Genomic DNA, 71,184 nt, shown 5'->3' on the forward strand with positions numbered 1-71,184 from the left:
ACCCAAACACTGAAATTAGACTGGAATGACAATGACTTACTCCTGAAAAGAAATACTGAATGATGCAGATGGTGAAAATGGTGTGTTTTAATGCCATCAGTGTGACAAGTGAGATGGCACAAGGAGAGCAAACAAGAGGTGCAAAACTGGAGAATAGAAAGAGAGATGCTGTCATGAAGAGGAAATGAACATGTAGGGGATGAAAGTGCTACCGCTGTGTTTTTACATGAGGAGTGTGGTGCTGAGCAGCTCCAGGAGAACAGGCTATCTGCAGAGATTTATAGTGATGCTATGTGGGAGAATTTACCTTCTTCCCCTCTGCACAGGCAAGCCAAGTGGTTCTGTGAGATACGGACACAAAAACTTAGAAAGTTTTGTTTTCTTCTGTTTGTCTGAGGTTGAGATTGTTCTTAAAACATGGAAGGTGCTGGAGAGGTGAAAGGGACCATAATCTGAAGGAAATCAGAACTGCAGATTTTTCATTTCTGGCTTTTTATAAGGAAATGCTTTCATTGGTCATAGCTAAATTAGGCTTGGAGCAGTAGCACACTGAACACCAATTGATTTTCTCCTCCCTCCATCCCTAGCAAATATAACCTCTGTGTGTCAAAGCTTGTGCTCCAGCACTGGCTGCTGTAGCAAAATAAACTGCTTATAATGTGAAGTTTCCTCACAGAGGGGGAAGATGGCAGCGGCTGTAACGCATCACTGGATGCTGAGGGTCTGTAATTGTACACGTTGTTGTAAAGAAAGGTATGTGTTCATTTTAATTTGCCATTTCTGTTTAATTTCTTTATCTTTCAAACCTGTCTGACTTGCTGCCCATTTGTACAGCAATCTGCAAGTGTATTTTCAGGTTTGATAAGCTGCCTTAACATAAAGTTACCTCTATACTCATCAGCATTGCAGCTGTAAGACTGCAACTTCCATTTGATTTCTTAATACTCCCGTTCTACAGGGTGAAAACAAATCCCATTTGAACAGAAAACATTGGGTTTAGTGGTGTTAAAACACCTTTATCCTAAAAAATAAATAAATTAAAAAATGAGATTATTCTCTTTTTAGTATTATTGAATTCTGTTGAGTAAGATGGTTTATTCCCTCTTGAGTTCTTTTGTATAACCAGTTTTTGCTGCTGAGAGTCACTGGACATCACTGTAACTTCAGCTGTGCTGTGGGGCTTGGGACATCTAAAAAGGAGGAGTGGGAAATACTCCTGTATCTTCAGAAGTGTCCTAGGTAGAAACATGCTGCTCCGATGCTGCTGTTGGCTCAAACAGACTGCATAATGCTCATAAAATCCTACAACTAGTAAGGCGTCCTGATGTAGGCTGAGGGTGCTTAATACTTCATGGTAATGAGTTTATCAGGATGTCTTTTACTGATACGTTAGACACAGGTGGATGATGCATTTCTCTGTCTTGTAGATGGGAGACAATACCACCCAGATTCTCAGCGAGCAGTGGGTCATACACTGTGTTAAGAAAGGACTCCAGCTTCAATGCTTGATACCTTTTTCTCTCATATGTTTTAGTGTTAAGATGGCAGAATAACCATGGGAGACTGGAATTTCCTTGGTGGCATTTTAGAGGAGGTCCACATTCATTCCACTATTATTGGAAAGATTTGGCTAACGATCCTCTTCATATTTCGAATGCTTGTCCTTGGAGTGGCAACTGAGGATGTTTGGAATGATGAACAATCTGAATTTATATGCAATACTGAGCAACCTGGTTGCAGAAACGTGTGCTATGATGAGGCCTTTCCCATCTCTCTCATAAGATACTGGGTCTTGCAAGTTATATTTGTGTCTTCCCCTTCCTTGGTATATATGGGACATGCTTTATACAGACTAAGAGCCTTGGAGAAAGAGAGGCAAAAAAAGAAAGCTCAGGTAAGGGTGGAACTCGAAAGCACTGAACTAGAAATGACTGAAAACAGGAAAAGGCTGGAGAGAGAACTCCGGCAGTTGGATCAAAGAAAGCTGAACAAAGCACCCCTGAGAGGCTCTTTGCTCTGCACTTACGTGATACATATTTTCACAAGATCTGCAGTGGAAGTCGGGTTTATGATTGGGCAGTATCTTCTCTATGGCTTTCATCTAGATCCCCTTTATAAATGTCAGAGAGATCCTTGTCCAAACACAGTTGACTGCTTTGTGTCTAGACCAACAGAAAAGACAGTGTTCATCTTATTCATGCAATCAATAGCAACTGTGTCATTGCTTCTAAATATCCTAGAAATTATCCATCTGGGATTCCGAAAGATCAAAATGGGACTTTGTGGGCAGAGTAAAACAAAGGATGACCCTGAAAATTTCTGCATAAACAAATCTAAGAAGTACTCTGTGATACCACACTCTTCTTTGGGAATATCCACCACCCCTCAAAAAACTCTTCCTTCTGCACTTAGTGGCTATACCTTCTTAATGGAAAAGCAGACTGGGACTGCTGTCTACCCACTTCTAAATGCTCCTCCCATGTTTCAGCCTGTGCAAAACAACCGTACAGAAAGCAGCAGCAATTACACTCATTGTAATCAGGACATCAAGTCACCAAAGAAGAGGCCAGCTACAAATGCTTTAGGCAATCAGACTCAAAATACCAGCACCAATAATAATGAAGGCTTGCTTGGAGAGCTTGGGAAAGAAGCACATGATGTGCAAAAAGAAGCTGAAAAGAAACATTTCCTTGTTGTTACTCAGAATGCAGCTCTAGCTCCAAGCATGTGCTTGGGAAGCTGTGCTGAAACTCCATCTCAAACTTCACTACAACCCCACACAACTTTTCCTGTTACCGGTTTCAGAAGACAACACGGAATGAGTTCATCTTGGAACTGCTCAGCAGTGGCTGAGAGTGCAGAAGCTTCTACAAATTCTCTTCCAAAGAACAGCAGCAGAAGACAAAGCACTTTCAGTGCAGACAAAGCCCAAGCTTCTTGCAATGCTGATGTAAAGAAGTGTAGCCGACCAGACACTCCTGACTCTACAGGGGAGGTGAGCTCAGGGTCTAAACAAAGTAGAACCTGTGACAGCCCTAAGCCTTTCTCTCTGTCTAGACGAGTGTCCATGTCAAGCAGTGCCAGCAGCAGGCGAGCACCCACTGATCTGCAGATATAGCACCAGTTAACCCCCAATTGCACTGGTCAGTGCTGGGTAATTACTGACCATTGAGACACAAGCAGGACCTATGTGTAAGAGTAGCTAAATTACTGAGCTTGAAACAGTTGTTTCACATAGCTAGAAAAGCACTTTGAATCTTAGCTAAGCGGCTTTTAAACAGGCTCTTTACTTCCTTTGTAATGAAAGGGTGGCTTAGAACTCAGCATATAAACTTATACACTATACTTCCAGCTCAGAAGGGAAACACACCTCATGTAGTCCACATATTAGAAAAAGTCAGACATAAAATCACAGCTAATACTGTTTAAACTGAATAAAACTAGAGGACAAAATTTACAGTCTAATAGTGTATTTTATAAAGACCAATACATGAAATGAGGCTAAAGACAGCACTGGTGCTCTCAGGAGAAATTCATTATCAGTAAATATAGTTCTCTCTGCGAATTCACACAGGCATTTGAGCACTGCCCGAAAGCAGAGTGTCAAATGTATTCCTGGTTGAACTGTGTTAAATACAAAAAGAACAAAGCATTTGATACATGTATCACTAATTTGCGACACCACAGTATACTTTTTTCACTGTATCACCATTGACTTCCTCGGCAGAAAAAGCAAGGTGAATCTCTGTTAACGTTGAATACACTATTACAGTTTTCAAGCACTATAAATTGCAGGTGAGTTACGAGCTGTGAGATTTTGCATAAAACTAATAAGTTATCTTTTTATTTAATCTTTAATCAGCAAACAAGTTATTGGAATTTATTAATGAGAAAATTTGGATTTCACAAACTAGACTTATTCTGGGGAACAAGCAGAAATACCTTCCTACTTTCAGTTACTATGTCAAAAAACATATGAAAGCTTTATCAAACTGTAGAATTACTCCTTTTTTGTCTGTCTGTTCCCTAAATTCTGCAAGCTTTTAAATTGAAGAATGCTTATAATTGTTTAGAAGGAGCTTTTTATGGGGGTAATAGAACAAATAAAGGACATTCATCCACTTGCTGCTCCAGGCAAGTTCCATGGAATGGATGGAAAGACAAACAAAATACTGTGTTATATTTGTATTCGATACATCTATGAATGAAATACATTTACTTGAGTGGCTCGGCACTGACAGGCTGCAAGTCCTTAGCGAGGTGGCACATCTGGGATGCAGCAGCATGTACCTGTGTGGCTTTTGACTTACTGTACATGTACTGAAAAATAATATGTGAGATGTAGCATCATGATATTATGGCATCATTAAATTTGTAGTGTGCGTTATCATTATGTGATATAATCATTAATTATCATTAAGCTTATGAGCCAGCCATGGTTTAGATTGGCCAAAGGCTGTACAGTATTAGGGAAAAAAAGGAGCCAGGAAACCTGAAAGTCTGTTTTGCTTGCAGCAGCATTGATTTGGCTCTGTCCACATAGAAATACACATTAATACTACTAAAACTATTTGCTGGTTTTTTTTTCCAGCAGCTATTCTCAACTCTAGTATTGCTCTATGTGTAATCATAAATAGAGCCTATGTAATTCTGCTACACTGTAAAATATAACATTGCATAATACACAGCAATGTATTATACAATGTGTATATATATGTGTAGTGTGATTTAGCTGAGTTAATCCTACTACTGCAGCTTCAATTCTTGCACTTCTCAATGTGTAAGTTTCTTCAGATGTTAACTGTGCTAATGCATGTTTGTCATTTAATGTCTCTGTAATAAAAAGCCTTGTATTTAATGCACTCTGCCCCTGCTGTCTAAATAATAAAGAAGTAGCATTCAGAAGCTCACCCATGGGATATGACATTTGCATTTCTGATGGTTCAAGACAAGATACAAATGAATTTGTTTTCCAGATCAGAGGATCTGTATTCGCTGTTTTTGTGGACATGGGCCAATCAATCTATTTCATCACGGCACCTTCCCAACAGAAAAGTGTGACTTAATTCCATTGAAAACTGCAGACACTGCAGAACAGTGTGCAGAAAAAGTCTGAAAGGACCCTAACATTACCAGATTATTGCATTGGTTCCTTTTCTTTCTATATTTATAGCAAACAGATTTGACTGGTCAGTAAATACCACAGTGTTTCACAAACATAAACTGGTGTAACCGCTTCCATTTTTGTGACAGGCGGAGGTTAAAGACTTTCTTTTTGATGCAAAGTGTTGCCACATAAAACTTTCAGGAGGCTCTTGGGAAGGCAGAGCAGCAACTTTCTACTCTGGGCATTTTTCAGTGAGGTCCAGTTACTACCCAAGCCCTGAGTTATCTGACCTGAAAGCCAAAAGCTGTGATCCTGGGTAGTACTTCACTGCTCAGGGACATGGTGAAGGCTCAGACATCCCATCTCCCCGTGGTCTGGATGACTGCTGCTGTGGTGATGTACATCACAGATGGGCTTTGCTGTGGTGATAACGGCGTCTGGTTTGATGAACACCATCACCTGGAGAAACAAGACTTTGTATGAGCAATACAGCCTTTACTGACTTACCTTGACCTTGGCAGAAGAGCTAAAGGACTGATAAAAGGAGGACATCTGCAGTAGAAGGTGCCGAAGACAAAACAAGGACCAGAAAAGCAGGAAGTCAACAAGCCATAGTGGTGATTGGGTTAAGGGGCATGGTGCCTGGGGGAGATAGCAATCACTGTCTCAACCCAGGACCATACACCTTCACATGCTAATTTCCATGGCAAGCAAGAACAATTTACCCCTTGGAAGGTAGCGAATTAATGATATATGTGATGACTTCTGACCAGTGAAAAGCAATTTTTGATGCTCTGAAACATTTATACCCTGATGCATGCAGGGCTCCAACGTGCCCAGATGAACCCCTCAGCGCTGTGCCTACCGGCGAGTAACGACCCCACTGTGGAGACAACACCAGCGCTGCCCGGCTGAGGCGAGACCCGGGCCCGGGCCCGGGCATGGCAAGAGGCCCGGTGCGGCCTCGGCCCACCGGGAGGTGTTGCCCCGGGCGTCGCGGCCGTTCGGTCGCTATGGTAACGGCGGGGACGCGCCGGGCGCCATAAACGCACAGGGCGCAGGCGTGCGGCCGCGCAGGCGCGTTGAGGGGCTCGATGGCGTATTGCAAGGTAGGAGCGGAGCGAGCCCTCGGGGATGGCGTGGCCCGGCCCCGCCGCCGGCGCGGGGGAAGGGACCGGCTGCGGCCCGGCAGCGGCCCGGCCCTCCGCATCCCCTCGGCGGCGGTGAAGGGGGAGCCGGGCGGGCCCGAGGAGCCGCCTCCGTTAGCTGAGGTGCGGGGGGAAGCGTCGCTGCGCTGACCGTGTGGGCGTCCTCCCTCAGGCCGAGGACTCCAAGCGGGAGCAGTTCCGCCGGTACCTGGAGAAGACAGGGGTGCTGGACGCGCTCACCAAGGGTAAGGCCGCGGCCCGCGCCCGCCGGTTCCCTTCGGGCTCTTCCCCGGTCGCGCTTCCCCCTCGCCGGGTCCGGCCTGCGGAGCGAGGCCCTTGCTGGCTCCATAGGTTCGTGGTGTGCGGGTCGGTCGGTTGCTAAGAGCAGCGTGTGGAGAGGGAAGGCGGCTCCAGCCCTCTTACGGTGTGTGTTGGAGACCTCTTGTTCGGCCAGAGTGCTCTTCTCTGCTCGCTTTTGGGCACAGCTGCATTGTTTGGAGGCTGAATTCAGCCAGAGAGCTCCAGACAAAGGAAATTCTTGAGGTGAAGTAACAGCAAATATGCTCTTAAAAACACTTTGTTTAAAAAGATCCATTCTTGACTGGAGCTCAGTGCTCCTCCTGAAGCTACTGAACCTGTGAGAGTGACCCCATAGCACAGTGGGGAAATGATGGTGCCAAACTTGATGCTTGTTTTGGCTTTCTGTATGGCTTAGTGTCTTTTAAATCTTGCTGAAGCCTTTTTGAGAGCCTTACAATCTATGTGGAGAAAAGTCTGTTAATATTCTTTGCTTGGAAATAATGTTTAAAGAGAGAGCAGAAGATTTAGGATGTTAAGTGAATAACTGTTCTATGATTCTAATAGGTGCCACATGAAGACTCTCAGTCTGGTGTGTGGGTACCATTTGATCTACCACAATTCTGCACATCCTCTGGGATGGCAAAATGAGGTCTTCCAAGCAGTGGGGCTTCCTAATCTTGTTTTTCACTGTAGTGCTTGGCATAAAACCAACTTGGCTGTGGAGTTTGGGCATCTGAAACTGGGAGGAGGCATCTGTGTATTCATGAGCAATGTTTTATATGCCACATGTGTGCTCCCTGTGGGGAGGAGGGAATAGTTATGTGTGGGACTGAGTATTCAGGAATACTCAGAGGATTCAAAGACACATAAAAGTTCAAAACTTGGACTGAGTTTTCCAGATACGGAGTTGGTGTGTGGCTGCCGGTGCTGGTTTTAGTCAAACTGTGGAAGTGCTGATGATGTCCTGTGTTTCAAAGCTTAAGTGGAAGTAATGCTTTATGACTGGGAGAGTCACGAAACATTTAAACACTTAAAACTGCTGATGAAGGCCAATACTATGGTTGTGTGTGGACTATATAAAAATTGCCCAGGCTGTTTTATGCTAGAATAGCCAAAAACTGTGGTCAGAGAATCAATACAACTTCTGACCTGCTGTCACTGGGTGGGATGCTCTGTTCCCTCCTGTACAGCACATGTGTTTACATCAAAGTATATAGGTGAAAGTCTTGTTACTCAGGGCAATGTGAATGTGGCATTGCAGCTTGTGTGCCTTCTGACTGTTGGTACATGGTTTTAAAACTTAGAGTTGCAAGGAATTGTTGCAATTGTTGAATATTTTCTATTTGCAGTGTTGGTAGCCTTATATGAAGAGCCAGAGAAACCAAATAATGCACTGGAGTATCCTTTTTCTCTTCTGCTAACTGTTCATAGAGGCTTCAGACCCACCAGTGGTACTGCTTCTGACCCGTAGGTGAGCTGGAGAGGCTCCTTTAGAGACTTATGTGGGGAACGTGGCTTTTCTGGCTGCATTTTAGCTGGTAACTGCATTCTTCCAGGCTAACAGGAAGTCTGACAGGATGCAAGAGAAGTGTGTCTATCAGTGTGTCAGCAACTGGAAATCTGTTGTGCTTTAAGCCCAGCTGGTAACTCAGAACCATGCAGCTGCTTGCTCACTCCCCTCCTTCCTCCCCCTGTTCCCTCCCTTGGGGAGGAGAATGGAAAGAATGTAACTCCCACAGGTTGAGATAAGAACAGTCAACTAAGGTATAACACAAACCACTGCTGCTGCCACCAATAATAATGATAGGGGAAGCAATAAGGGGAGAGAATACAATTGCTCAGTACTCACCCAGCCCGACCTGAGCAGTGATCTGGGCCTTTTGGGTAATCCCTGCAGTTTCTATACTAGGCATGATGTGCTGTGGTATGGAATATCCCTTTGGCCAGTTTGGGTTGGGGGTCCTGTCTCTGCTTCCTTCTAGCTTCCCCTCCTCCCTGGCAGAACATGAGCTGAAAAGTCCTTGACTGGGGTAAACATTAGTGAGCAACAACTAAAAACATTGCCGCTATCAGCACTGTTCCCAGACTAAAGTCAGAAACACAGTGCTGTACCAGCTACTAAGAAGGAGGAAAATGACCGCTACAGTGGAACCCAGGATAAGACCATTACAGAATGTCTTAGACCTGCAGCATTAGATTTGAGTAATCACAGTATCTGTGGCTTCTGAAGTTGGCTGCTGCTTTGTTTTTAAATTAATGCAAGAGGAGGGGAGGGAAAGTAATACTTTTGATTTCTTGCTGGTTTTAAGCAGCTGCCCTTTTTTGGCTGTTGCTTCTGGTTTTTGGTATTCCTTTTAATTCTTCAGAACTTCCCCATTTCAGAGAGGAAGAGGCCGGTGCAGTAAAACATGAGAATTTGCCCTGTGTATGCTGATGTCTTGTCTTTTTTTTTAAAGGAATAATACTAATGAACTTGACAAACTTCCTTATTTTTGCACCTTCATCCTGTAGGATGTAAACTGCTGCAGTAACTTTCAGTGTTTTAATGCAGTTTTGTGTATTGCAGCATTAGCTTCATAAGTATTCAAATATGGTTGTGTTATCTAACTGAATAAACACTTAACATCAAATATCAGCTTTCTGAAGCATCATCTGAGAGCTTTAGCTCCTGAGAATCCAGAAATAGAGGCACTTCGCTTGGAAGTGGCAGAGATGAAAGAGAAATATGAAGCTGTGTTGGAAGAAAATAAAAACCTGAAAACCAAGGTACAAGTCTACTTGGTGTCCCTCAGTAGTTCCACATCACACCACAAGAAGAGCACTTTAATACTTCTACTAACTTCCTTCTATTAGAGTAACTGATGAGTGTTGTTGCATTGTGTAGGCTGAGGAATGCTGATAAATGTTGTTGTACAGATTACTTTTTATGGGATGCTTCTTATATTCTCTAACACAGAACAGTATTGCAAGACTAGGGAATTTATTACTTGGTGGAAGTCTGTATTAAAGCTAATCCCGTGTCTTTGTTCAGTCCCTTGTGGATGTGTTTAAGTTGTGGCAGCATGAGCTACATAATATCAGACAAGTGTCTTCAAAAAGAAGCTAGTGTATCATAAAGGCTATCAAAAGTCAAACTGAAGGAGGAATATTCCCTATTGGTTTGTATGGCCGTGCCTGTGTCAGGATGTCACCAGTGGAGGCACTTGGTTCTGTATGGAACATTTCCACTTTTCAGCTAAACCAGCCTGGTGGTTCTCTGGCTGCAACTGCACTGGTTCTCAGGTGTTAACTGAGGCAGAGCCCTTCTGTAATAGGTCTCCAGTCTGGCTGAAAGGGCCCTGAACAACTTCTCCTTAGGAGAGGGCACTGACTGTAAACCTAACAACACTGAAGGAGACCTTTGAGAACCTTAACCTAGTAGCTTATGTGCTGCTGCAGGTTTCCATGCATTTGTTGGCAGAGGATAGCTGTTACGTGTAAACATCCCTGTGTTTTGGGACCTTAACAGTGGGAGAAGGGAATATTGGGCATTACCTCTTTGTATTTCTCATCTGGAGTGCCCTCTTTGCTGTCTCCTTGTAATTCTTCTCCTTCTGTTACCCACTCTGAGTCCTTATAGCTCCATTTGTTATTTCTTACTAGGAAATATGGGAAAGAGCAGGATTTTATGGGGAGTAGCAATAGACCAGTAGTTCACTTGATGTAGCTGACTTTAAAGGAACCCATAGTAAGTAGTCACATGAAACCAGAGTAACCTGGATTGTTGTTTAAAGGAATCTTTTAACAAAGTCAAAACTTGTTGTGGTAAAGCCTCTTTCCGTAATCATGGACTTACTTGTGCTTTCATCTTCTTCAGCCTTCAAATGATAACTCTTACTGTGTGTGTTCCAGTATTTGTGTTTGGTTTTCCTTTCTTTCCCTTAACATCTTCTGCCTGTCACTGGGACATACTGTAGAACTTTCCAGGGACAGAATGTGGGGAGAACATTATACTTTAGCAGTCCTCTAGCACAAAATACATGCCTTTAACTGTGCATTTAGTGGTAATTTGAACTGTGTCCAAATAGGTGGGGGTGGTCTGTGCAGATCTGTGCTTTTCCTTATATTTACTGGTCAGAATGTTAGGTATTTAGGTGGGGTAGGAGCAGGAAGGCAATAGTTAGGCCCTTTGTGGATAGGAAAACTCAGTTTGGGTTGTGTACTGGCCATCTTCTGTGGTGAAATCCATGAGAATGCTATTTTATCACTTGCTGGGGACAGAGGGATTGCTGTAAGTTGGAGTTGCCATGAGAAACATGGGGGTATTGGAATTTATAGAATCATAAAATCATAGAATAGTTGGGGTTGGAAAGGACCTTAAGATCATCTGGTTCCACCCCCCCTGCCATGGGCAGGGACACCTCACACTAAACCCTATCACCCAAGGCTTCATCCAACCTGGCCTTGAACACTGCCAGGGATGGAGCATTATGTACTTTGTTTAATTTTACCTACTCCACAACTTGCAGGAGGGGGAAGAATCTTCATTGAGGAAACTGGACTGAGATTCAGTCCTAATGCTTGAACTGGTTTTGAAGCTTGAGTTTATCTTTAGTGTAACTGAGATCAAGTAAATACCCTCATATATTATTATTTGGGAATAACTTCACAAGTAAAGGGCATACTTTAGTGCATTATTCCCTGGCCATAGTCTCCAGAAAGCACAGTGAAAGCTGGAATGATGACAGGAAATGTTAGTTTGGGTTCTGTGGCTATGAGTGATTGTTTCAGTGAAATCAAAGCTTAGAGGGCACTGATCATCAGCTTCTATTTGTGATGAAAAGTACTTAATGATATCTAGAATAAGGAAGAGGGAACAAGATATATATGTTTGAAAGGGTATTTAAACCCCCTTGTTAAAACTTCATGACTATACAATGTGACAGGCTGATGTTCTGAGGGATGGGATACTTTGTTGCCTGACTTGTATAAATATCAGCGATGGATTAAAACGCCCAGAGTAAATGAAACACTTTCAGAGCAGATGTATTCCTACGTTTCTGAATGTAGAAAGTGTCTCTGAGATGTTGCAGCTAACTAAACTCCTCTCTTTAAATCCACAGCTGGCTCAGTATGAACCGCCTGAAGAAGACACGCCTGGTGAATAGCAGTAGTTCCTCCTTTAATATCTTGACTTAATAAAGGGCTTCCTGAGAACTGCAGTCTTTTTTTTTGTGTGTGTGAGTTCTTATGTCTATTTTGTTACCTCATCATCTGAAAAGATGCAGTATTGTGAGTGTGCAGCTGCAGCAACACATGAGTTTAAGCAAATTGGTCAACTTTCTTGCTTTCTGTGCTTCAGGGAAGGTGGTAGTTGTGATGAATGCGTAGGTCACTGAGCCTGCCAGCTTTGTGTAAACTCTGCTTTGTGGTCAATGGTCCTCTTAAACTGCTGATCTCTCTCTTTGGTTTTCTTTTAACTGGAGGGGATGACATGACACAGATGGACCAGCTGTGAACTAAAGCAGGACCTCCAAGATATGTTCCAAGTTGATGCTCAGCACTGAGGGTGGGCTTCTGCTGAAGCTGACAGAATAACGACTCATAGAGGCATGACAGGAGTGGAGTTGTGCTACATGGTGGATATAACACAATGTTGGAGGTGCAGTACCTACTGAGCTTGCACTTTAATTTGCATGAGGTGTATGTGTTTCCATGCAGTTCATGTCTCTAACCCTGGGGATTTGATCCAGATATACCTGGATGGTTCTGAACAGAATAAAACGCTGTTACTCATAATGGGTGTCCTGTGTAATTAGTGGCACATGCTAAATACAATGTAGGGAGTGCTCTTTTCATATTCATCTAATGTGGAAAAGAAAATTAAAATGTACCTTTTGAAGAGCTGCATTCATCTCCTAAAAGTAGGTACTTTAACAGCAACTGATGGCAGTAAAAAACAAGGGGAGGGAGAGGTGCAGTAGCTGTCTTGTGTATCAGATCTACTGGCTGTTAGTTTTAACTTCTTTGTTTCTAGGATGGGTTTTGCAGCTTGTCTTAGAGGTGTATGGGATGGATCAGAACTCGTTCTGAAGGCAGTGTGGGAACTGAAATCAAGGGCTAACAAATGTAATGGGTGTTTACCTTACTACTGGTGCTATTATTGATTTAGAGACCAGAAGAGTGCTAAAGGAGGGGAAAATACTGTGTGAAACCTGTGAGACAACACCCAAAAGCCCTGCCCTGACCAAACAAACAGGAGAAAACACCCCACCTTCTGCAGCAAAAGAGAGAAGAAAGCTCACTGTAAGTTAGGACAATATAATAAGTTGTAGCATGTGGAAAGAGGGAGAGGATTATGCTGTGAAATGCTTTGTGCAGCTGCATATGTGCTGTGGGTAACACAACTGGAGGAAGACAAACACTGCATGGAGCAAGTCCTGCCAAAGCAACAGCAGGCAGGTCAGGTGTTGGGGTGAGGCTGTCGCGGGGTGGCAGAGACTTCTGAGGGCTGTAGAACACATTTACACTGTTCACAGCTGCATTCCCTTCTCTCTGGAAGCAGCTGAGTCGTGTGAACCTTTGCTTAAGACTGGAATGACTTAACAAATACTTACTGCAGCCTCAGCCCAGCTGCCTGCCCGTACAGATGGTGCCTACAGAGAGCTAATGACTGCTTAATGAGCACGAAGCCCCTTGTTTCACTGAGGGAGGTGCCCCTTCAGCAGCCCTTGTGCCCGCACTATGTGTCTGCCCACCCCGGAGGCGGGGCTGGCTGCACCATGGGACCGCCCCCCCTGCCCGAGCCCCGCCTCCCCCGCTCACGTGCGGCCGCGCCGTCAGGTGACTCGAGTCGTCTGACCGGAGCCATCCTACCTTGCTGCTGCGCTGAGCCAATCAGCGCCAAGGAGCTCGGCGCCAGCCAATCAGCGGTGAGCCGTGCGCTGTCGGGGTGGGTTGACGGCGCAGGGGCGGCACTGGGCCGGGCGCTGGCGGACATGGCGCTGCAGTTCGGCGGGGCGGGCGCGGCGGGTGCGGCGGAGGAGCCGCCGTTGGTCGGGGGCAGCTTCGGGGCCGCGGACTCCTTCCCCAAGGACTTCGGCTACGGGGAGGAGGAGGAGGAGGCGGAGCTGGAGGGGGGCCCAGGCCCCGGCGGGCCCGGCGGCGGTGCGGGAGGGCCCGGCGGCGGCGCGGCCGGGGCGGACTCCAAGCCGCGGATCCTGCTGATGGGGCTGCGGCGCAGCGGGAAGTCCTCCATCCAGAAGGTGAGGGGCAGCGGCGGCTCCGGGCCCAGCGCTCTCTCCGTTCTGCGTTGTTGTTGAGGCGATTCCTGCTTTTTAACGTGGGTGAATGTGGCCAAGTTGGAGCGAAGGGAGGCTCCGGCTTAAAGACGCGTGTTTCCCAGGACAGACACCGATCGGCAGCTCTGGAGAGAGCGGTTGTGTAGCATAGGTCATAGCCTTCGTAGCTCTTCACTTTAACACTTCAGAAATAAAAGTGCCGTGTGCGGTTCAGGTGCGTGTTTAGCGCTTCAAGAGACTTGAGCTGTTGTTTTGCCTTTTGGTCCTTTGAAAGAGACTTCTGCTTTCGCATCATCAGAGGCAGCTTCTGGTTTCCTTCAGTACGGTAGACTGAGCAGAGAGTCACTGAGAGAGGAAATAAAACAGTTTCAGTGCCCTAGATTTGTTGGTAGGTGTGTGAAGTTGTGTTCTTAATAAAAACAAGACAAAACTGTTTTCGCTTGTGATGTAGCTCAAGGCAAGTGTAGTGCTGAGAATGATCTTTGCTCCTCAGTGCGCGTTTTGGATTTGTAGTCCCTATTATGAAGGTTTAAGTTGACCTGTTTTTTAGGCAAGGGGTTTGTAATGCATTGAGGTGGTTCTCAAGCTCCAGGCTTGGGGGCCTCAAGCTTTCTTCAAATGCAGGTGTGGAACCTTCAGATTTCTGCACAGGTTTTATGCAGAGGAGCCTGTTTTGGATGTTGCAGTGTAGCACGTCTGTTACACTGCTGCTTTTAGCAGTCTCATGCAGATGAGTTGGCACTCCATAGACAGTACTAGACTGATGGGTTCTAAACTGTGATCTGAAGACCTGCATCTTCTGCTGTGGGCTTTGCTGTCTTTGGACAAAGTTTACAAGAAGTACCACATCTGTTAGTGAGCAGGAGCAGACTGGGCTGTTGTTGCTTTTCAGTCTTTCCAGTTATTCCCTGTAATTCATGCCTAATGCCTGCACTGTATGTGCAAATGCAGTGGCTGCACTGATAGTATTTTTCTAAGTCTTTAGTTATGTGAACAGCACCAATTGTAGACCAGCAGCAAAAGCAGAGATCTTCCTCTATTATTCGTGGTTGAAAAAAGTGAACCCTAAAAGAGGGAGAGAAGGGAGATTGAGGTGAGACATTATGCAGAAGCTGTTCCCTGTGAGGGTGCTGAGGCGCTGGCACAGGGTGCCCAGAGAAGCTGTGGCTGCCCCATCCCTGGCAGTGCTCAAGGCCAGGTTGGACACAGGGGCTTGGAGCAGCTGCTCCAGTGGAAGGGGTCCCTGCCCATGGCAGGGGTTGGAGCTGGATGAACTTTAAGCTCTTTTCTAACCCAAACCAGTCTGGGATTCTATGAAACATTAGCCTTGAGGAACTGAATATTTTTCCCTTGACCTTAAAAATGTAGGCTGACGTCCTACTTTGAATCTCACCAAGCAATCCATTAGCTACGCTGGGGGTGGAGTGGTTTGTCTTGCAGTTTTTTGACAGTAATTGTTGTACTAGAGCTCTTTAATGGGTGACTTCTGTAACGGTGGAAAACATTAAAATAAGTTACCAAGCACTATATAGGAAACATCTTTGTTTTTGCTGCCCTGGCATTTGAACACCTTACACTTGTAGTAACTTATAAAATTGAGTTGCTTGAACACAAGGATTGCTGTTGACCCCACAGAAGGCTGGGGTGATAGGTACTAGTTATGTTTGTTCAGGGAAGGGCTAAAATCACAGTGGGGCTTTTTGAGCAGTAGCAGTGAGTATGGTTTCTCACCTGTGCGGCTGTAGTGTTTATCAACTGGAGTGCAAGGTTTCATCCTTTCCTTAGGGTGCTTGAAAGGAGAGGGTCAGCAAACATAACTTGGTTGTTAATCGACCCAGCTATTTGGGTCTCTAAAACAGATGTTATTTTTGTACACTTCTGTTGTAGTTAGGATCAGGCTGATTGTGTTGTAATGCTTGACACCAGACTAAGAGCAAAGGTTCCTTTAGGAGTTACCTTTCCTCTCCAGTCTTAAAGCTCATAGTTGCTGCATTAACCTGGTAGCTTTGTATTAGATCTGAATTTGGCTGATCCAGACAAATTGGAAAGTCCTGTGTTAGACCTGCAAGGATGAAACAGTAACTGTGATGCGTGTGTCTGAGCAGCAGTGTTATTTAGACTTGTGAAAAGGTTTAACTCTGGTTGCTTGGTTTTGGTCCAGGGGAAGTTATTGCCTCAGCTGATGCAGAAAGTTCTTTACCAAAAGGCAAATGTATGCTTTAGAATGAATAAACCTCTTTGTAAGGTTCAAGTCACAGGACTTTCACCGGTCTCTTCTAACATTCTAAAGTCAAGACTATTATTTGTGTTCTTTTACCAGGTGGTGTTTCACAAAATGTCTCCAAATGAAACTCTGTTCTTGGAAAGTACCAACAAGATCTACAAAGATGATATTTCCAACAGTTCATTTGTGAATTTCCAAATATGGGATTTTCCTGGACAGATGGACTTTTTTGATCCCACATTTGATTATGAGATGATCTTCAGAGGAACTGGTGCTCTAATATATGTTATTGATGCCCAGGTAAATGCAAATCACTGAGAATCACAAGGGAGTTTCCTTTTTGCTTTGTGTGAGAGGAATAGAGAAGCCAGTAATATGTATTTTTATCTAAGTTTAAGACATCTGTTATGTATGAAAGGATGCATTGGGAATCTGACTTCGGGTGCGTGGTTTTATCTCTGTGAAGTGACTGGAACATACGCTCTGGTGGAGAGAGTGGGAAGGGGCGAGTGCTCTGAGCTTACACTTCTGCAGTAATAAAGAGAACCTGCTGTGCTAGATGGTCTGACTTAGCCCTTCCCTCTGCTGTTGACTGCTGTGGAGTTCATTTAATAACAGCACACCTCTGGCCTACAATTTCAAGTCCTGGTACTATTTGGTATCTGGTAGCTTCTAATGAACTTAGGTAATTGTACCTGGTTGGTAGGACCATCTTGGGGATCGCCTTTTGCTGGAGTTGAAGTGTAACCTGCCCTTTTGCTCTGAAGCCTATTTGCGTAGCTGAGCTTTGTATACCTAAGGTCACTTAATGTACATAACAGAACCTAAGCTACTTGGATTTCTGACACTCCAAAATATGCTACTCTCCCATACTTCTGTTTAGCTACAGAAGGGAACTTCTTGCACTGAAATATTTTGTCCTTGTGCAGAATGGAATAGTTATTGGAGATAAGCCTTGTCATTCATTCCTGCCAAAACTGATTTACAGGATGACTACATGGAAGCTTTAACAAGACTCCACATTACAGTTTCAAAAGCCTACAAGGTCAACCCAGAAATGAACTTTGAAGTTTTTATTCATAAAGTTGATGGTTTATCAGATGACCATAAAATAGAAACTCAGAGGGATATTCATCAGAGGGCAAATGATGACCTTACGGATGCTGGGCTTGAAAAGCTTCACCTTAGGTGAGTTAAAGGTTCTGGCATGTGTGATTCCACTGCTGCTGCTGTGCATACAGATAAAGGTCTTTTAGATGTACTACTGGATAGGCTGGAGCAAGGCCTGTTAGTTTCTTAATATTGCACCAACTCTTGTTATAAAATACACTGCTGAATTTATGGCCAAGCCTCAGCTGTTGGGCTGACTGAAATAATGCAGACTACTGAATCACATTCCAATCAATGGATTTATTCATCAACTCACCAATAATTCAAGGGCCTTTTGCATACTTTTAATTCAGCATAACAGGCTGAATTTGTACATGTGGCCTGGAGGGGGCAGGGGAGGGAGAGGGGAAGCAGTCTGCCCTCTGATCCTGGCTGGCACTGGCTTTTGTTTGGGTTTAAAAGCTTAGTCCCTTACTTGATGCTTGGCTCACTTTTAAGGTGTCTTCTGCCAGCACCTTTCAAAAGGAGCTATGTGTTCTCTGGTTTTACTGCTGTTTTGATTCTCTTGGGGCTTTTAAGTACTGCCAGTATCTATTGGTGAACAAAGTGGAAGAGCAGGAATAGGACTTGAAGAAATCTAGTCAATTATTTGCATTGTGATAAGCATTCTGGAGGTTAAGCCTATTGTGAAGCATATTCAAATCTTTCTGTCTGTACTCCAGTCTCCCAGGGACACGGGAAATCTGTTTCATGAGGTTCTTGGTGCTGTGGCCAGTTACATCTGTGATAAAGGCATCCCAGCTAAATCATCAGCCTTGAATGTTAGAAAACATAGCTTCAACATTTCTATTACAGTTCTGAAAACTCTTGGAGCTTTGTTCTTTTTTAATCCTTTTCCCTCCCTCAGCTTTTATTTGACCAGTATCTATGACCATTCAATATTTGAAGCCTTCAGTAAAGTGGTACAGAAGCTTATTCCACAACTGCCAACGCTGGAAAATCTACTAAATATCTTTATATCAGTAAGTGTTAATCTAACAGAACTTGGAGTGAAATATGGGGAAAGTGAGCCCCTCTGTGCTTTGCTATCCCAGTTACTTGTATTAGAAGCTCCTTCCCACAGTCAGATTGTACTGGTGTGTGGTTTATGTGGTTTCCCTAAATACTGCCAAAGAACAGTCTGGCTGGTTAGAGCTGTTGTCTGGAAGTTTTCTGCCAGCACAGTATACTCATCAGTCTGCTAAGGCACTTAGTAGTCTAACGTAGATGTACTTGACAAGAGACTTTTGTCATAATATGAACTTGTCCTTGAACTAAATTATTTCATGTGGCCTATGAGACTTTTGCCCCTTTTCTGTTAATGTTTGCATTTTATATAGAATTTGTGACACAAACTTGCTGGTGTATACTTTAAATCAAATAAAACATCACCCTAGAGACAAGGCTGCAGTAGCCTGTCTCATTTAAGTTATGTCTGTGAGGCTGTTGCAGCCGTGTGGACATGATAAAACGCAGTTGTAATAAAGGGGAGCTGTGTGTTGCTCCACACTACTGTATAATGCTTTTTCCCCCTGTATTGGTAAAGGACTGTCTGTAATAACCTAATAATAAACTAAAAAGAATTCTATCAGAGTCCCCAGTTTTATTTTTGTCAACTGGAAGGTGATGTTGATATGTGCTATAGCAACAAGGGTATTGTATTTATTAACTATATGCTCTAATGATTGTTTCTGTCTTAAACTTCTCAGTTACGTTTAAACCATTTCCTGATCTTAAGAATGTGAAAGTGTCTGAATCCTACTTGAGACGTTAATAATGTAGTTATTTAAAAAAATTAATTCGAATCCTTTCTCTTTCTGAAGAATTCAGGCATTGAAAAGGCTTTTCTCTTCGATGTAGTCAGCAAAATCTACATCGCAACAGACAGTTCCCCTGTGGACATGCAGTCATATGAGTTGTGCTGTGACATGATTGATGTAGTGATAGATGTTTCCTGTATATATGGGTAAGTGATGAACACTCCTTAGAAAAAAAGTCCTTAAAAGTTGTAGAATAGGCTGCACACTGCACAAGTGGTGCTGGCTGTGTCCTCCAGCAAGATGCTGTTGAGTACAGCACACTGGTTCTGTAACCAACTAGAATAAAGCCAAATAATTTGGCAGCTGGATCCAGCATTTGTACTCTGTTTCCCTCTACTCCTGGTTTTAGACAGCCATCTGATGCTTGTAAGTCAAGTATTTAATGTAAAATGTGAATACTGCTGTGTCTCATTTGGTATGGTGGGTGTAAGGCTGTTAATACCTGTACATAACTGGGGCCAGTAGCATGCTGTATCTCCAAAATGTAACTTACACTCTGTGGCTTTGAGACGTGCTGCTATTTTGTGAGGTCAACTCACTTCTTGCTGCCTGCCTCTGAGGGGTGCATAGTGCTTGTTTCTCACAGTTTACCCCTGAATTCTACTTCACAGTGGATTTCTGAAGTGGCTCTGGAGAAGCAGGAGCTTATTTTAGAACTGTGGTTGTAGCCTGGAAAATACAATGCTGCCAAGAAATACCACAACACTTAATAGGCTGTCTGCTGATGGTCAGCCCAGGGTTGTGTAACTGTTTGGTTTGTTTTTTTCAGAAGTGAGTGCTTAGAAGTAGCTTGTCATACATCATTTTGCTTTGCAGTATTTAATTAATAACTTGCAGATAGAAAGCAGCATCCTAATCTTTTCTTGTAAATGCAGATTGCCTTAGTTTAAGACCAAAAAATGTCCTGCTCCTTGTTATACCCATGCCTCAGCCTCATGAAGGAAACCTTTGTAGTAATTTACCAGAAGTAATTTTGCTGAGCTGTCTCTCCATTGACATTTCTACATAGAAGTCCTGTGTTAGAACCTTCAGACTAATTGCTTGATACCTTTACTGTGGCACTGTAAAGTTGGTGAGACAGTGAGTGAGTAGCAGTGACTCTGGTTTGAAGGTAAACTATGCCATAGAGTATGTTGTATATAATGTACTATATACTACCTCCATTAAGAATGCTCAGCTGTAAGCTCAGTATCCCCTAAACATCCATAGATCTTAGTTTGATAACAAAATAATAAATGCTGATAGCTTCCTCTTAACTGCTCAGCTAGTACAGTGACTGGTGAAGGCCTTTACTCTGTTTAGGTCCAGCTTTCCAGAGAAACTTAAGGTGTGATAATGGTCTTAAGACCTGTATTGCAAGTTCTTCACTTGCTCACCATTCAGTATGAGCAATATTCTTTTAACTGCATTTAACAGGTACTAACATACTAGATATTAACATACCAGATTATGTATTGTGTTAACTTATTCTTTCTTAGGTTAAAGGAAGATGGCACTGGAAGTGCTTATGATAAAGAATCAATGGCAATTATCAAGCTCAATAACACAACAGTCCTGTACTTAAAGGAAGTAACAAAGTTTTTGGCATTAGTTTGCATTCTTAGAGAAGAGAGTTTTGAACGCAAAGGTAAGGAATTCCCCCCATTCCGTGGCTTTTATCTAATGTTTTTTATCAACTATAAAATACATTAATATGACTTTGTAAGTCACCTTCATTTTTGTGTAACTAAATATGTTTAGTTTCTTCTGGGAGGAATTTTCTCTTTTCCTAGAGATAGGTAAAGAGCTCTTATTTTTATTCTCATGAGTCATTGTCTTTCTGCTGAAATGACTTGTGTAGCTAATGTGGCCTGTATCACTACCATCTGCTATGGTACCTAACTATATAGTTACTTGGACCTGTAGGGATGGTGGTACAAGTGGTCTTGCATATGTTACAGGGTAGGAGTGACAGTGTAATTTCAAAGTATGATTTGAATCATGCCAGTCCTTCCCTTGGTATTTTAAAAAGATAAAAAGATAATATGTTCTTTTAATAACTGTACTGTGTTTAATCTCAATATTTTCCTTGCTGCAGTTAAGATGTATATCGATGTCATAAAGTGCAAGATAACATTTAAGTGATGGTTGTGCTGTACTAGTTGTTTTTAGGGGGTAGTCTTGTGTTGTCCTCTCACCTGCTGTTTAATTATGAATATACTTCCTGCATCCCAAATGAGTATCTTTTTATAAAACTGAGATACTCTAAATAAATACTGGCATCAGTCAGACTTTGTTAAATCTGCTGGATCCAAGTTCATACTAAAATAAGTCGCAAAATAGCTGGTGGTTAAATGCAACACACTCATTTTGAAGCTCTGTTGAGTGCGTAAATGTGCCAAGCTGAGCACAGCTTTTCCTCTCCCTTCTTTTCCTTCTTGACAGGTCTGATAGACTACAATTTTCATTGCTTCCGCAAAGCCATTCATGAAGTCTTTGAGGTAGGTGTTGCCTCCCACAGAATCTGCAACCATCAGTCAAGCGCCTCAAATATGAAAGCAGTGACTCACAATGGCACACCCAGGAATGCAGTCTAAGAGGAGAGTGAAAGGCCCTGGATAGACTTGTCAGCTCTTCACTCCAAATTTTTGTGGAACAAGAGAAGAGTAGTCTGAAAGCCTGAAGTAATGTTTCACAGGAGAAGAGTGGCGCAAACTGTGGAGCAGCAGCTTGTAACTCATGTTGGACAACTGCAACTACTGTAAAAATACTTTGAGGCCAGTGGAGTGAGAAATGCCAGTTTGAAACCAGCTTTATCGCAAGAGCAGTGGGTTTTCAGTTTGGAGTTCTGTTTTATAACAGTCTGGTTGCCAGGTCAAAACTTACAAATGAATGAATTTTGGGTGAAACACTGAATGGTCACTTGCTCAACTGTTTGGGTTTTTTCTTTTTTTAGATTAATCTATAAAACATCCACTTTTGCTTTAGTTTACCCTTTTGTCATGAACAACAAAAGTGGTGGCATTATTTAGGCTTGTGAAACTCAAGCTTTTTGTTTGGTGGGGCTGGTCTCACAAATCATTCCATAAAATAATTCTTGTTCTTACTGATGTGCTCAGAGTATCCTCATGGATTCTGTACTCGTTCAGTGGATGCAAGGTAGAGCTCTGTTCTAGTGATTCTCTGGTGGTTTGGAGAGCTGACCTGGAGCTTTGTTTTAAGAGATCGTGATACTTTGCTTTCAGACCACGCTTCTTGGTATGTCCCCTTTGAAGGAAGGGAAGTATTAAAAGCAGAAATAAACTACCTATTCTCTTCTGCAAAAACACAGATGTTATAAATCTGTGTGATTAATCCTATTCACAAAACAAATGCATGGCTAACTAAACTGGAATGTCTGCCATCCATTGGAGTAAAGCAACCACTTTCAGCTGCTCCCAAGTGGAAAAATTATGAAGTTAATGGCTTCTGATGGTGGATCTCTCTCTACCCTCACTGATAACCAAGACAATTCCTAGGAAAATGTCTGAGGGCATTATCCTTGCATGGCAATTAAATTTCAGTGTGCCACAACCTACTAATAATACTGGACCTTGAAAGAGTGTTGATTCTGTACTGTGGCAAACACCTTTTTTGTCGCCATGCAATCCAAATAGAACAGTGGGGTTTTGTTTTTTTGTTTTGGTTTTTTTTTTTCCTGATTTTGTGAATGCTGGCTTTCATACTACGGGAAGTATATCTGAATTCTTTTAATCTAATCTATTGGTATTGGTATTATTACTGCAGATGTCATACTGTACATCAGCCTTGCTATGCAGTAAGCTCAGCTACTGGCCCGTAAAGATCTTGCCTCTTTTTACCTGTCCCTGTGTGTGTGTTGGTGTTGCCAAGCCACTGGACCAACTGACTATATAAAGTGCCACTATAAAAGTTTCTGCAAGAAGACCTGTACCCGTAAGCAGTCTCTGCAACTGATGTATTTATGTGGTCACAAATAACCACGGGATTGCTTCTGTGCTTAGAGAATGGATTTTCATCAAAATATGTAAAAAAGAATATACATGCATTAACATTAGGTTGTATGCACATGCTGTGTAAATGTTTTTCCTTTGTTTTAAAGATATTGTACGATACTAAATACATAAAGGATCTGCTCCCGGAGTTACTAGGAGACTTGGGAGTTCAAGTGCTCTCCTTAAAGTCTCTTAGTAGCAGTTCTACTCAGTGGTTCTGAACTGAGGCTGAGCCCCTTTTTGGTAACGGAACAGCAGGGTTTTCTTAGGAAGTGCTGCGGGCTTGTAAGATCAGGTTTTGTGGCTTGCAAGCCCCATCCCAGTGTTCTGGTACTCAAGGTGAGAGGAAGTAACTGGCAAGAGCCCAGGAAGGAAGAAATCATTCCCATTTGTGCAGTGAGTTTTCCATGTTCGAAGTACACGTGTACGTTCCTTTGTCTTCACCCTCTACCTGATTCTGTGCTAATAAAATGAAAAAAGCTGAAACCGTTGCACTTGTTTCTGTCCAAGGGGGAAACACTTCAGCAGCAGGCTCTAGGGACTTGTATGCTTAAGCAGGTTTTATAAAGCCATGTTATGAGGCTTCAGTCAACCTAAGCTTTCTGTTCAGTGAGAGCTGACCTTAAACTCAATACTCGGTTTTTAGAGGATGACTTTATATTATTTTCACTATTGCCAGCACGATACTAGCTCTAAAAGTTCAATTTGTTTCTACCAAACAGCACATTTGTTAAGTTTACTAGAACCAGTTGTAAGGTCCTTCCTAACACTACTGCATTTAAGTCATGCTGCTATTCAAGCAGTGTCACTTCACCTGTTGCTGCTTTTGTGACAAAGCAGTTTTTGGCTCCTGCTGAAATCAGCTGCTTGGGAATTGTGCTTTAGTTCCTCCCCTGTGCAGGGACCTGTTTTCCCTTCCTATGCTGAGACAAGGTAAGGCAAGGTCACAATCTTGCCAATAGAAGGACTTAAATTGTAAAGGGAAACCATCAATGAGTGCTTCACTTTCCTGCCTGTTTTCCCTTCTGAACCTGCAGTGGTACAGATGCTCTGCTGTCTTCTGCAAACAAATCAGAACTGATGCTGCTAAGGAGGAAAAAGGTGCAGAAAGGGGGAAAGGGAATAAATCCATTTGAGGAATTTAAATCCTTTAAGCGATAAGTAAGGGATAAATAAGATTGTCAAGGAATAAATTAGATCTTGAAGGGGTAAATAAGCTCTTCAATGGATAAATAAGATCTAGAATGGATAAATAAGATATTCAAGGCCTAAATAACATCTCTTTCTGTTTGACTGCGGCACTCCCTTCTGTGGTCCCTCTCAAAGCACCATCTGGTTGCTGCTCTTGGGCTGGGTTTCCAGTTCCATGTTGTACTAGTGAGGAGGAAAGGAGGGAAAAGCCAAGCCTGGGCTGAGGGGCAGAGCAATACAAGCTGGTGTCTGCTGCCCTGAATCACCGAGTCAACCAGGTTGGGAACGACCTTTAAGTTCTCAAAGTCTAACTTCAAGCCAAGACCACCGCTAACCCACGACCCTGAGGCCTCGTTTACCGGTGCGTGAACGAGGGACGGGGACCCCAGCGCTGCCCTGAGCACCCTTTCGGTGCCGGTTTAAACCCGCCCGTCCCCTCAGCCCTCCCTCCCCTCAGGCCCTCCGGAGGTCGCAGTTACCGGATCACTGCTCACCGGAGGGGCCGCACGCAGCGGGGTCTGACCTTCCCGCAGCACAAGGAGGCACCGAGGGCAGGGTTCTCCCTTCTCGCCCTCCGCAGCCCCTCGGGAGCCGATGACAGCCGCCGGCCGAGCGCCGGGGTCGGGCCGAGCCCCCCTGCCGTGCCCAGGCAGCAGGGGGCGCCCCATGGCGCTGGAGGCACCTGTCCCTCCGCTCCGGGCGGTGCTCCACAGGCGGCGAGGGTCATGGCGGCCGCGGTTTACCTCAGCTCACCTCGCACCTCACCTGAGGGGATGCTCGCTCCCATGTCACCGTCTGCGGGGCTGGTGTGGGTCAGCACGTTCCTCCGGCCAGGACAGGTACCTCCCGCACCCCTGTGAGTCCTTCCTCAGAGATTTGCCGTTCCCTCAAGCGTGGAGCAGATGCTGTTCAGCTCCGGCACCTGCTCGCGGTAGATGGCACTCTGGTAACACGCCTGCGAGAAGGTTTTTTTACTGTGTTTCTCGAAGTCGTTTTACTTGCTGTCTGTCCTAGGGCTTACCTGGGACAAGAGCACATCCACTCGGTGCTGGGACGAGCCCAGAGGGGTTTGCAGTTTGGCCTTGAAGACTGAGAAAACTTTTACCACAGAGCAGTTGAGGAAAAGCTTCTTTACATCTGCTTTGTGGAGTGCTGTGGCTGTATACCAGGTAAAGCGTTTTCTTTTCCCTTTCTTTAAGTTTCTACTCACTCCTGCTACTGTGCATGTCACAGAAATGGTGACAAATCGCAGAATGTTTTGGGTTTGAAGGGACCTTAAAGCGCTTCTAGTTCCAGCAGCCTGCCATGAGCCATGAGGCCATCCTCTGCCTTCCTTTCCTGTCCCCACTGTGTTTTGCCTTTCTAGCACAGGTTTCTACCTTGACCGTTGGAAATGGGTGCAGGGGAGAAGTAGCCTTTAAAAAGGACTTATAGAGGTGTTTTTTTCTGAATGCTGGAGTTCTTTTTGAGCAAATTTGGTAAAATTATATTGTCTGGATAAATAGCATTTTGTTCTCCAGTCAGTTTGTTCAAGTGCAAAGTAAATATGCAGAGTAAAAGTGCAAAGTTTTCCCTCAAGATCCATCATGTTAGGATTTTTTTCCTTTGTGTTATGAACAGTATTTTTCCATGTCTAGAACTGTTACTGTGTTTCCTTGTTTTCAATATGACTGTTCATCTTGGTTTTGCAACTGTATTGACACCTTTTTAATGTCAATGAAGGGGTACAGAGATGATGGAGAAAGCTGTTCCTGATAGTGGCTGATGGTATGATGAGAGAGAGTGACATCAAGTTGCAGCATGGGCACTCCAGAGTACATGCTAAGGAAGAAAAGTCTTCTCTGGGAAGGTGATGCAGTACATGGAACAGGTTACCCAGAGAATGATGGGTCTCCATCCTCATGGTTTTCCTTCAGGTAGGAAAAGCTGGGGCTGATCTCATCTAGCTTTGAGAGAGCACTTGGATTTGATGACGTTCACGTGCTTCTTATGTTGAACAGGTCTGTGAATGCTATAAGATATTTCTAGCTCTGCTAGCTGTAGAGTATAAGTAACCAATAAAAATATTCTATTTTGCTCTGATATTTGCTTTGAAAGCTTTGACTTTTCTGGGCATAAGCAGCCACTGTTTTGTTGATGTTATTCACCTAGATGGTTGTGTTTAGGGTGAAATATTAGTTAAAGAATTCAATGTTAGATATTCAGCATGAAATGTCACTGAAACAGCAAATAAGATGTGCTTTTTAAAAATTCAAGTTTCGTTATTTCACGAAGGTGTAGATCAATATTCCATCCTTTAACAGTTGAGTTTAAAACCTGCTGTGAAGTGAAGCAATAGATCTTGTATTGAATATAAGCTACTTTGATGTTAATTCCCTGTTTTTGTGTCACTTCGGGGCAAATAAGCCTTCCAGCTCATGATTCATTACGTCATTGTCAGGCACTTACTGTACCTCCTCAGCTATGCAATTCATGCACAACAAAAACCACGACAGCATTTTTAGCTACTTTGTTATACTACTAATTTCTTGGCTTCTTGAACAAAATACCTTTTATGTCTTCAAGCAGTGGCATAATTTGAGTCTTATAACATTGATTGTGCCTGCCTGGGAATGGTTTTAATGGTATTTTGGGAACGTAAATAAAGGTACTACTGTTTCATTTTTCATTGCTGCTGTGACAGTGTTGATCCCAGCAAGAGAATGTTAGCTGTATCAGATAAAAAAACCCCAAACCCCCCAAAAGCTCCCAACTAAACCCTTAAATATTTAGTGATAATACAAGTTGCAAGGCTCATCCTTCACTTTAATGGACAAAAAATACAGCACCTTAGTCCTTTGTATGGTATGAATATTGTTTACTGGGCTAAGAATTTCAGTGCATCATTTAGAAAACATTTCCCTTGGAGTATTCTTGAACTCTACCTTCATGAAGGGTTCACAGGTGTGTTAGGGGGAGACTTCCAGGTTACTATCTTAGAGTTATTAATTGTATATTATTTCTTCATTACATCTAAGAGGTATCCTGGAAACATATTCATATGGCCTCTAGGACCCTAGACAAATCTGATTTGAGTAAATCAGAAGCAGACTGTTTAAAACAAACCTTTGTTCTGTGTTATAGGTGAAAATACAACAAAATGTGTGAAACAAACCCCACCAAAATACAATTAAATACAAACTGCAGCACTGTGTACAAAGCATGCATGGTAGTAAGTCAGTAAAAGTCCTTACTCTCTTGTCCACTCACCTGGGCTTAAATTTGGTCCCAGGCACAACAGGTGCAGCTTGTTAACCACCTCTTGAGGGAAATAACTGACACCAATTTCCAAGTGGGCTGTTTGTCTTCCTATTAAAGCAAGTGAGGCAGGTTTTCATTTCCTCCTGCTGTTTTAAGAGATGAGTGTCTTCAAAAGTTCTAGCTTGGATTATAAGAGAACCTACTGTATGGGAATATATTTTCTGTCTTTATTTCTTGCTTTAATTTTATTATCTAAGAGACTTTTTTACAGCGTAACCACAAAATTCTGTAGAAGTACATTCACAGCTAGTGTTTGTAAATCGGTCCAAGGTAAGTCAGACCAAATCTCTGCAGTTTTTTGTAGTTTGTTATAGGGAAAATTGGTTCAGGGCTGATGAAACCTCCTGAAGGTTGGTTTGCTGCTTTCTGTCTTTTACTGATGGTGAAAATATGATGGTGGGTCATATTCTTCAGATCACTGAGGCTGCAATCAGTGGGTGCTACTGGGTATTTAAGTTTTCCAACTTAAGACTTGCTAATTAGGTTTGTGAGCAGCTGATATGTCTTTGGTAGCAGGGAATATGACCATATTTACTAACTTCTTGTTGGAAGTTGGACTTGATGGAAGACAAAAGTGTCTTCTGACTGCCGTCTTCCTTTCTGTTCTTTATTTGTGTGTTACATTAGAAGATGCCATTTACCTTCCTGCATTTTACCTTAAGATGTCACTTTTTCAGCCCTCAGCTGGGTAATTCAGAACTAATTATCCTGATTTACCTCTCAGACACCTGGTGAGGCAAGTGAAAGAAGCAGCTGGGGACCACTCTGAAGGAAAAGGACCAATTAAAATAAATCTGTGTTTAAACAGGAGGTTAGAAAGACGCTGGAGGCTATGGCTGAGGCATTTGAAGAGGGGAGTGTTTGCTAGATCCAGACTGAAGAATCTGAATTGTGACTTTCCCAGAAGCTGTTTTTCTTTTATGGGCAAAATAGCAAATACTTCAAATGCAGGAAGAGGGCTCAGGCTCAGGAGAGAAACATCTTTTTTTTTTCCCCCATGTAGACCTAGAATTCATGCAGCCTTTTTTATGGGGTTTGCATGGTTACTTCTAGTTAGTACAAATATCTAAAGTTACACATTTCACTTTCATAATGGAATCTTCTCTGAAGTCTGTTGCTTCCTAAGGTAGGACTTGCTTTGACTAATAAGTTGGGTGGCTGTTGATTATTTAATGTTCTGGTTTTCTTTTCTACTTTGAGAGAACTTGTGCTACTCTGGCTGCACCCCTTCTCTGTTTGTTGTTTGGTGGTTTGGTTGTGGTGGTTTTCTTAATTACTATTTTTTAGTAACCTGAATGGTCTTTGTTACAAATCCTGGTGTTAATGTCTTTTGGAAAATGACACTGTGTAGAGCAGGGAATATGTTACCATTTTAAACTACAGTGTGATGAACAGGAATGTTACCTTTGTGGGATGATCTAAATGTTAGACAAATAAGACAGTGTCTTGGGCTGAGCTTGTAATTTCAGTTGATGGTACAGGATTTTTTTTTTTAAATATTCTTCACAGATTGCCAAGAGATTAAGAAAAAGACTCCGAATCCCAAACTATTAAAAATTAAAACAGAACAAGCCCTAAAATCTTTGTGTTTAAAATGGAAAAATTTATTTTTAAAAAATAAGAACAGGAAACATCTGTCTTGTCATCCAGTTACATGGATGTACCCTTTACCAGACTGGTTGCTCAGGGTGTGACTCTGCAGCAACCTTCCATTAGCTGATAGATCAAAAAGCTCCCTTTTATGGTTCCTGAGGGAGTTTAACTTCTTCCCATTAAAAGTGAATAATAAAATTGAAGCTTTCATCATAATGGGGTTAGAAGAAGGTGTTTTACTTTTTATAGCCATACCAGTGATTACAAAGCCAGTTGAAACCATTGCAAAACTAAGGAAGAGGTCATCATTAGAAGAACAGTGTAAAAAGTCATGTTTGGATTTAATTCAAAGATTACTAGTAGCTGGTGCCAGTAAGTGGCCTGCCCGCATGTCATGTTGGATATGAAGCAAAAGGAGCATGTGAACTGACTCGGGCTCAGACAGAAATCTTGGGGGATGAGATGCTTCAGTGTGAAGTAGACTTCCTGAATTGGTATACAGTAGAATTAAATGTTCCTCCACATCCCATGTACACCCCCAATTCCTGACATTCCCTAGCTCAAGAGCTTTACTCCGTGGTGTGGGATGGCAAGAGATATGAGAGAATTTTATATGCATTTGTCCCTGTACAGTGAGAGACCTGTCAAGTACCCCAATAGCTTGAGAGCTGGCCTGAAGTGATCACAGTGGAATTACCAAGTTAGGAATAATGAGATCTCTGATAGGGTAGAAACTGAGACCAACAAAACAGAAATTGGTCCAGACAGAGAAAAGTGTTGCTGATAATTTGTTTTACACCTCAGTCTTCCCTCTGCCCAGTCTGTATCAAAACTATAGAAAGATTTTTCTTGTACTTTCTTCAAGTTATAATTTGGTGGTTCTTCACATTTTGTCTTCTTTTCTCCACGTGTAACATTTGTTTCAAAACAGCTATGCTAATAGAAGTGCATTAGGCTTTTCCACTGCCAGGAATTGATCTGAGTAAGCAATAAGAATTATCCAGAATCCTTTCCCACTGAGCTGTAATCCTCAAGTTTATCAAATTCTCTGAAGTACCAAGACATAACTGCTTATACTGATGCTCCACTTGGAACTCAGACTTCTGTTGACTTACTGTGAAGGTTTACAGCTTCCCAGTTATGAACTGCTATGGGCATTGGTAGCCATAAATGCTGTTTTATGATACTGTAGTAAGGAAGCTCATTGCTAGTTTAGTTGCCTTTTTGTGCTGATCCTGCAGCAGACCCAGTTGGCACAGGAGAAGGAAATCAGTAATACAGTAATATATTAAAGAAGCTGGACAGAACTGACATCCTTATCCCTAGTTATGGATCAGTGCTTTTAATTTCTTAGACTTCTGTGCCATATAGTGAAAATCATTTTGCTTTCATAAAAGTATGTAATTTCTGTATAAGTTATCCTCCTAAAAGGAGGGAACTGTCACTTTTGGGGTTCAGGGTTATTGATTTAGCGAGTTATGTTGAAATACAAAATGAAAATAACCCCCCTATTGGGTACAGTAATGTGGATTCTTTTCTCTTAGATTCACGTATCTCTGGATTGTGCCTTTTCTGGCTTACAGGGAGTGAATTGGCCATTCGATGTTCCCTAGTGATGGAAATAGTTTATTTTTCTTCCCCTCTAGGTGGCTGTCTTGTTCTCTTGTAAAGAAACTGTTACACAAAGAGAATCCAGTAAAGCTGTAAGGGAGAAAGTTTCTTTAAATAGTCACAGTTTTTACATGTTTGCATATTTGCAATGCACTTTGCATTCAAAGTGTTCATGAGCAAAAATGTTGATATGTGACTATATCATTGAAAACCTGCTGTGATCAACTGGGAACTGATGTTTTCTTCTACTAGGCAGGAGGAGAATAAGTACTAACTTGTTTCAAAGAATTGAAAATATTTCCTAATATGTTTTTCAGTAAATCAAAACCCTGCTAATTTATTGTGGGAAGAAAAATTCTCTCATGGTTCTAACAGGTATTTTTCCATCTACTTAATTCTGTAGGAATTTTGCTTAATTCACTTATCTTGAAAACTTCTTAAAGTCTTTTGACTGTGTAAATCATGCAGTAACTGTCAAACAACAGCTTCATAAAATCCAGTCTTCAGGAACTTTGAAGATAGTTCCTGAAGTGGAACTCCAGCAGTGATGTGGAGTAAAAACTTCCTGAGGTTTTCAGCTCTTCATTGGTAATAAAACTAAAATTTTTGCTTCTTGATGTTCTTCGTGTATTAGGCAGAGCTGTTCAGTGCAGGGAGAAGCAGGTCCAATGTTTGCTATTCATCTGGCATTTATCTTTCTTTGTAAGTGAACCAACCTAGAATATGACCTTAATATTTGCTGTGTTTTAAGTACAGAGAGGCAGAAGGATCTTTTTTAGTTTTCTGAATTGTGATGAAGGCATTTAATTTTTACAGGATTTCCTTTACATACATATGTTTTTTCAGTAAGTGGCACCCTGAACAAGCAGTGCTGTCCTTTTGTCTGCAGCAGGGATTCTGGGGTGTTTAGAAACAACTGTCTACTTAATTGCTTTTAAAGCTATTTGTTAAGGGATGATAACTTCTATGCTTTAGCATTGATTAAAATAATTGCTTTCTGGAAAAGACTCATCTAATAAGCTAATGCTTCTGAAGGGCTGATGTTAAGATTATTAAACATCGTTGTACTGTCATGAAGAAAGATGGCAGCTTCCTTAAGTGACAATTAGCACAGCCTGATAGAAATTTTGGTTAGGGGGTGACTAACTTAATCTGCCTTTCTTGCACACAACAGGTCATAATGTGATAGATATGCAGTTATGCTTACTCCATGATTAAGGATGAATCACATTTGGAAATCATGATGTAAAGCATTCAGTGATCTTATCAGTCATTCCTAACAACTCCTGTGTCATGCAGACTTTTTATGAAAAAGAGCAAAGTAATTGGTATCCGTCACATGCACTTGTGTTAAGAATCTCAATGTCCATGACAGTACTGCGCTTTAATAGAGTCTGTCAACTTGGCTTAGCCTGGAATGGCTCAGAGCACATCACTCTTAAAGAATACATGAATCTATTAGTGAAGAAGTTAAGTGTAATTGTACATGAAATTGTACCACAGACCTTTCTTAGGGACAAAAAGTTAAATACAGAGGAAATCCAGTGCAATTAGGTCACACTATTGCTCAAGTAATAGGATGAAGATAAATGGTCAGTTCACTTGGAGAAAATGAGAAGCAAAATAAGAGTCTTTTGAGGTTAAAAAAAAAAATCAAGAGGTTTACATTTGACTTGATTATTTGTTTTTGTAGACTTTTCAAGGCTACCTAATTTAAGTATATTTTCAACTAAGTAAATGCTTTAGCAACAATCTTAACAAGCTTCAAAACTTGCGTTTGTTTTGAGTTTTAGAAGTGCACAGTTACCTGAACTATTTGTTACTGAAACAAATGAGAAAACTCAAGGAGCAGGAGAAAGGTTAGTCATTGTGCAGCAGTGTTTGTATGGGAATGATGCATCAGTAGTAGTGACAGTGACAGCGCTCATTACTTCCTTTAGCCCACACCATGTGCTGCTAGTGTGAAAGTATGCTTGATATCTAAGTGAATTAAAAAGGGAAATGTCATGCGTGCAGGTGTATCTACAGTTTAATGTCTTTTTTGGTGGCCTGCATCCCCAGCAGCAGGTTGAAGGAGGGGATTCTCCCCTTCTACTGTGCTTGTATGAGACCCCTTCTGCAGCCATGTGTCCAGCTTTAGGGCCCCAAACACAAGAGAGACGTGGAGCTGTTGGAGCAAGTCCAGAGGAGGCCACGGAGATGCTCTGAGGGCTGGAGCAGCTCCATTCTGGAAACAGTCTGAGGGACCTGGGCTTGTTCAGCCTGGAGAAGAGAAGGTTCTGGGGAGACCTTAGAGCAGCTTCCAGTGCCTAAAGGAGCTGCAAGAAACCTGGAAAGGGGCTTTGGACAAGGGCTTGCAGGGACAGGACAAGGGGGAATGGCTTTAACCTGCCAGAGGGAAGATTGAGATGAGCTCTTAGGCAGAAGCTCTTCCCTGTGAGGGTGCTGAGGCGCTGGCACAGGGTGCCCAGAGAAGCTGTGACTGCCCCATCCCTGGCAGTGCTCAAGGCCAGGTTGGACACAGGGGCTTGGAGCAGCTGCTCCAGTGGAAGGGGTCCCTGCCAGTGGCAGGGGTTGGAGCTGGAGGAGCTTTAAGGTCCCTTCAACCTGATCCCAACTCAAGATTCTGTGACTGCAGTCTATGTAGATACACCTGAATTTTATATAAGCTAGTTCACTTGGGTGCTGCTGACATTGTGACAGTCGAGTTACAGACAGAAGTTAGAAAAGTTTAGAAAATATAACGTATTGGGAAAATGCTAATATCCATCTCAAGTATGCAGTTGGAAGTCAGCTTAAGTAAGCTTGATTGATTTGAAGGTAGCTATATCCCAAGGAAAGATGCATGATTAAAGCACCTGAGGTTTCCAATCATGTAAAATTAGGGAAGATGTGAGGTTGTGCTGTCATATTGAGTGTTTCTGTAGTGCTGCTGTTTTCTGATGACATAGGAATACTTCTTGAGACCATTGCATTTTCTTAATCCTAGATGCTAAACTGGAGCTGAACAAGTGAGTCACTACTTTTGTTTTATTTTTAATTTCACATAATACCATTTATGAATGGGAAGTGTGTAAAATATTTTACCTTTAGTTCTGGGAAGGAGGATGTCTATGAGGGTGTAATAGAAGACTGTATCTAATCTTATTCTTCTGCATAATACTCTGCCTTATCTTAAGTTTTATGACTACCTCACACCAGAAGGTTATACACATGAGCATATGGCTTCTGTCCTGGTGGTAGCACTAAGTACTCTCACTGAAATGCACCAAGCATTTAGAGAAAGGAAAAGGAATACAAAAGAACAAATAAAAAAAGCAAAAAAAGCTGTAAAATGATAATGAGGCAGCACGCAGCCCCTCTCAGCAAGCAGCTCACCAGAGCAGAAGTGTGGCCTCAGTCACGGCACTGTGACTCATTATTAGAATCCTTTGCCTAAAGGCTTGGAGCAGTGATGCAGGAGAACTTCACGCTGCGAAGCTGATAGCTCCTTGGAGTGACTGGGAGACTAATCAGGCAGCCGCGGCTGCTGAGGGCTCGCGCTTGTTTCCTGACAGACATATTCAGAATCAAACGTTAAGACTCTGGGTTTCGTGCGTTTCTGTGAGGGCACAAAGCATCCCCAGCTTATTCGGTGTGAAATGTTGTTGTTGTTAACGATAAAAAAACTGATTATCATTATTACCAGCATCAGTTCTCTGGGGAGTAAGAAAATGTCCTTCTGGAACTGCTGCAACTCTGACATTTAGTTCTGTAAGATATTTCTCTGACTTGGACAGGGCAGGATGTTAATTTCCAGCATTAGAATAGGATTTGCCTATTACCCTAGGAAAAGCATTACTAGAATGAATATTCTTCTGGTGCTACTCTCCATTATTATAGTGACAGCACGGGAATTACATTATTAGCCTAATCCTAACAATTTTCTACCTTGTGCTCGTTTTCTGTTCAGCGCCTTTGTGTAAAATATCTGCCACACAACTCTTGTGTAGTGATCCAGGTATTCATCCTTGGTCACCTCATAACATTTCAGTTTCTTTATTGTAATATCTAAAAGCCTGTTGCAGTTTGAATAGCATTCAGATTTCTTTGTGTTCTTAACTGTGTTGTAGGTTTGTAGCTGTGTATCTGTAAGTGCTCATAAAGATAGCAACATTTGAAGTTACATGGAAGCATGGGAGGCCTACAGGGAAGGGCAGATCAAAGCCCGAGAAAGCCAAAAAGGCAGGTTGCACAGTTCCCATCTCTTACGTCCTATGGCAGAACATAATATGCTGTCAGTTTTCCAGTGTTGAAAAGGTTCTTTATTTTGACATGGAGAGTTCAGTCTTGAGCATCTCATTTTCATTGTACTATAGAAAGGAAACACCCAGTGCCCAAATCTGCGATCCACAACAGTGAGCTTATGGAATTGCTATAACCAGGAAATAGAAAATGCCAAAGAAAACAATGGGCTCAGGATTGCGCTGTAAGGATTCAGATGCCTGACTTCATTAATGAACCAAGGCAAGTTTCTTTTTTTCATACAGAATACAGTAAGGAGAAGTTTCATTTCCACCTGGTATTGATAGGCAGAAATTCAAGTGCGTTAAGAATTTGCCCAGTTGAAACAGATACACAGGGAATTCAGGTACCTGTCAGAGCTGACTGGCTCTGAATAGCCAGAGTATAGAGCATTCAGGAATTAGATTGAGAGATCCCACTTGTAAATCTATTGCTGAATGGTTCTTCTTGAGTTTTACAATTCCTTTTTTTCGTGAAGGTCTAAGAGGAGAACATGTGGTTCTTTATGCTGATGTATATGACCAAACTAATAAAACTTACTTGTGCTCACAGTGATGATAAGAACAGCAGTTGTGGTTCTGGGGATTTTTATTGTCTTGCTTAGAAACATGAACTATCAAGATTCAGAAAATGGTTTTCTAAACCAAGTGGCCACAACATATGCTTTTGTCATCTCATTTCCTCCATTGATTATATTTGAAATGTATTGAATCTAGGAATGGTTTGAAGAAAAGCACTGTAGGTCGAGATGTGATTAAACTGGAGATGGTATAAAGGGGGAGTTTTCAATGCTTTAGTTTGCCTCTTCTAGCTGAAATGAATTTGAATGTAGGATAAACTTACACCCTTATTTGTTCCTGTGACAACCTACTTGACATAAACAGGAGTTATACAGAACTATAAATGTGATCTCCTTGCAGCTGGGTTTAGATATAGTTTAAAATCTGCACAAAATGAAGACCTACATTTGGATGCATTTTTCTGAATTTCTGCCACTACATTGTAAGTCTGTGGAAGCAAATGGGATGTACCTGCCTATTCAGATACATACAAGTGTGAACCTTAAGTATTTAAAATAGTATTGGATAATAATTTGAATGGTATGGAGGTTGGAAAATATTCTTTTGTCTGTATGTACTTTGTTTTGTTTGATAATTTCATCATGTCTTGACTTACCAGGTCATTATAGCTGGCTAAAAAGTATGTGTGTGTCTGGGCTTATTGACTGATAAATAGTGAACTCCAAGTTGGATGGCCAGAATACTTGCCAAGGATTTGCAGCTCACAGTACATATACTGGAGAAATTTATGGAAAACTTTAAATTCCAGGATTTTGACTTAAAATACTTTAAGGAGTTGCCTCTACTTCAGATGTAGTGAAGCTGCTAGTTGGTGTGGTGCAAATGGCATGTTGGCAGCACCAGGTAAAAGCAGTTATTGGAACATTTTGTTCAGCATGGAATTGTTGCAAATTGTGTCCTAAAATACAGTTTAAAACCTGGACTAATACAAATATAGAATCATAGAATAGTTAGGATTGGAAAGGACCTCAAGATCATCTAGTTCCAACCCCCCTGCCATGGGCAGGGACACCTCACACTAAACCATGCCACCCAAGGCTAAATATAAAGAAACTAAGTAATTCTGTGTAAGTTGGGAATACAAAACTTACCAAGTGCAGTGTTTTCTAGATAAATACTGTGAGGCTGCTGTCAGACCTTGTGTTGTGATGCTGATCACTGGGACAAATTCTTGTATCTTACTAGTGTTTTGGTTACTTGATAGAGTCTAATCACTGCTGACCACAGCAGATAGATGAGAAATTGTTCTTTATCTGCATGCTATTCTCAGGCACATCTACATTGATTTTGTTGGTTTTGTTTGGTTTGGTTTTAATTCTCTAATCACTAAGTGAACAGTATAGGCAACAAAATTATGATCTGTGCTGTTCTCCTTTTCAATGTTGTTTGTTTCCTGAAGGATTGCAGTGCATGTTGTTTGTTGTTATTGACTTCTTACAGTAGGAGAGATGGCAAATGCACTGTTTCCTGCCATCTCTTCACTGTATTCCCTCACTGACTTTTCTACTCAGCCTTTCTAAAGAATTCCTTGTTTCATCTCTTAAAAATAAACTTTATAAAAGATGGTTTAAATGTCCTTACAGTGCATCTCTTAAGGCTCTAAATGGCCAAAGCATTATTTAGGTCTTTTTTACTACTCTTCTATTTATTGCTTTGGGCAAATAATTTGAGTGAAAATAGGAGTGCTTTAGTGAAGTGCAATACTTTGAAAGAACATTAGCTCTTAATTTTAAATATATTCTGAATACAGGTAGAATGTGAGCCTTGTTTAACATAATATTCCAGTTTAGTTGTTGTATAACAGAATAAGAAATCCCAGAGGAATTTTGTTAGCAAGGTAAAATAGAATCACATACACTCCTTATTATTGCAAAAGTTTCCTTAATCGCATTGTTTAAACTTTTCAATACACTGTAATGCTTATTAGTGGTTTTTCATTTTCAGCTCTCAGATAATTCCTTTTCCTAACTGTGGATAAATAGTACTCTCAATACTTTGGGTTTAGTTATAGATGATTTATATATGACCAGACAGCTGATATAATAAAGAAGTATTGTGTTTTCCACTGTGTTGAACTTAGAGGTTCAAATGTGTTAATGCAATTGATTTGATTTGTAATATTTTATAGAAGCTTCTTCAACTAAAATACTGTTAGAGATTCTTGTTGTCAAAGGTTATGAAAGGAAATTAAATGTACTTTAAGCTGTAATGACAGCAGATGGTCAGGGTCTAAACCAGAGGAAATGGAAAAGGTCTCCTTTTGTTCCTATTTCCCAGTGAAAACTTTACATTAACAGAAGTCCTTATATTAGAGGCACTGAAATGTATCTTCTTTTAAATGGGCATGTGTGAGGGAAGAAATGAAGATTTCCAACATCTGGAATATCAATTTGCTTTGCAGGTTTTAATGATGGTTCCCCTTTTTGGCTGTTTTCCTTTCATTTGTTAAGCAATTTGAACTTGGATCAATGTATGAGCTGGAAGTATTCTTGAGTAGTCTCTGCCATTTTCTTTCCATGAGGGCCCTTATACATGATGATGAAATTAGTTCTCAGAGTCTTTTCATAAGCAGAAACACTGAGTTCTGCAAGTCTGTTGTAGTGGTGAGGTTCTTTTCTGTAAGTTTTTGTTACCCCTTTTAAATGGGGACACCAGAAGAACTTGCAATACACTTGCTTTGATTAACTGATGCAAGCGATAGTAATAGAATAATTTGCGTTTGTATTCTCTACTCTTACATGCACCCAGTTAGTGTTTTTATTTGTTTTACCCCCAGTATTGCAAAGGAAGTTTTAATTGTGTCTGGAGCCTCCTGGATTTATTGGATTTTAGGTACTGAAGTCATTATGATTTCTTTTATATCATAAACTCTGTATAATAAATGTTCTTGATCAACCTTGGGATACTGCACTGGGTCTGGCCAAGTAGAATTTCTAGAAGAATATCAGGTGTATTCCTCGAAAATGTATACATACAGAGAATATGTTTTTCCTGCTGAAGATATGCTTCCATTCTTGATTCTTTTCCTTTAGTGAGTGTGGCCAATGTTGTTGCATGTAATTTTAAGAAAAGTACCATAATTTCAAGATAGAAAATACAGGCAAATGTAAGATCCATCTGAAATTACTGAGGATAATTTCTAGTCTTTTTCTGGCCAATGGAAGAGAAAGGGGTGATCCTTCCTGTCTGGTCTGCATCCTTTCACCTTACTGGTCTAAATAATCACCATTAAAAGAATTTGCTTCTTTCAGAGTATTTTGATGTAATGAACATTTAGTAAATGGCAAGGGGCAACTTATGTGGAAATTGGAGTTACTTGGCTTTTATTTAGGTTCTTTTTATTCCCCTTGCTTAAAACTTGGATGACTGGTGTTTCCATGCTCCTCCAGCTTCAAAATGCTTACAGCAAATGAGTGACCGCTGCATTTGAAGGCAGAATGTGTCCTTCCTGCCAGCTTCAAACTGTGCCATCAGTGGCTAAAATAGAATTCTGCTGGAATACTGAGTCACGAGGGCTGACCCAGCAGAGCGCTCTGCCTGTGACACATAATGAAAGGTTGAACTGGCTGTCTCTGAGGTGGCGTAGCAGATCAAATCACAGAGGATCAGGCGGAGATATGTTGCCTTGCTCTGAGTGACAGAAGTTAATAATTAGTGACAATGATTGACAGATACACTCCATCTGCCGCTCTGACGCCTGGGAGCAGTTATTCCACAACTGTCTGCAGGCACAATGAACTCCTCTGGGAGAGAAAGATGGGCTGTGATTGACAGCTGCCTCCGAGAGAGACAGGCCACTGACAGCAAAGTCACTGTCAGCAAAAGTGTTGAAGTCTCCCCCTGTTCCCTGGAAGTTTCACGAGCTGTATACATTTATTCTCTTTCATTTAGCATGTCAGGTGGGGGTTTAAATCCATTACTAGCCAGCGTTTGCTTAACTGCTGGGTTTTCTCCAGTGGTGGTGTAGAGCTTCCACATGCAGTGAGACGACTTCACCTATCTTTGGCTGAAAGCAATAGTGTGCCCCAGTATACTGACATAACTGTGTCTAATTAATCTGGCTGTTGGGAAAGAAGAAATCTTGTGTTACTTTCTCTGCATGTTGATATTTTGAATGTTCATCTAACAAAATGCTACTTTTTTCATCCTTCCAAGTGCAGAAGAAATATTCGGAAAGACTTTGTAATTCAACTTCAGTCATGTGGCGTTTTCCCATCAGATTGGCAATATTACAGCAGAAATCTGGCTGGGTTTGGACAGAGATTGTAATCTGTAGTTTCTAGATTTTAATAACAGGCATAGCAAACTCATAACTGATTCATAATGTAAAACCAATAAAGTCAGCCCAACTTTAGTCTGAATTCTGTAGGGTAGAAACATGTAAGAAGATGTAGCATTCTTAACATATGTATTTCATCACTTTAATTATAAATTATTTGTTCTATGAAAATAATTGCAAACTGCATTAAGCTTTTCTGGGTCTCATTTCTTAGCATGATGCTAGCAGCCTTCAATAGTTGGGGAGATTGAAGAATATAATACTTCTAGGTTGTTTTGGGTTTTTTTGGGTATTTTTTTTATTAATGTGTTGGTTATGTCTGAGCAGTTGAATACCTTCATTTTAAAGGAATGCAGTAACATGAAGTCCTCAATGTTAAGCAGGCACATCTTCAACAGGTGAAGAGTGTACAAGTTGGGTTTGTTTATAATTGATCATTACTTCTTTCCTTAGTGTAAATATTTGGCTTAAATTTTCATTTTAAGATTACATAGTCTGTGTTTTTTTTTGCCTAGGACTAAGTATTGTCATGGCTGGACTTTTTTAGCAGCTGTTGGCATCTGAAATACATGTAGGTGTAATGATACTGCATTATGAGGGAAGATTCTAGCTCATATTTAGTGACATGAAACAAAACATAAAGTATCACAAAACTGTCAAATAAGGTTTCTATATAAATGAAAATGTTTCAATTTCCAATTTCCCAAATAACAACAGTCTCTTGGTGTCAGGCATTTGTTCTACATCAGGCTCAAGTAAGAGAGGGTAATCCTCAACTGTTAAGATTCTTGTTAGTGGCACCAGAACACAGGAGTTGAAGTGCCACAGCAGTCTGGAAAAGGTACCTGATGATACAAACTTTCCTCTGTTTGAAACTGCAGCTTGGTTGTCAGTTTTGGAGGATTGTAAAACCTTGAAAACCTTGATGATGAGAAAGGGTATCATTGCCTTCCTGTCTTCTTTCTGGAGCTTTTAGTATTCTCTGGCTTTCTGCAAGAGAAAGAGGTTTATCGCAGAAGTATGGTTAGAAGGTAGACTGAGCTGGAGAATGGCAAAGACAGCTGCATATCAGTATGACTATAGGTAGCATGAGATATTAATAGGTGAAATCCTGTCACTTCAGGCATTTAAAACAAATCTACATGAAGAATTAAGGAATTTGGCAGTTGTGAGACAATACAATTGTCAAAAACCAAGATTTATAGTGTCTTCTAAGGCTAACACAATGTATTTTTTACAGGGAGTAAATAGTAATTTGTAATGATTAGTTTTTATTAATAGAGTAATCACAAATCTATAGAGTAGAAGTAGTGAAGAGCGGTATCAGCCCCTCTCAAGAGCACAGATTAGAGCTGTGAACTCTTGATACAGGCTGTAAAAGGGGATGTCTTGTTCTCTGGCACAAACCACCCTTTGTGTAATTTTTTTGGTGTTGCCATCAGGTGGTAAAAGATTCTGACTTAGATTTCTTTTCTATTAAATTCTCTTCATGGGAAGCTCATAACCACAGTGTTAAAGAATAAATGAACGCTAATCGGGACTGTAAAATAACTTCATTGTCAGTATTGAATTTAAGCATAATGGCAGCGTTCCAGCAAGCCAAGTGTTCTGGATAGCAAATGGAAAAGAGACTCAGCCTTATTCCTTTTTGCTTCACTTGTATTAGTTTCTTAATACCTCAGTCAGTAAACACGCCACATTTCCTACTGATATGCTCAAAAAAAGCAGCCGCTCAGTTTGCCAGGGAATGTTACCCTTCCAGTTTGGGAAAATAGTCCTTGACAGTCTCTGCTTCCCTTCCCAGTCATTACTTAGAGAGAATTTCCTAGTTAATTTATGTTACTGTAAAAAAATCAAGTTCAACACCCAAAGTTATTGCAGTTATTCCAAAGTCTCATATGAAAAAGCTCTTATGCGATGTAATGGTGTAATATTGGAAAACTAAGGCAAATCTGTTGTCTGTGTTTTAAGGGAGAATCACATTACTCTTCCATTAAACAAAAACTATGTTGATTTTCCAGAATGTTACATTTTTGACTGTCAGTGGTCAGGTTGTGTGTCTTTTTGCATTTCAAATCTTCCCTTGATTCACAATTAGAATTAAAGATCTGGAAAGAACAAGGCCAGCTGAGAGGTGTCTCGATCAAGCTGAGAGACAGAGACTCCAACTTGGAGTCTGAAGCTTTGGGCTTTTTTGGACACATTCTTTCAATCTGAGGCTTCATTTGCAAAGTTCAGTGTCCGTGCCTGTTAGCAGGAAAGTCAAGTCTTGTTGAGTGTTTGCTAGCACAGCAGGAGGGACATCATCTGTCTTTGAGTGGGGCTGCTGTCGTTTCAGCTGACATGTACAAGAAGCAGCATGCCTTGCAGAAATAAGTGTGTGATAACTATACAGTGAACAAAATATTCTGAAGGCATTAGGAAACCGAACATATCTCACTGTGTTATGCTTCATCTTCACGATTCAAAATGACACATTTTTAGAAGTTCAACAGTCATAACAGAATACATGTGTCTGGCCCTGTGAACGTGACCCTTTAAAAACCTTTCAGTTTTATGGACTGCTTTGCAAAACAGACCTCTGGAGATACAGTTTTTAGGGGGGGGGAACTCTAATCTGCTGAAGTGTGATTAGAAAGAAGCTTCCCCCCACGCTGTAGTTAACTGACAAGTTAATGAATGAAGATGTATTAGCTGAGATCATCTTTTTTATATCTTCATGATTTCCTTTCTTTGTTCACGCCATCCCTTCTAGCGTGTGCTACCTCAGCATTACTATTTCTGGGTTGATGTCCTCACCAACAAGATGTGCCTAGCTGTAATGGTTGTCTCAGCAGCAGCAGCCTGCTGTGAAGCTGTTCTTCAGTTGCTGGCCATTGACTCAGTAATGTTCATTTCCTCAGTGCTACTCTCCCCTCAGAGTGTTATGACTTCCCATTATAGAATAATTAACCCTTTTGACCAGTATACTGAGATCACCTCAAGTGCTACATAGAAGCCCTGCAGGGATGTGGGAAAACAGATGCTACCAGTACTTTATTGTTTAATTATGATTACACATGTTTTTGCACTCAGGAGACTTGTCTATCTTGGCAGTACATTTCCCACCCATTCAGTCAACAGAACATGAAATAACATCTCTGTGTTGCTTTTGCAATGCAATACTGGATTACCTCCCAATAGAAGAAAGAGATAACATAGTGGCACATTACTGTCGCAGAAATCCTTCTTGTCACTTACATGGGCACTACCTTAGATCTTTATGCTTCAGAGAGAAAGTCTCAGCTTTCAGTTTGCTTGTACAATTTATCTAGAAGTGAAACAGATAATTCACAATATGTCATTAAGTTTTGCTTAAGAGATGTTGAAAGTAAATTCAGGAATTCAGCAGTATCCCAGCAGTTAGAGCTTTAACTTGTTGATAGCTGGAGAATGGATGGTGGTTAAATAGTTCTAGGGACAGATGCTGCAGTCTACAAGTATCCTTAATTTATTATTTATTATATGCTTATTGTTATAAATAATTTCTGAGGATTTTTGGCAACTCTCAACAATAAAATTGTTTCTCATCCAACGTTGATTTTCTTCAACTGCTTTTGTTTGAGAAAAGTGTGTGTTTGTATAATAAAATCAATTGTGAAATCTGTAGCCTTTATCTCAGGAAGGGAAATAAAGAGCACTTTTAGACTAATGTTTTTTATTTGTTCAGGATGAGAGTAAAAGCAAAAGTATTTCTTTATCCAGACAGTTGAATAAAATGCCTATTAAAATCTCTTACATGCTCAGATAGGACATGTGAGATTTTTCTTTGAGATGAAAGGGCTGGAGCCTGCACCAAAGCTGTTTCAATTGAAAATGAAGCTTCACATGAATCACATTAAAGACCCCTCTCCTATTGTCAGCTGCTCTGTACAGGGGAAGTTCTGCTCATTAGAGGCAGGAGAAGCTCTTTACATAAGCCCAGCCTGATTTATAGCCTACACTGGCTGCCATATTTATACCACCTTGAGCTTTCCTGCCACAGGAGAGCACTTTGGCTATCATGTGATAGCTCCTTTGAAGGTGTGTTTCTTGCAGAAGGTTGCCTGTGATTGTCCTTGTTCACTTCCCAGTCACTTTTCTTCTCTAATTAAGTGTTTACAGACAGAGCAGCATTTAGTAAGTTGAGATGTAAACCAACATAATTCTGTCTGCAAAATTAGCTTCACAGTTGGGTTGCTTAAGCTGTACTGTGTTAGAAGCGTTGTAGTGCACTAGGAAACCCTTGCTCTTGGACTTTCAGACTTTTGATCATTAGGCCAATGTTTGTCTAACTGCTGGGGATGTTTTTATAGGAACTGTATGAAAGTAATTGTGGTCTAATTATTATAGAACCTATTGTTAGTGTGAGAGATTCTGAAGGCAGAATGTTTATACATGAAAAATATTCCTGGTCTGGGAAATACAAATCTAAAGTGCATCTTATGGTGTTGTTTTTTGATCATTGTTGTGTTTCCGGTTGGTTTTGTTCCTTAAGCTCTCAAGGGGCCAGCTGTCAAAGGGAAGTGCATGGCTCCATTGTTCTTCATTAGTGTGGCAATGCAAGCTAGAAATCTGGAGCCAGCCAAAATTGTTCTGCATGGTCTTCACAGTAAGTGGTCAGATCTGAAAGCTCAAGTACTGTGACAATATATAAATAAGTACCTAATTCTATGTGAGTACATAAAATACAAATCTCAGTGTCCAGAAAACATAATGCACATGAGAAATAATTCTGTTTGGATGGATTGTTTCCTAGATCTTTGAGTCTGCTGTTGTTGCTCTTGTTGCTCACGTGTGGTCATTTTGATAGGCTTTTGAAGAATTGAAATCTGATTCATTTGGTATGCTTTTTTATAATGTTGATTTGTACCATCAACAGTAATGTTCCCAAGAGAATTGCCTAGTTATGTGAACTAACCACTTGTTAACAAGCTCACAAGCCTCTTGAAGATACAAGCATCCCTGTTCTGTCATTTGTAACAGACAAGCCTTGTGTTGTGTGGCAGGTCAGTTTCCTGATGTGTTGGTTGAACCTCTGTAATATCTGGGTGTTAGGCTTCTATTTTAAGAACTAGTTTTAGCTGTGGATTTGATGATGTTCCTGCCTGCTGAAGCTGCTGACCTTGCACAAGCAGGTTCCCTTTCCGTCTGGTAACTGGAGCTTGTATCTGGCATTTTAATGAGAAACACGGTGCCCACGGTGATGGCTGGAGCCTGCTGACAGCAGCCTTTTGGCAGCCTTTTGTCTCTCACCATCCTGTTCGAAGCCTGTTGGAAGAGCAGCTTCCTTATTTATTTTCTTCACCATTTTCTTTGAATTCTTTCCTAGTTTGCAGAATCTGCAGTTACCTTTGCAATTAAAGTGATAGATGCAGTAAAAATGCAAACCCTAACTTTGCTGTAAACTGCATACTTTGGTTATCAGTTGTTAATCCCACTTAACTTGATCAGAATTTCAAATAGGAAGGCCATGGACCTGTTAAATAGATTGAGCTGATTTTGGGGTGAGAGTAGATGGGGAGATTGAAGGGACTCTTTGATTGGACCAAATAACTGATGCTCATTAGCTTCATTGAAATTCTCTCTCTTTAAGACCACTCTACTGCAATATGACCTGCAGGTTTCAAGTTGACTATAGTTTGTTCATAATTACAAAGCTATCTTATAGTATCACAGCTTCCCACTTGCCTTTTCATACTTGAAACTTCCTAAGAAGGAATTGAAATATTTAAAATATTCTGTACTCTTAGATTTCTCCTTTTACCATGTAGATATTGTAGTTCTGGTTTACTGCCTTGAAACCCAAAATAGGAGGCTTTCCTAATGTAAAAAAGAACTTTTTTCAGCAGCCCTTTTAAGAAAGAAGAGTCATGAGGTGACTGGGTATGGTTCCTGTTTCATTTGCAGGGTGCTGGCCCTGCTTCATTCAGTGTAAACTGTAATGCAGAGGTCGTGGAGATTAAATAACACATTTAAAAATGATAATGGTGCAGATAAGATAGTGGGGCTATGTCACATTGTTACAATCTAAAATTTGTTCCTAATGAATGAATGAAGAACTGTGTTGGTTAGAAGATAGAGGTCTGTGACCTGCTTTTGACTAGATTAACTGAGAGGGAGGTGATAATTACCGAATTGATGGGACTGGTGTTTAATTTCTTCCAATGCTTTGTTTATAATGAACCTGTAACTCTTGGAATGGCCATTTTAATCAGCCCAATCTGAAAATCTCCTACTGTACTCTTCCAAGCAGCACTTAAAATGTTGGTACTTGTGCTGTAAGAAAATACCTATTTGAATTTGGCACTTGTGGACCTACCTGTAATGTTGTTGAATTAGTGGAAGCTTTGCCTGATACCAGAACGAAGCAGAAAAGCCAGGAAAGAACATTGTAAGGTTAAATTCATAGGGCTTAGTATTGGCAGGCAGGTGATTCAAAAGTGATGTTCACAAAAGCATTGCCTACAGTGTTGGGCTGCTTTCTAATGACAACCAGACTTACTGAATATGACAGAAGCAATTCATTAGAAATGAGTATGCAGTGATAGCATGTGAGATGTGTATAAGAACTCTCATTTTCCAACTATGTAGGTGTGAACAGTTGGGTTCAGTTACCTGAATGCCAACCGCTGGTGGAGTTTTAGGTACTGCCACCAGCAGCTAACTCTCCAGAAGGATTTGGCTCTCCTCTGTCCTGTATTATGTTTGCAAATCGTGTTGTTACCCAAGGAGTTTGTTGCATTTCCAAGTATATTCTAAGATATCCTTACCTGTTTTTGTGCTTGGGGTGTTTGTGGAGGAACAATGTGGCAGTTTTGAGTTGGGTGCCCCTGTGCTTCTTATTTCAGATTGGCCACATCATCTTGCCTGGTGCTTTTCTGTATTGAGAGCCTCCATCAGTGGGAAGTTGAGAGGTGCCACTGGACCAGTTGCACACTGTGATTCAGTAAAGGGGCTTCATATGCATTATGTGAGCTTGTGGCATTCAGGCCCTCCTCACCTCCCTCATAAGAATGCACTGACTGAAGCATGTTTGCCCTTATGGCTCTCCTGGAGGAGCCATCGCCTCACCTCTACTCCATCTTCAGTCACCCCTCTTTGGCTGTGAGGAAAGTTGTTAAAAAGAATGTTTCTCCCTCTGCTGTTACAACCCACTTAGTGACAGGAGAAATGTCACTCATGATGATTAACATTTTAAAGCAGTAAATCTTGAAGGTCAGTCTGAAACGGAGGACAGGGAATGCTCATGGCTTTCCTTTCCTGCCTGCCTCCCATGAGGAAATGGATTGCATGAAAGTCATGTTGGCAGGGTAATAACAACCCCTTGTTTCCCCATTGTTTTATATGAATAAAAAGAGTAGAAATTATTTTAGATACACTTCATGTAAATAGAAAATAAATAACTGTATGAAATTGTGATACTTAGATGTATTCCTGTGTTCTCAGGGAACAGCTGTGGCTTAAACCAGTGCACCTTCCTCTAACACAGTGTCAAATTACTCTGTAGAGCTCCTTAGAGTTAGACTGTTGAAATGATTCAGTAAACAAAGAAAGCTCAGTAACACAGGAACAGGGGATTTTGTTGCAGCAAAAGATGCCCCTTCTACAAACCCACCATATCACAGGACTCCTCCCTCACTCTCCACCCCTCCTGGTTTCTTCCTAAGTGCATTCTGATGCCAGGTTGAAACATAAAATAGGTAGAATCAAGCAGCCACCAACGGCTATTTATATGCTAATATAGATCCCCCAAGCTGAAGTAGGCACCTAAAGCCTATTGCTGCTACTAATGATGGCTATGCTCTAACCTCTGTGGAAAAAAGGAAAGTATTTTTCTGTAAGAAAACAACTCAGTTTCTTTAAGATGAAATGTAATTATCTATTATCAGATGTCCTTTAAAATTGAAAGGCCTATTTAAGCTGCTAAAAATATTGAAGCCCTAATTCCACCATAATAGCTTTTTAATTTCAGCAAATCACAGCTCCATTGTTACAGGACACTTTGCTGGAGGAATAAGGTAAGAGGTCCAGCTTAGCTTTTTCAAGAAACATTTCCCTTTCTTTTAGACATTCAGTTAAATCTTTGCAATCATCTGACCTTCTGTGACACAAATTTTCACTTACTGAGAAAACAATGGCCATTAGCATCTAAAAGAATTTGTTTTAAGAAGTAGTTAAAGTTTAATTGCTTCACATATTCTCATCAGAATATTTTGTGGCTTTTGGCTTTGTCATTTACTGTTGAAAGCTGGAATTAAATTCATTTCTGTCTTCCATTAAGAATACTGACTTGTATTTCTGGAAAAGTTGATGTAAACTCTTGCTGTACCTGTGTCTGAATTGATGCTGATGATCATGTCAGTGGCAGATGAAAGGTCGCAGTTTTCTGTTATCAAGTGAATTCACTTTTTAAAATTGCTTATTTATCAATACTTTACAGTTACAGTGCATATATGTGGGTGATACAATTTTATCATCCTCATTTCTGTTGAGATTCTTGACTGTCGAGAGTGTGTGGTTTATACAAAGCTATGCTGTTGATAGGTTCCTCAGAAGGCTTTTATAAAACAGTTGAGCTTTGTTTCACCTTTCCTTCTGTATGCTGCTCCTGCTTATCTTCAGAACCCCTGTTCTACAGGGTCAGATGGAAAACTTTTGTATTCTGGCTTCATTATGATGTCCAATGTGATTAGAGAGATTTTGTTTTTCCCCAGTGTTCCATGATATAGGGGTTTCTGATACTGTGGAACAGTTTTATTAGCCCTGGAGCTGAGCCTTAATGGCACTTGCATGTGAATGCCAGGACACCTTTCTCTCACATCAGAGAACACAATGATATACAAAGCTGTTTCCTCACCTGTTTGTCTCAGCTGAATTTTGTATGGGAGTAAGATCTCTTCAGAGTCTGCAGTGCTTTAGCATGGAATTCTTTCTTTAATAGGTTATGTGCTCTGAGTTTTCACTTTGTGGCTTTTCACTTTTAATCAAAATAAACTGGAAAATATTGTTTGGTTACTAGTAATACATAATGAGATTCTAAACCTGCAACATGCTTAAGAACATATTATTGTGCTTATGCAGTCAAACAAAACTCAGCTGTGTGAGATTTGTTTTCCCTACTGAGAAGTGCATTAGTGAAAGCTCTTTCATTGTCAGGACTATATAGGTCATATGTAGTGCAAACACTTCTGTGTACTTCCTGACTAATGATATTAATACTAGGAAAGGAGCAACAACAACAGCATTAGATTGTTACATTTGAGGCAAGCTTTGCTGCCTGTGGTGGAAAACCAGCTTTGAGAATTACCTGGATGTTAAAGCTGGGGCCATTGATGAGGTGTTTTGGCTTTATTTTTGTTTAAGGAATTTTAGAAGCATAGTGATGGAAGCTGAGCAGCACTAACTGCATGAGTTTGTTGTTCAATAGGAGGGGTTTTGCTATTTATTTTTTGTGCATTTCTGTTTTCTTACCTTCCATTCACTTTTCACTGAGCCTTTGTAGTTACATTTGCTCCATAGACAATCTTCTCCAAGTTAAACTTGTGGTTTTAAAACACTGAACTACATGGATTGTATTCAGACTGTTGAAAGACTTAAATATCTATCATATTGATATTAACTGAAGCAAAATGTGCTTATACATGCTCTTAATTTGTGTGGGTTTTATGGCAGTAGGAAAGATGAAGCCAAAGGCCCTGAGGAGGAGTTAAGTGTGCTCCTATCAGAACTCTTTCGTTATCTGGACAGTATTGTGCACCTGTTGGGTACCAAATTAAAGGTATCTTGAAATATCTAGGTGTCTTTTGACATATCTGGGTGAAAGAAGCCTACTTTTTATAGCCTACTATTGCAGCTTTGCAGGCTGTCTTCTGTAAAATTGCCTCTAGAGAATAACAGTGGTTTTTTATTTTTATTCAACAATACTTGTTAAACTTGAAGCTAAAACCACATCCAGTCTCTAAACAGAGTACAAGGGTTCCAGCTACACAGCATGTGGAATCAATGTTGTCTTTGCAAGATATAATAAACAGAAGGCAGTGTAATACATACACAGAACAGTTATAATTCAATTAAACTCCAGTTATTGCAGCCCTGAACAGGGGAGCAGTGGCAGGCCTGGGTGGCTGTGGCTTATAGTTCTATGAAACAACCTATTTAAGGTAAATTAACTCCTACTTAAATGACTGTAATAAGCATTCACCAAGCAGCTCTACCCTGGGGGGCTCATTTATCACAGTGTAATAGAAACTTGTAATGAATAATAACATCTAGCTCTTCTGCAGGAGCTTGCATGTATTAGGGGAAATGCAAATTATGCATCCAAGTGAAAAGATGAGCATTGTAGTGTTTTGGGGTTGGTATTTGTTGGTTTTTTCTTCCTTTACCTCTACCCACCCCTGTCTGTCATGTGTACAGAGTGCATTCTCCTACCTGGAGAGGTAAAAATTACTTATCCATCATTCTACTGTGTGTCTCTTTTCTCTGCAGTGTGCTATATAGTACTTGCTTAGGTACTATTTACTGAACAGGAAAGTGAAAGAAACTGTTAACACTGTGTGAGGAATGTGGGCTTCGGTCTGAAACTCTAGCAAATCTGCTAGAGCTCTAACCAAGATTTTGCAGTTGCTATTCCCCTTAGTGCTGATGGCTCATTTTCAGTGTTCTTTCTTGTGTCAGGTACCAAAAACCCCTTTTCTGTACACTTCTCTGTCAATAGAGATGACCCTGGAAATGATCTTGATATCATTACTGATCTATGACACTAAACATTGGGAGGGTTTAAAAGGTATGTTGGAGGATCTCGAGGGCTGCCATTAACTTGCTTGTCCAGGGATCTCTGTGGAGAGTTTGAAGATTCTGGGAGGGTAAGTGCTTATCTCCAGGGCTGGGTTTTCAAAGGGCTTTTGGTTTCATGTTCACACTATAACATCCCATAGTAAGTTTGGTGCAGTTTCTGCATGGCTGCAACTTCTGCTTTGTCATGAGTGTAATGGACATCCCATCACCCAAGATGTGCTAATAACATTCACACAGTTATTAGTCCATTAATAAGACCATTACAACTATTGAATAGTAGGTTACGTTTCTGAAGGAGCAGCTATCACTTGCAAGTGGCTGTTAAAGCTGAATAAGCTATTTCTGAAGTTCATAAAACACTTCTACTCGTAATACTTCAATTCTTGATGATGAATGAAAAGCATAAGCCATTAACAAGCCCTATAAAAGCTACTGACTACAGTAATACCTTCTATAAATGGAAATAGCACTTTTTAATCAAGTATTTAAGGTTATATACTCACTAGTAAGTGCTGTTTTGTGCATTAATATTGAATCTAAATCTGTGCTGTAACGAAAGGTAAAAGTAAGTCGATAATTTCAAATAGCCAATGAAGCTATTTTCTAGGCCAAGTTATTGAAGTTAAATCAATGTTAAGCTGCCTTTTAAAATGATATTTTATATATTTTTTCCACTTCAACATAAATGGGGCCCACTGCTAACTTTTTCTTTAGGGGGAATTTAAAGAGTAAAAGTGAAATGATAAGGAATTATTTTTATATCTTGCTCAGAGGACCAATACTCTGGGAGAAGCTTGGAGGGTTGGAAAAAACCATCACTGTTGGGATGTGTATTTTAGTAAAAACAACCCTCCCTGGTGCTTCAGAGTTCCTCATTTTAGGAGTGAGTTACTATGAAATGATCTTTGTAATAAAATAGGCTTGGGATTATATATGCAGGATTATACCACCAGTTATGTGGGTTTGAAAGAGTTTAGGGTTGGGAGGTGGGATCCACTGGGAAACTGTAGTGGTCTGCAGCAAACGATAGCTCCCATCACCTGTAAACCCAAGGTTTTAAAGGCTGGTGTCAGTGCAGAGTGTGTGTGATGTTGGTTTGGTTGCGTTGGTTTATTTTTAAGTTGTACCTTGGTGTGTGTTTCCTAGATAATTATTTCACATGCAGATCTCTTTGAACCGTGTCTCTATTCCAACCTGCAAATCAAAAAGCTTTTGTCTCCTTAGGGTACCCTGATTTGAGTCCTGTTCTTTGTGCACATTGAACTCAGATGTGAGGGAGTTTTTACTCCCCTGATAGTATATCATAGATGAGTTGTATCCTTTTATCTTCATATGTTAATGGTATCAACAGCAAATAATGGCAGGAAGTTCAGATTAGGGGTTGCTGTTTTAAATGTTACTGCTGAAGGTGTGTGACACCTACTTTAACCCCTTCTGGCATGTTTGACATGTAGCTCTCTTTCTGACTCCCGTTTTAGTATCCAAGCTTAGATCTTGCACAAGAAAAAGTATTTGTCAGTTCCTTCTTATCTTTTCTTTTTTATCTGGGACACCCACTAAGCAGCTGGTGCTTATTGGAATGCTTTGATTTTATATTACAGAAAGCAGGGTACTTGTTAATCACTATTTGACTCTATGAATGAATATTTTGTGATTCTAAAATAACTTATTCTATAGGGAAAAGCTTTTTATTTCTGTTGACAGTGTTCCCTGAAACCTGCTATGTTTTTATTCTATCTTTGGATCTGCATTTCCTGTGTTTGAGTTGTAGGATACAAAATCCATATTGAGGCAAGCTGCAAGAATTGGGATGTATTATTTTCTCCTGTTTGCTGCAAGATTGTTAGGGAAAATTTATCAGTGTACAGAAGATGAGTTTAAGAACTCCTTAACGAATAAGAGATCAGAATAATTGGATTGAGATTTTATTGGCAGTGCGCACACATGGATCAGCTCCAGTGATGCAGTGTGGATTTGCAGGGGGTTCAGTGCAGCTGCCAAAACTGCACCTCTTGCACATGATGCAGTATAATATATTAAGAAATGTAAGCAAAATCTCAGAAGCCTGAGTACAAGTGGTCTCTGTGGGACTAGTCTGTAACGGGGAGACAATAATGGATGCTCTACAGTTTGGACTGTTCCACTCCAAACTAAAAGGACATCTAATGAGACGGTAGGAGCTTAATGCATCTTTGCAGCCCAACTCTTCCCAGAGATGCAGTGAAAGGACAAGTGGTGAGGGCTGCAAGAATGAGAAGCTCTGATTTTTCCATAAGGAGTATAACTGAAGTAATAGTGGGACAGGCTGCCCAGAGTGCCTGTGACATCTGCATCAGTGGCTGTTAGCAAAATCCCTCTGGAAAACTGAATGATATGATTTAACTTTGAACTTAGCTCTGCACAAAGCAGAGTTTTGAATAGGTGACCTCCTGTAGTTCCTTCCAGCCTAAGTTATTTGAGGGGTTTTTTTTTGTTGGTTGGGTGTTTTTTGGTTCTTTGGGTTTGTTGGTTTTTTGGTTGGTTTTTTTTTGGTGATTCTGTGAGCAGCAGTTTGCATTTATTGAACTGGAGTGTATGTGTGTAAACTTTGGGAAGCTTGCTGATATCCCTGATGCTCTTCAATAATTTCCTAAATTCCCTTCCTAAAAAGGTGGGAATGTTGTTTCAGTTTGTCTCAACTGCAGCCCTAAAAGAAGGGGAGAGTTTGAAAACTTAGAATAAATACAGTAATAATTAAAAAAACCCCAAAGAACCTTACTGAATGTGGTGATGTGGAAGCAGAGGGGAGAAATGGAGGCAGGCAAAGTAGATGTTTAGATGTAAATGAGTTAAATATATTTTACAGCAAGGGATTGGAACAGACACAACTCAGAGTTACAAGTGCTAGAATGATGTTGTTATCACAGCGTGGTGATAATGACAATTTAAAATCAGATTGTCTTTGTGATGAGGGTCATTTGTTCCTAGAAGTTCCAGAAAGAAATGGCCCTGTTTAATGCTGTTGCTACTAATAAATAATTAATTATACTGAGACTCCTTTGCCTATAAGACATTGATTTAAAGCTGCAGCTCACAATGATTCTCACCTTTAGTAAGGGTGTGGAAGTTCGGTACTGAGATACATAAGAAAAAGGGCAGAAACCTTTTTTGCACAGCAGCAGTGTGCATTTTAAAGGAATTTCTTATGCCCCTCTCAAAATAGGTCTGATGCTGCTACTTTCTAATACAAGACATGTTTTCTCTCTTTCACAGAAGGTGATAGACTAGATTTTTCTCCCATGTTTCCTCTTTCTGCAGGGATTAGTGTGAAATGTGGCCAAGCAACAGTGAACATACAAGAAACTGCAGCACAAACTCTTGTAATTCTGAAATAGTCCCACTAGTTGGTCATTATTTATTGAGCTGCAATAGATGTATGGAAGGTGGAACTTGTTCTGCCAGCATAGGGTTTGTGTTAGTGGACCTTTTAAGATTTTTTTTATCAAAATAAGTCTAACAAACGCCAGTCTCATAACATTACTTTGAAACAATAAAATACAGTTTTGATAAATTATTGTCTATACTCAAGTGCCCCTCCAAACTTAAACCTTTTCCTTTCCTTCTCCCTACCGGATGCGCGAGCTCTTGGGTCCATATATTATTCATTACAATCAAATAAGACACAGTGGTGGCTCAGTAAACTTGCTTTTCATATAAGAATTGATTTTATTGAGTAACACACACTGCAGACCCTAGCTTCCAGCAGCCAGGGCTGAAATGAGCAATTCTCTCATTGTAATAATGTGCCTCTGTCATCTCCTTATTATCAGCATGATAAAAGATGAAATATTCACAGCCGCTGCCCTCCTAACCTGATCACAGCTTGATATTTGAGCTTTGGAAATGAGTTTTATAAGCTTTAATATACTCCTTGGCGGAGTGACCCCTGAAATTAAACATTATTACAGAACGGATATTTAAAAAGCTGGGGCCACAAATTACATCAGAATGAAAATATTAAGGAGTATTACGACTGTAGCAAGTGGGGCCTCACTGCTATTGGAGCTGTGAATGCCACAAAGCTCAGCATTGGTGTCAAAAACATCAGAAAAATAATAACAGCGCAAGCACCTGACTTCAGTTATTTCATACGTGGGGCTAAACTAAGTTACTGGAATGGGGTTTTTTCCTATAGGCTGCCTTTCCAGGAGGAAAAGACACATTATTCTCAACTTTGTAGCGCTCTCCACAATGCCTTTAAAATGCACATTGCTGCTTTTCTGTGCAAACACCAATAAAAAAGAGTTGAGTGTAATGAAACCAAAGATTACACTTAAAACAAAATAAAATAAGCCAACGTAAGTAGATGAAACATTTTGATTCCATTTCCATTGTAGCAGTGTTCTGATGGGCAGCTTTTGCCCAAAACCTGGGGCGTGAGGAGCTAAAGAGGTTTCCTAAAGGTGAAAAGAGAATAATGTACAATGTCTGTTGCAGATTACAACCTACATATTACACTGGCGTGTTAAAAATAGTAAAGAGCCAATTTTAAGTGCCTGTAAGGGTGATTCTAGCAGAAAGAAGCACAAGTAACATAGTAATTTCCATCACTTCTTTCATGCTCCTGACTCCAGTTTACCAAAGAAAAATGTTCTGCTGTTTGATTTTAAAGACAAGATAAAGTGTTTAGAAATGTAGACTTTTACAGGCAGTCAGACTTGAGATTTCCATATATTCAGGTGAGATAGAAATAAAATTTCCTTTCTTTTAATGTATGTATATGTTGAAGTTTCTTTAAATTATTGGATTATGGGATGTAGCAATATTTTTTTTCAGGAAAAAAAAGTCATGCGTTTAAAGAGAACCCCCACATTTGGATGCATGCAGCATTAACTTTCCCCGTGAGCATATTTATGCACTAGCTGTTGTGCAGGTTTAGAACTATGCCAGTACTATGTCACTGTATGTGAAAATTCTTATGAATGCTAAATGAAATATGGTATTTCCTGCTTCAAATCCTTGCTTGATATATAGGATGGGAAAAAAAGATAAATTATGAGGAAGGGGATGAAGAATTTCAGTATGTTTTGTTAGGTTTGCTTAGATATTCATAAAGTAAGGAGAAGCAATCTCATAAAAGAGATACATTCTGTATTTATAGCCATTGACTTTCTCCTGACTTCAGTGATTGTTACTGGGTCGTCTTAAGGAAACGTGAGACTGAAACACAAATCCGGTGTGCAAGTCATGCAGGGAGATGGTGCTCGGTGTGTGCAGAAGGTGGGGTGGAGAAGGGAAAATGTTTCTTTCTGTGATAGAAATGAGAGGACAGGGGTTTTTATTGCTGTTTTGTGGATTATTTTTGTTTTAAACTGAGGCCTTTTTGAGGCCTTCTGAGGCTCTTGTATTCAGTATAACTTAAATGCATGAACTGAGTCCTTTTATTCTTGACTCATAATTAATGATGTCTTCAAGGCCATTATTTAATCTATATTTACATCTTAGGTCTTTAAATCTGGCTGTCTACTGAAATATGTAGAGCTTTAGCCTATTTATAGTTTGGAGTTAGGTACCTGTGGTAGTTTGGCCATCACCAAGTCAATGTGATTGTAATATTCTCTGCACTGATCTAGCCAAAGCTCTTGCTAAATTGAGCTCAGCAGGAGCAAGTCCACTGACCTCATAAATAGTGGAAATGATTGCAAATCGGAATTCATGTATGTTCGTGGCTCAGTGGGTAACCGTAGCCCCCACAAAGGAAGCAATCATCTCTTTCAAATTTCTGTTTGCCCTTTCCCTCAGCTATGTTTGAAGATAATATGGAGAGGGAGATCTTGCAGTGTCTGCCAGAGCTCTTCCTGGGAAGCTGAAATAAACGGCCTGTATGTAACAGTCTAACTTAGAGGTGTATATCTCAGGCATCACCCCTGCTGCAGAGAACTTGGGGCACGGTATGTTATAGGTCCCTAAGTGGGTTGGGCCCTTTTTTGCGTTTGTGCTTGTTTCCCTAAATGACCTTTTCATTAGAAAGCAGATTTCCTTTGCTTTTCCTCCCTATTCTGTGACCTGAATTCTTGTTAGTATTCGTAGTTTGCTATTGAAACCACAGAGATTCATCTGCAGTTCTCTTTCAGTAATATCCTACACAGTTCTCATCGTTCCGGTGGATGCTTTCTTTGCCAGTCTGCTGGAAGCTGAAAGTAATGACACTTTTAGTATTAATAATACAAATAGTAGGAATTCTTGCCTCAACTTCTGTATATTACTTTGTGAGGCTTGTAAAACAGGAATTCAGTTCCAAGGATTCTCTATTTCTTTGTCTCCATGAGAATTCATATTTGTGAATTTCTATTTGTGCCTTTATATTTGCAAATTGACTTGAGAATGGTGCCTTAAATTGCCATTTATTTCATGCTATCTTTAAGTTGATTTAATTGCATCATACTCGGATTGGGAGGATTTTACAACTGTGTAATGGAAAGAGTAAGAAAGCTTTAGTTAAACTGTGAATTTTCGCATTTCTCCTCGTAAGGTAGCTGATTAATAGTTTATTTCCAAGGTGTCCTTATCTTAAGTCTGTCAGTTCTTCTCTTTTGCTCATCTAACTCTCCTTCCCCTGTCCCCTTCCCCCCAAATGATTTAGCATGTGGATGAAACCATTCTGTATTTCAGCGTGATCGATGCTGGAGACCCCATTATGTCCACCATCAAATGGTGTTACTGGCATATTTTATGGTTCTCTGCAGAAGTGCTGGGATATTTTAATTGCAGTCTGTCTATTAATGAGAAAGATCTATAATTTGTTGGGATGAGTGATAGATTTGACACTTTCAACCCAAGTAGTACAGTTCTTTATCTGTACTGTTCTGTACTATTAGCGAGGGGGTAGAATGTACTGCCTAACTAGGAAACACTACATGAAACAGTCCTGTAGGATTCCTTGTAATAATGTAAGGAAAATATTTAACCATATATATATATTAATGGAAAGTTGTCTGAATTGTAATTTAGCAGCTGGGAAAAGGAAGTTTGAAAACATCCCTGGACCAGCATCAAACACAGTGAGAATTCCAGGTTTTAATTTCCAAATCTATTTTTGTTACTGATGCTGAAATCATGGAGTGTGTTTCATATTATGGACCATAGCAAAATAACCCCATTTCATTATACCCTTTGTGTTTGTTAGAATATATGGTTCCATACCACCATGATTAGTGCTAGTCCTCAGCTAAATTCTAGCTCTAACTGAAGGGGATTAAACTCAGTTAAGATATCTCCAGGCATTATGGCCTTTTAGTGAGATTCCATTTCTTATGTGTGAAGAGCCAGGCACTGCTAGCAGCAGCAGAACTGGAGTGATGCCCTTGCAAATATACAGTTTGCCTGTACTTCCTGGAGACAGTGGTCATGTCTCACCACTGAGCTCCTGGATGATGCAGTGCTGTGTTCTGGATAGTTGTGAGCAGGAATAAAGATGAAGTTTGGTGTTCACTCATTTTCACATGTCTGCTTCTGCATATTATTTCTACTGGATTACATTTGTGCCCAGGTCCTCGGATGTTTTTGCAGACGTGCCTGTGATATTTAGCTGGAGCATCCTTTGTCTTGTAAGGGAGCATAGACTGTTTTATTACTGTGTGTCAGCAATTTGTGTGACAAGTGTCGTAAAGCCAAAGCTATCTGCATGTATTATCAAATATAAACAGGGAAGCTGAGTGGAGGATTTTTAAGCCTTTACAGAATGTGCTGCCACTATCCAGGTGTCTCTCAGCTACCTCAGCAGCAAGGGCTTAGCAGAGCATTTCCTTTCCCTGCTGTTGGAAAAGGCTCCTGGAGGTGGTGCTGCTTAGCAAACACATAGTTCAAGCATGCTTATGTGCCAGTTCACTCGAGCTGAAGCAGCAGCAACACTGCTGAGATTCAGAGCAAATTCTGTCAGCTTCATTATATACTGGCAGATGTTCGGGGGGGGGGGGGGGGGTGGGGGGGCCTGCGGAGGTTTTTCCTTTAAAATACGGTTGGAACTGGTTAATAAAGTAAAAACTTGAACCTTTGATCCTGAGAGCAGCTTCCAGTAGCTTTCAGGCTGGCGTGTGAAGATTGCTCATCGCAGAGCTGCAGAAGGACTAACTGCTGCTTGTGGAATATGAGTAAGAAAGGCACAATTGTGTGCATGGGGTTTGTAATGGTTTAACCCCAGTCAGGGACTAAGTACCACACAGCTGCTCATTCCCTCCTCTCCCTTCCTGGTGGGATGGGAGGAGAATTGGAAGAAGGAAAAACCTGCAGGTTTTAGGAGCAAAAAAATCCTTGAGAATACAAATTGTGGCATTTAAGAGGGTCTGTTTTGCAGCCTGTTAACTGTAGGCAGCTGTTGTGGTTACGTGTAGGTGTATCCCTATTAAAATAACATGCACTTCCTAGGTGGAAATAAGCTCTAGAAATCAAATCCCTACTGACAAGTTGAAATTGTTTAATTGAACCTAATCTGTATTTATGACATTAAGCACTATAGCAGATCGCGGTTGGTTTAGTCAGTGTGAGATTATTAACTACTGAAATATCAGACAAGAGGGCTGGTATCTGGGAATGTCTCTAATGTAAGGAAACCAGTGGAAACATGGTGTTAAAATGACAGTATTAGATTAGTGGCAATTTGCACTAGAGGGAGCCAGTCTTCAGGACATGATGCTTTAATGAAATAGAGTTCCCAGGGGGGTACATTGGAGTAGAAGCTGGAACATGTAGGTGCAGAAATGCAAACATTTAGGTGCACATTTTTTTCTGGTTCACTGCTCTTCTGTTAGAAGAGGCAGATGAACAGTTGTTTGAGCAGTGCATGATGCCTTAATGGGAGAAGGAGTCCCACTGTGACCGTTAGAATCCATCAGCATAGAAAACCAGCTTGATGTCATTACATCCACCTGAAATTCTCTTCCTCTCTTTGTGTGGATGGCAAGGAGCTGTTAAAGTCGTGCAAACGGTATTCCCAGAACTGTGAGCTGTTCCCTAGGGCTGTGAAGTTGGACTGTTGCCCATCTTCACAGGTAAAGCTTGGCATTATTCAGGATGCTTCCAAAAGACATTAGCATGTAGAGCATAATATTGCATTTGAGCACAACTGAAGTAGTTTTAACTGTGTTACCCTTTTATACTGTCAGTGCTGAGTTTTCTTTAATCAGATTGGCCCTGTGGTGAAACCTCAGATACTTTTAAACCATTCATCCCATACAGCCCCATAAAGGGGGCCTGCAAGAAATATGGGGAGGGGCTTTGTACAAAGGCCTGTAGGGATGGGACAAATGGAATGGCTTTAACCTGCTAGAGGGGAGACTGAGATGAGCTCTTAAGGCAGAAGCTCTTCCCTGTGAGGGTGCTGAGGCGCTGGCACAGGGTGCCCAGAGAAGCTGTGGCTGCCCCATCCCTGGCAGTGCTCAAGGCCAGGTTGGACACAGGGGCTTGGAGCAGCTGCTCCAGTGGAAGTGGTCCCTGCCTGTGGCAGCAGGTTGGAACTGGATGAGTTTTAAGGTCCCTTCCAACCCAAACCAGTCTGGGATTCTGTGATTGTGGTGTTACCCTTGAAAGTGATTATAGGTTTGGTTGAAATGTTGAGCAAGGGAAGTGTCAGGAACAGTAAAAACTGTCAGACTAAATATGTAGATCTCTGGCACTGTGCTGCTTGTTTTTAAGAATGAGTTACAATATCACTTTAAAACCATCGTTTAGTGTTGTGGGAACTTGTGATGCTGAGCTTGTGTTGGCAGTATGATAGCAGTGCTCATCTCTCGGAAACCCTGACTGTGTCCAGGAATTTACAGTGCAGGAGAGACATGAAGCGGGATACAAGGAAAAATCTGAAACTGAATATTTCTGTGCTCCACCAAAAACAGAAGAAAAGGTGTCACTGAAGAATGTCCCAGTTATGACTTAAGCAACTCAAAAGTCAACTTCATATTAAACTTAGCTGTGGATTCTTGGGTGAAAGGCTAATGTGTTTGTTTCTCTAAAGCATGTTAGTTCTTTTTCTTCCATTGCTGCAAGCTGGTTCAACTTAACTCAGGATTGTAATTGGCATATTTGGTCCTTTGGCTGGTGGAGACTTATTGCAGAAGTGACAGTAACAGCTTTCAGGGAGGATGGAGCCAGACGATGGACACAGCTGTCAGAGCCTGGTGGAGCAGAAGCTGCTTTCACTCTGCAGGCATCACTTGGCTATCTTTGCAGCCAACAGGGAAGTAACCAAGGGCAAGACTGAGCCTTTGGTGATGAAAGGCAATAGTAGTACAAATTCAGGCCTTCTAGTAATGCAGAATCATCGAGAGGAGAAGACTGAAAAATGTTTGTGAAATGAAGTAACACACATGGAAATATAAGGAATTTTCTTATTTGCAGACTGAATTAATTCTGTGGAAAATGAAGATTGATTCTGTACTCCCCATTGTCTCACGCAGCCTGGATGTGATTGTACATCAAATTAACATGCAGGGGTTCACTTCTAAGCCCTTGCACCTCTGAAGTCTGGGATCTAACAGTCATCTGGGTTCAAATTTTGGGTTATGGTGGGAGAAGCCTCCAAAGAAAGTGACCTGGTTGTCTGTATTGCTGATAAGATTAATGGGCACTAATCAGGCAGAGGGGCCCAAGACTGCTGGTTCGTATTCAAGGATCACTGCTCCGAGGTCAGGAGTGTTACATCCTGACTAGAAGGAAGTGCAGCAGGAGGGCCAGGAGGCCTCCATGGATGGATAAATAAGGAACTGCTGAGAAAACTTAGGAAGAAAAAAGAAGCTTCTAAAAGGTGGAAGTGACCTGGTAGAATGGGGAGAATACAGGGACATTGTCTGGGAAGCTAGGGACCAGGTGGGGAAAGTTAAGGCCCAGTTAGAATTGAGTCTGGCAAGGGATGTGAAGGATAACGGGAAGGGCTTCTATAGATATTTCACAAACAAAAGGCAGACTAGGGATAATGCAAGCTCTCTGGAAGCTAATGGGAGAACTGGCTGCTCTGGATTTGGAGAAGGCTCAGGTTCTCAGTGACTCCTTTGCCTCAGTCTTCACTGACAAGTGTTCTGGCCACACCGCTCAGGTCTTGGAAGACAAGCAGGGACTGTGAGAGTGAAGACCCTAGCACCACTGTAGAAGAGGGTCTGGTTCAAGATCATCTTAAGAACCTGAATGTGCACAAGTCCATGGGACCTGATAAAATCTATCCATGAGTCCTGAAGGAGCTGGTGGGTGAAGTTGCAAAGCCACTGTCTATCATACTTGAAAAATCATGGCAGTCAGATGAAGTTCCTGACGACTGGAAAAAGGGAAACATATAACCCCTGTTTTCAAGAAGGGAAAATGGAAGACCCAGATAACTACAGACCAGTCAGTCTCACCTCTGTGCCTGGCAGGATCAGGGAGCAGATGCTCCAGTTAATAAACCTTCTGTCTGATGTCCTGGTGTTTGGAACATGTACTCAAAAATAGGCAGAATTGAGTTCAAGGTTAGCCTGTGAGGATTCGGACTCCTAATTTGTTCCCCAAAGTGCCCGGAGGCAACAAGCAGTTCAGAGTTAAGGCACATTCTGACTCCTGTTGAAGCAGCAAAGAATGCCAAAATCATGTGTTGTAGGAGTGTCTGGGGAACTGGCCCAAAATGGGAGACCTGGATTCTGATGGTTGGTCTCTGGACTGTGTATTTTCCATGAGGCAGTACCTGGTATTAGAACAAAGATGTCAGCAGGAATGTTAACAGGAAAGTGGGAAAGTGATAGAGTTTTCATACTGGTGTTGGTTTAAAAAGTTCTTTTTGACTGAAATGTTGATTTCTTCAAAAGTCCAGTAAGACTATTTTGGTTCACATAGAGTTGTTAGAACTGAAATTTTCCAAGGAAAATATTAATATGCCCCAAAATGTTCTGGTTTTCGACGAAAGTCAGTAAGTTAATGTTCTTTTTTTTTTTCTTTTGGTATATCTGTCTTTCATAGCATCCCAGACTGGTTTGAGTTGGAAGTGAGCTTAAAACTCATCCAGTTCCAACCCCCTGCCATGGGCAGGGACCCCTTCCACTGGAGCAGCTGCTCCAAGCCCCTGTGTCCAACCTGGCCTTGAGCACTGCCAGGGATGGGGCAGCCACAGCTTCTCTGGGCACCCTGTGCCAGCGCCTCAGCACCCTCACAGGGAACAGCTTCTGCCTCAGAGCTCAGCTCAATCTTCCCTCTGGCAGGTTAAAGCCATTCTTCTTGTCCTGTCTGTACAGGCCCTTGTCCAAATCTCCTCTCCAGGTTTCTTATAGGCCCCCTTTTGGTACTGGAAGACTGCTCTAAGGTCTCACTGGAGCCTGTCAGTCTTGCCTTTTTCCCTTTTCAAAGGAAACAGAAGATGGAAAAGGAAAATCCTATCATGTCTCCTGAATTAAAAACAAAAAAAAGCATGAAAATTTAAATGAAGCAAAGAATTATTTTCAAAACCTAGTGAAACTTTGGGCTTGAACTAAAAGGAAGCTCCTGGTGACTTGAGGCCTTCTTAAGTTTACTGTGGTGCTGCTGTAAGTTTGGGTTGAACTTGGTAAGAAAAGGGTCTCTTCAAGAGGCTTCTGCTCTACTTTGCAAGTGGAAACTTTCTTGGGCAGAGAGCACAGGGTTAACAGTCAGTTGGGTGCTGTTTCCTTACAGATCTGCTGTGTCCTTGTGGAGTTTGCCTGGAGCAGTGTAGCCCTGCCAGCAATCACTCGCATTCAGTGTCAGGCTCATGATTTATAGGCCTGGTTAAGTGAAGGCCATGCTTGCTCCCAGCACAGCCATTTGTTTCAAATCTCTTTCCTTATTTCTTTTAACCACTTCAGAAGGGTGTAGTTTTGTACGAGCAAATACCTAAAACTTGCTATTGCTGACAGGTATTTGGGTTTTTTCTTTGTAAGTGAGGACAAGTTTCTCACTGATCAGACCTAGAGAACAATTCAAGTGTACAAACAGCAGTGTAGATTCAAACAATGATCACATTTTTCTCTCTCTAATAATCTTCCCTTGTATTTAGATAGGATGTTTTAACAGCAGCTCTCATTGTAACTCCATTCTGTAAATGGGGAGCTGGTTATTTTAAGGTTCTGTTGAAGTTGGCCTTAGACTAACACAATCAGGAGGACTTTGTCCCTCTTTTTAGTAGCAGAACTGTACTTTTACTGTCTTCTCCATAAAACCTTCATTTCCCTTGTCTTAATTTGATAATTTGCTATTAAAAAAATCATAACCAACTAAATGAATGTAATACTGAATTTTCATTGCAATTTATACATTTCATTTGGGTGACAAATGTCCCTCTGTTTTTTTCTAGTGAGTGATGCGTTATTGGTTTTATCTTTAATGGACTGGAATTCTTACCAGTTGTGGCTACCTGTAATTTGGGGTGTTTAGAGCACTAAGAATTAAAAAGATAAAGATTTACCAACTTCCTCAGACCATCTGGTACTGTGATTTGAGCCATTTACCTTTTACCTTGTTCACATTCCTCCTGTGTTCATCGGAGAAGAGCTGGTTTCCTCTTTATCTTACTGGCCTTTTACAGATGTTTTTGCCCCTCCATCTTCTCTGGATTTCATGGTCCAGTTATCTCAGTTTTTCCTTGCAGATTTTGTGTTCCACGTACGTTGTTCTTGTTCCTTTCCTGTGTTTGTATTCACTTTATATGTGTGTGTTCACCAAAAAATTAACGAACAAAGCTTTATTTCTGGTGTTTCAGCTAAGACCTTACTGAAGAAAATAAGGCTTTACAAATTGACATATCCTCCTTGGGGAGGCCCAGTGTTAATCTAAGTATCATTCATATTTTAGCTGATGTGACATAAAAGCAAGCATACAGCTTTATAACTTGCCATGACAGTGTGTGTACTTGTACTTGCCAGCTATGATGATATAACAAGGGAGCCTCAGACTGAATGTGCTCTCCTTGGGTGTGCAACAATGAGAGAGAACTCTTTTCTGCTTGAACAAACAGCTTCCATTTCACATCCTTGTGAGTATGGTTGGAAGTACAGCTGTGGTACATGCCCTTTTGCTTAGCTAAAAACATTAAAACCCCTTCATTTTGATGAGGAGCTGCCAATTAGCTCATTGCTTAAGTTCTAAAGCAAAAAGGGAGGGTTAATCATGGTTGTATGGCTTGCTGTGTACATGTGCTTTTAGTTGCTATGCTGGCATCCTCATCTGACTTTGCCTTTTAGCTATAGTGCAAGTTTCTGTGTGGGCTCTGTCAGATCTAATATTGCCTACAAGGAGAGCTGAATTTATTATGCTACTTGTACCTCTCCTCTCATTCCTACCTGTGGTGACCTCTGTTCTCTAGGTCAGATGGCTGAATTCTTTAAAGTCTTTTATTCTTGTCTTTGGACTTAAAGATATTTGAAAGTTTCTGAGATCTTTGCTATTGAAAGCTGAAATATACTTGTCTGGCTGTGGAAAGCTCTGGAAAGTTTCATGAAGAAACTCCTTTTGTGTTCCAGTAATGGAAGCATTCCTTTACCAACTTCCAACTAGTAGAGCAGGTACTTGACTGGCTTCTATCAACTTCACTCTCCTCTGTCATCTTCAAAATCTATGGTTTCATGGTGTACACTTTGTGCTTGGTTTGATTGTGTGACAAAGACATCATATCCAAAGGTGTAGGATACATATTAATCTAGAGAGCTCTCCTAAAGGTTGTTACATGATTTATATCTTCGATTTGAGGTCTGTGGTCAGGATCCTACTGTGCTGAATGTGGTATACTTTAAGTTGTTTTGTTTAAGTTTGTTTTGTTCCTGTCAGAGCTTATAATCTAAAAGGAAGACAAAGGAGAGCAGTTCAATAAAGCACAATGTTAGGGAGGTAGAGGGGATGAGCTACACTGTGCTGCTTAGAATGTCAAGTCATTCCTTCTGACTAAACCTAAGAACACTTCCTGGATTTCTTTTCATCCCATAGCACTTTCAGGTAAGCAACACTCTTTGTGATCAGACATTGGCTTCCCCTGCCAGCATCCTGCCTAAATGGCTTCTAAAATGATTCAAAGAGAAAATTCCAATCGGTGAAGCTTAAAATTAGAAAGTCACCAAATCTGAAGCACACATTGACAGGACTTGCCTCAAGAGAGAAATTACCACAAGTTACAGCAAAATTGCCCACTTGTCTCTGCTCTGAGCCTATCAGGTCTCTGACAAGTCTCGGTGTTTTGTCTGTTTTTACCTCAGAAGCTCTATATGGAAGAGTATATGTAACAGCAAGCAAATCATCTGGTTTCGAGCTTTAAATAGGGTTACCAGGACTGTGACCACATCATCTGTGTTACCAAACCTTCCTTTCAATCTAGGATTTTATGGCCACAGCTTTAAATTCATCTTTGGTACCTTCTCTGGGTAAGAGGGGGTCTGACACACAGCCATTTGCAGAGCTGTCCCTGTTCTATCTGTTCCTTACCTGTCTGCTGTTTCCTGCTGACCTTGTTGTGAATTCAGTTTAGAATTTCCACGTTTATCTGCACTGTATTTCCTCACCTTTTGCCCTGGCTTTTTCTGCTGTGAAGAATTATAAGCCATCTTGAAGTCCAAATACATTATGTCTGTTAGTCTGTCCCATCAGTTCTTATTGTGACTTTTTCCCAGACATTAATCAGATTTGTTCAGCATGACCTACTATCTCCTGATTTCCCGTTGTACCTCTCCCTTTGCATGTGTCCCTTTATTATTTATGTCACTTACATCCCTGTTGTAATGGCTGCTTCCAACATACAAACCCATTTGCCTTCAGTGTTAGTCACCTTTGCTTCCCTTCTGTTTTCTGTACTGCTGCTAATGCATTTTCCTCTGCTATGCTAATTTTGTGTTTGCTACTACTCCATCTGCGTTACTTATTCCAGCTCAAGCCCAGCATAGATTAAGTGAATAGGATGCAAGTTGGTTCTGAATATATTTGTCGTTTTTTAAAGTAGGAGGAGTTCAGTCTCTGTGTATAACACATGTGATCCATCAAGATACTTTAAATGTCCTGACAAACAATGGCAAGAAGGAAACCTACATCCTGCTAGTTAAACATAGGCATTCCCTAAGACAAGCACAAGTACTTAAGAAATATTTTGGTTTAGAGTTAGAAAGTTGTTTTTTAATCCAGGGGTTCTTTTAGTCCATGGGAGGGGTAGTGGGAGGAGAAATGCACAGGAAGCCTATTTCTCTGCAGTTGTCCTGGTCAGACACTGGCTGTTTATCTTACACTGATGTCATTTTCTGTCTCTTCATTTACTAGCATTCCATGCATAAGAAATTATCTGAAAGAAGTCACCATAATAGTGACCATTCTGAAGGAAAACCTCATCAGTTCTTCCATTGCCTGCACCAGTATTTGCTAGACAAAATAACAGAGAATTGAAAAGTTGCTTTTTTGGCTACTGAGGGCTAAATGCAGATCTGATATGACAGCAATTGCCTACTCCTTTGTACCATCAGTCGTGATGCTTTGTTGCTCATTTATATAGGGTTGCTTTGTAAGAAGATGCATTTAACAGGAAATCAGTCATCATCTACTCAGAGCTTATTTGTAGTGTATTTGCCAACAGCTGTTCTCGAGTGGATGAGTAGAGAGAGATGTGGACTCCAGAGAACTTCCCTTCTGAGGCATTGGCTCATCTGTTCAAAACTTCCCTTGAATGTACAGGAAGCCATTCTTGGTAATGCAAGAGTCTTCAGAACCTGTCAGATGGTGTCCTGAATATAAGAAGGACATGGAGCCGTTGGAGCAAGTCCAGAGAAGGCCAGGAGAGAATGATCAGAGGGCTTGAGCACCTCCTATATGAAGACAGGCTGAGAAAGTTGGGGCTGTTCAGTCTGGAGAGGAGAAGCTGTGTGGAGACCTCAGAGCAGCTTCCAGTGTCTGAAGGGGGCTACAAGGATGCTGGAGAGGGCCTCTGCATCAGGGACTGCAGCGCTGGGACAAGGGATGATGGGCTCAAACTGAAACAGAAGGAGTTCAGGTTAGATATAAGGAAGAAGCTCTTTACTGTGAGGGTGCTGAAGGCATAGACTGCTTCTCTGGCACAGGTTCTAACCCGAACTTCCCATTTCAGTTTGAACCCATCACCCCTTGTCCTACCTCTACAGTCCCTGATGCAGAGCCCCTCTCCAGCATCCTTGTAGCCCCCTTCAGACACTGAAAGCTGCTCTGAGCTCTCCACGCAGCTTCTGCTCTCCAGGCTGAACAGCCCCAATGTTCTCAGCCTGGCTCCATATGGGAGGTGCTCGAGCCCCCAATCATCTCCTGGCCTCCTCTGGACTCCAGCACATTTTGGCCCTTTCTCTTGGATCAGGCTCAATTTCCCATTTGCTCCAGGTTGTTGGTAAGTCCATAAACTGCAGACAAGTAAGGACAGTTGCTGCCAGAGTTGGAGCTGCCTTTTGAGTGTTTCTCTTTTTGATCTACTGTATTTACAGTTAGTGCCATTTTCAGAGTTCTTTCTAGCAAGCCCTTTGCATAGGGGTTCTGTGGTCTTGTGGATTTTGTTATTCTTTTCTCACTGCTTTATGTCAAACTAGCAAGATGCTTCTCCAGCTTTTTGGTTAATCTGAGCTGGAATACATTTTTCTTCCTAAAAGTGCCACCAGAGGAAAGACAGTTGATTGTTGGGTAATTCCTGTCAGGAGAATTCAGTCTGGTTCACTTCTTCCCATTGCAAGGTAATTTAAAAATCAACAGATAAAAATAAATCATAGCTCCAATGATTCTGCGTATTTAAACTCAGTATTTTTGTCTGCTTGATCAGTAAGAATGCTGGTTTGGATTTGGGTTTTTTTCTGCCTTGCTTGAGTATTTTATTAGAGGGGGTAAAAAAGAGTGGAAAAAAGTGCATGTGTAATTTTTCTCTACCACAGGTACTAAGAAAGAAGAGACAAATGAAGGAAACAGTGAAGTCCAAAAGTGTTGGATGTGCAGCAGTGAATACTGTGTGTGAATCAGTTCAGACTTTTAAGCAAGCAAAAGAAACCCACATTTTCAGATTGCAGTTATAAATCTAGAAGGCAAAGTTGAGTTGTTTGTTATCCTCTCAGTACAGGACAAGTAGTGCTGCAAGAAAAGCCCAATTGAAGTTGACAGATCAGAGGAGGTGATGGGAAATGGTTTAGAGGAGGTTCCTTTGGCCACAGTTTCTATAGGAATATGTGCAGAACCAGGGAGTTAACTGCAAAAGATTTTGCCTCAAAAACATGTCTAATTTCATTTTTAAAACCCTTCCAGTGGAGGTGAAACTGTCTTGTATCTGTGTAGTGTGTAACCCCAGGAGGGTTTCATAACAGACATCAAAATAGATGAGTTGTGACAGACACTTCCTGAAGTCTGCAGTAGCCATTCACACTCGGGGACCCAGTGACCATCACCACTGCAGGGAGCTTCACGTATCTCTCTTCAGGTGCAGGATACATTTGGTGCCAGTGATAAGAATGGACTATTATGCAAACTTCTTGCACCTTCTCATGCAGGTTGATATTCCTCTTGTATGTGTTGATTTACTGTAGGGGTTGATCCTTTTCATGTTCCCTTTTTCATCACATCTTACTAAAAAAGTGGATTTTTTTTGCCAGAATGTTGCCTAATTCTATAGTTTTCTTTCTTACCTCAGCTGGTAGGAGTTGGTGTTTGCCTTCCTTTTGCAATATTTCCATTCTCTTACATATATTTTCTCTCTTCATTGTCCTTCAGTTGTCAGTTCAATAAGCAGCAGTAACTTTGTCTTTTCCCCATTGTTGTCACTTCTGTTTCCAAGGAATTTCAGTCCCTGTTCATGAGGTGATTAATGAACAGTTCAACAACTCTTTTACAATTCCAGAAGCATTCCTTGGTTGCTGTAGTGTGTTGCTGCTGTGTAAGATCTCATGCGTTTTACACTCATGTCAGGTGCCTGTGGATTTTATTATTCCAGACACTGCCTGGCAATCACCATGACATTCCCATGCCAAGATCCATGTCCCATTGCAGTTATGAATAGTGAAGTTGCTGTGATTCTTTTTCATTGGTTGTTAAAATAGCTGTTGTTAGTATTATGATGTCAAATCATCTTTCTACTTAACTGTGAATTACAGACAGGACAGTGCTTTTATATGGTTGTTAAAGACAGTCTTCCTTTCACTGTTTTGTTGGAGCTCTCCTGTAACAGGTACTAGTGCACATTCTTCCTTCAAGGTGTTTTTCTCATACTCTTTTTTTATGTCTTTCACCATCAGATTTTCTGCTTTCCTTTTTTCCCCTCTCCTTCAGTGCTGTCTTTCATTCTTTTGAGTATCAGGTCTTCCCTGAGGAGCTGGTGGATCCTGTACCTGAGGAAGACAATGCAACTTGTATTTAAAGGCTGAAGGATGAAATGCATTGCTGATCTGAACTAGGCTGCGAGGGCTGGAGCAGCTCTGCTCTGGAGCCAGGCTGAGAGAGCTGGGCTGGGGCAGCCTGGACAAGAGAAGGCTCCTGAAGGGGAGACCTGAGAGCAGCTCCAGTGCCTAAAGGGCCTGCAGGAAACCTGGAGAGGGGCTTAGGACAAGGGCCTGTAGGGACAGGCCAAGGAGAATGGCTTGAACCTGCCCGAGGGGAGACTGAGCTGAACTCTTAGGCACAAGCTCTCCCCTGTGAGAGTGCTGAGGCGCTGGCACAGGGTGCCCAGAGGAGCTGTGGCTGCCCCATCCCTGGCAGTGTTCAAGGCCAGGTTGGACACAGGGGCTTGGAGCAGCTGCTCCAGTGGAGGGGGTCCCTGCCCGTGGCAGGGGTTGGAGCTGGATGAGCTTTAAGGTCCTTTCCAACACAAACCAGTCTGGGATTCTGTGAAAGACATCTGGAAGACTTTATATTCTGCACTTTGATGGACTGTTAATGTCAGAGTTCTCAAAACAGTTACCAAGGGGCCCAAACTGTCAGCAAATGGTGCTTGACCTGCGCAGCAAGCTGTGCTAAGTTAGTCACTTACCCTTTCCTTTTTTTCCACAATCTAGACAGGATTTGGTATGTGAGCCTGGAATCACCCTCTCAGAGATGTTCAGTTCTGCAGTTGGCACCTTCCGGTTCAGTGACAACTTCTGTTCCCCCCCCTCTTCAGAGCTAACACAGTATCAGTTTTGTGTGATGGGGCCCACTTAATATGCAGTGGAGAAACAGAACTACAAAGAATAGAAGATAAAGTGAGAATGTTGAATATTTATTTTTCATGGTTGGAGGGTATTTTTCCTGTGATTCATTTATTCATATTAGCTTCATATTGTAACTCCTATTTAGACAATGAAGACTTAAAGGAACATAACAAATTACACCAGTTCTGTGACCTTTCCACAGGAAAAACAACTTTCTAAGGCTCTGTGTGAGATGTAGTATTTGGTGAAGGTACTTAGGAACATTTATTTGGAGATTGTGGTTCTTTTGTTTTTCCACTAACAGAGACTTGTATACTGTAGGGGTTGGTAGGTTTGATTAAGGTTCAATAGGTTTTGGAGTGAATGGCATTCTCATGTGCATGAGTTTGTGCTGCACTGAGATCAGCCAGG

At 41.2% G+C, this 71,184-nt stretch overlaps 3 protein-coding genes across 3 annotated transcripts; all 3 read left to right on the forward strand.

Annotated features, from left to right (window-relative positions):
- Positions 1-701: 701 nt before the first annotated feature.
- Positions 702-3,314, forward strand: GJA9 (gap junction protein alpha 9). Its single transcript, XM_005140235.4, has 2 exons — positions 702-753; positions 1,535-3,314. Exon 2 carries the CDS (start codon positions 1,556-1,558, stop codon positions 3,116-3,118), a length of 1,563 nt encoding a protein of 520 aa, XP_005140292.2. The 5' UTR covers positions 702-753; positions 1,535-1,555; the 3' UTR covers positions 3,119-3,314.
- A 2,780-nt stretch (positions 3,315-6,094) lies between these two features.
- Positions 6,095-11,756, forward strand: MYCBP (MYC binding protein). Its single transcript, XM_005140236.3, has 5 exons — positions 6,095-6,216; positions 6,428-6,500; positions 7,905-7,953; positions 9,192-9,321; positions 11,658-11,756. The coding sequence occupies exons 1-5, from the start codon at positions 6,202-6,204 to the stop codon at positions 11,700-11,702; spliced, it is 312 nt and encodes a 103-aa protein (XP_005140293.1). The 5' UTR covers positions 6,095-6,201; the 3' UTR covers positions 11,703-11,756.
- A 1,745-nt stretch (positions 11,757-13,501) lies between these two features.
- RRAGC (Ras related GTP binding C) lies at positions 13,502-23,506 on the forward strand. Its single transcript, XM_005140237.3, has 7 exons — positions 13,502-13,799; positions 16,156-16,359; positions 17,048-17,247; positions 18,077-18,191; positions 19,032-19,174; positions 20,507-20,655; positions 21,453-23,506. Exons 1-7 carry the CDS (start codon positions 13,533-13,535, stop codon positions 21,602-21,604), a joined length of 1,230 nt encoding a protein of 409 aa, XP_005140294.3. The 5' UTR covers positions 13,502-13,532; the 3' UTR covers positions 21,605-23,506.
- The last annotated feature ends 47,678 nt before the right edge of the window (positions 23,507-71,184 follow it).

The sequence above is a fragment of the Melopsittacus undulatus genome, chromosome 14 (assembly GCF_012275295.1).
Source record: "Melopsittacus undulatus isolate bMelUnd1 chromosome 14, bMelUnd1.mat.Z, whole genome shotgun sequence".
Taxonomy (NCBI): domain Eukaryota; kingdom Metazoa; phylum Chordata; class Aves; order Psittaciformes; family Psittaculidae; genus Melopsittacus; species Melopsittacus undulatus.

Bases quoted from the DNA above. Each gene is read 5' to 3' on its own strand.
- MYCBP (XM_005140236.3), top strand. The intron at 6,501-7,904 runs GTAAGGCCGCGG...TTCTATTTGCAG, and splicing joins GCTGGACGCGCTCACCAAGG to TGTTGGTAGCCTTATATGAA. The intron at 7,954-9,191 runs GTATCCTTTTTC...ATCAAATATCAG, and splicing joins AAACCAAATAATGCACTGGA to CTTTCTGAAGCATCATCTGA.
- GJA9 (XM_005140235.4), top strand. From the start codon at position 1,556: ATGGGAGACTGGAATTTCCTTGGTGGCATTTTAGAGGAGGTCCACATT.
- RRAGC (XM_005140237.3), top strand. From the start codon at position 13,533: ATGGCGCTGCAGTTCGGCGGGGCGGGCGCGGCGGGTGCGGCGGAGGAG. The intron at 13,800-16,155 runs GTGAGGGGCAGC...TTCTTTTACCAG, and splicing joins GGAAGTCCTCCATCCAGAAG to GTGGTGTTTCACAAAATGTC. The intron at 16,360-17,047 runs GTAAATGCAAAT...ACTGATTTACAG, and splicing joins TATATGTTATTGATGCCCAG to GATGACTACATGGAAGCTTT.